Source organism: Heterodontus francisci, chromosome 3 (assembly GCF_036365525.1).
Source record: "Heterodontus francisci isolate sHetFra1 chromosome 3, sHetFra1.hap1, whole genome shotgun sequence".
Classification (NCBI taxonomy): domain Eukaryota; kingdom Metazoa; phylum Chordata; class Chondrichthyes; order Heterodontiformes; family Heterodontidae; genus Heterodontus; species Heterodontus francisci.
In genome coordinates, this window is record NC_090373.1 from 211,630,959 (window position 1) to 211,703,047 (window position 72,089).

Here is a 72,089-nt window from a genome sequence, read left to right on the forward strand (position 1 = left end):
CACCCCTGTGCTCACTGACCTACATTAACACACACCAAGTCCCGTTCCCCAATCACCCCTGTAGTCACTGACCTACATTAACACACACCAAGTCCCGTTCCCCAATCACCCCTGTGCTCACTGACCTACATTAACACACACCAAATCCCGTTCCCCTATCACCCCTGTACTCACTGACCTACATTAACACACACCAAGTCCCGTTCCCCAATCACCCCTGTACTCACTGACCTACATTAACACACACCAAATCCCGTTCCCCTATCACCCCTGTACTCACTGACCTACATTAACACACACCAAGTCCCGTTCCCCTATCACCCCTGTACTCACTGACCTACATTAACACACACCAAGTCCCGTTCCTCTATCACCCCTGTACTCACTGACCTATATTAACACACACCAAGTCCCATTCCCCCATCACCCCTGTACTCACTGACCTACATTAACACACACCAAGTCCCGTTCGCCTATCATCCCTGTACTCATTGACCTACATTAACACACACAAAGTCCCGTTCCCCTATCACCCCTGTACTCACTGACCTATATTAACACACACCAAGTCCCATTCCCCTATCACCCCTGTACTCACTGACCTATATTAACACACACCAAGTCCCGTTCCCCCATGACCCCTGTACTCACTGACCTACATTAACACACACCAAGTCCCGTTCTCCTATCACCCCTGTACTCACTGACCTACATTAACACACACCAAGTCCCATTCCTCTATCACCCCTGTACTCACTAACCTACATTAAAACACACCAAGTCCCGTTAACCTATCACCCCTGTACTCACTGACCTATATTAACACACACCAAGTCCCGTTCCCCCATGACCCCTGTACTCACTGACCTACATTAACACACACCAAGTCCCGTTCTCCTATCACCCCTGTACTCACTAACCTACATTAACACACACAAAGTCCCGTTCCCCTATCACCCCTGTACTCACTGACCTATATTAACACACACCAAGTCCCGTTCCCCCATGACCCCTGTACTCACTGACCTACATTAACACACACCAAGTCCCGTTCTCCTATCACCCCTGTACTCACTGACCTACATTAACACACACCAAGTCCCATTCCTCTATCACCCCTGTACTCACTAACCTACATTAAAACACACCAAGTCCCGTTAACCTATCACCCCTGTACTCACCGACCTACATTAACACACACCAATTCCCGTTCCCCTATCACCCCTGCGTTCACTGACCGACATTAACACACACCAAGTCCCGTTCCCCAATCACCCAGGACTCATTGACCTACATTAACACACACCAAGTCCCGTTCCCCAATCACCCAGGACTCATTGACCTACATTAACTCACACCAAGTCCCGTTCCCCTATCACCCCTGTGTTCACTGTCCGACATTAACACACATCAAGTTCCGTTCCCCAATCACCCAGGACTCACTGACCTACATTAAAACACAAGTCCCGTTCACCTATCACCCCTGTACTCACTGACCTACATTAACACACACCAAGTCCCGTTCCTCTATCACCCCTGTACTCACTGACCTACATTCACACACACCAAGTCCTGTTCCCCAATCACCCCTGTGCTCACTGACCAACATTAACACACACCAAGTCCCGTTCCCCCATCTCCCCTGTACTCACTGACCTACATTAACAAACACCAAGTCCCGTTCCTCTATCACCCCTGTACTCACTGACCTACATTAACACACACCAAGTCCCGTTCCTCTATCACCCCTGTACTCACTGTCCTCCATTAACACACACCAAGTCCCGTTCCTCTATCACCCCTGTACTCACTGACCTACATTAACACACACCAAGTCCCGTTCCCCCATGACCCCTGTACTCACTGACCTACATTAACACACACCAAGTCCCATTCCCCTATCACCCCTGTACTTACTGACCTACATTAACACAAACCAAGTCCCGTTCCCCCATCACCCCTGTACTCACTGACTGACATTAACACACACCAAGTCCCGTTCCCCTATCACCCCTGTACTCACTGACCTACATTAACACACACCAAGTCCCATTCCCCTATCACCCCTGTACTCACTGACTGACATTAACACACACCAAGTCCCGTTCCCCTATCACCCCTGTACTCACTGACCTACATTAACACACACCAAGTCCCGTTCCCCAATCACCCCTGTACTCACTGACTGACATTAACACACACCAAGTCCCATTCCCCCATCACCCCTGTACTCACTGACTGACATTAACACACACCAAGTCCCGTTCCCCTATCACCCCTGTACTCACTGACTGACATTAACACACACCAAGTCCCGTTCCCCTATCACCCCTGTACTCACTGACTGACATTAACACACACCAAGTCCCGTTCCCCCATCACCCCTGTACTCACTGACCTACATTCACACACACCATGTCCCATTCCCCTATCACCCCTGTACTCACTGACCTACATTAACACACACCAAGTCCTGTTCCCCTATCACCCCTGTATTCACTGACCTACATTCACACACACCATGTCCCATTCCCCTATCACCCCTGTACTCACTGACCTACATTAACACACAATAAGTCCTGTTCCCCTATCACCCCTGTATTCACTGACCTACATTCACACACACCATGTCCCATTCCCCTATCACCCCTGTACTCACTGACCTACATTAACACACACCAAGTCCCGTTCCCCTATCACCCCTGGACTCACTGACTGACATTAACACACACCAATTCCCATTCCCCAATCACCCCTGGACTCACTGACTGACATTAACACACACCAAGTCCCGTTCCCCTATCACCCCTGGACTCACTGACTGACATTAACACACACCAAGTCCCGTTCCCCTATCACCCCTGGACTCACTGACTGACATTAACACACACCAATTCCCATTCCCCAATCACCCCTGGACTCACTGACTGACATTAACACACACCAAGTCCCGTTCCCCCATCACCCCTGTACTCACTGACTGACATTAACACACACCAAGTCCCGTTCCCCTATCACCCCTGTACTCACTGACTGACATTAACACACACCAAGTCCCGTTCCCCCATCACCCCTGTACTCACTGACCTACATTAACACACACCAAATCCCATTCCCCCATCACCCCTGTACTCACTGACCTACATTAACACACACCAAGTCCCGTTCCCCTATCACCCCTGTACTCACTGACCTATATTAACACACACCAAGTCCCGTTCCCCTATCACCCCTGTACTCACTGACCTATATTATCACACACCAAGTCCCGTTCCCCTATCACCCCTGTTCTCACTGACCTACATTAACACACACCAAGTCCCATTCCTCTATCACACCTGTACTCACTGACCTACATTAACACACACCAAGTCCCGTTCCCCTATCACCCCTGTACTCACTGACTGACATTAACACACACCAAGTCCCGTTCCCCTATCACCCCTGGACTCACTGACTGACATTAACACACACCAAGTCCCGTTCCCGTATCACCCCTGGACTCACTGACTGACATTAACACACACCAATTCCCGTTCCCCAATCACCCCTGGACTCACTGACTGACATTAACACACACCAAGTCCCGTTCCCCTATCACCCCTGGACTCACTGACTGACATTAACACACACCAATTCCCGTTCCCCAATCACCCCTGGACTCACTGACTGACATTAACACACACCAAGTCCCGTTCCCCCATCACCCCTGTACTCACTGACTGACATTAACACACACCAAGTCCCGTTCCCCTATCACCCCTGTACTCACTGACTGATATTAACACACACCAAGTCCCGTTCCCCCATCACCCCTGTACTCACTGACCTACATTAACACACACCAAGTCCCGTTCCCCCATCACCCCTGTACTCACTGACCTACATTAACACACACCAAGTCCCGTTCCCCAATCACCCCTGTACTCACTGACCTACATTAACACACACCAAGTCCCGTTCCCCAATCATCCCTGTACTCACTGACCTACATTAACACACACCAAGTCCCGTTCCCCAATCACCCCTGTACTCACTGACCTACATTAACACACACCAAGTCCCGTTCCCCAATCACCCCTGTGCTCACTGACCGACATTAACACACACCAAGTCCCGTTCCCCTATCACCCCTGTACTCACTGACCTACATTAACACACACCAAGTCCCGTTCCCCTATCACCCCTGTACTCACTGACCTATATTAACACACACCAAGTCCCGTTCCCCTATCACCCCTGTACTCACTGACCTACACTAACACACACCAAGTCCCATTCCTCTATCACACCTGTACTCACTAACCTACATTAAAACACACCAAGTCCCGTTCCCCAATCACCCCTGTACTCACTGACCTACATTAACACACACCAAGTCCCGTTCCCCTATCACCCCTGTACTCACTGACCTACATTAACACACACCATGTCCCGTTCCCCCATCACCCCTGTACTCACTGACCTATATTAACACACACCAAGTCCCATTCCCCTATCACCCCTGTACTCACTGACCTACATTAACACACACCAAGTCCCGTTCCCCTATCACCCCTGTACTCACTGACCTACATTAACACACACCAAGTCCCGTTCCCCTATCACCCCTGTACTCACTGACCTACATTAACACACACCAAGTCCCGTTCCCCGATCACCCCTGTACTCACTGACCTACATTAACACACACCAAGTCCCGTTCCCCTATCACCCCTGTACTCACTGACCTACATTAACACACACCAAGTCCCATTCCTCTATCACCCCTGTACTCACTAACCTACATTAAAACACACCAAGTCCCGTTAACCTATCACCCCTGTACTCACCGACCTACATTAACACACACCAAGTCCCATTCCTCTATCACCCCTGTACTCACTAACCTACATTAAAACACACCAAGTCCCATTCCCCTATCACCCCTGTACTCACTGACCTACATTAACACACACCAAGTCCCGTTCCCCGATCACCCCTGTACTCACTGACCTACATTAACACACACCAATTCCCGTTCCCCAATCACCCCTGTATTCACTGACCGACATTAACACACACCAAGTCCCGTTCCCCAATCACCCAGGACTCATTGACCTACATTAACTCACACCAAGTCCCATTCCCCTATCACCCCTGTACTCACTGACCTACATTAACACACACCAAGTCCCGTTCCCCTATCACCCGTGTGTTCACTGACCGACATTAACACACACCAAGTCCCGTTCCCCAATCACCCTGTACTCACTGACCGACATTAACACACACCAAGTCCTGTTCCCCAATCACCCCTGTGCTCACTGACCAACATTAACACACACCAATTCCCGTTCCCCCATCACCCCTGTACTCACTGACCAACATTAACACACACCAAGTCCCGTTCCCCTATCACCCCTGTACTCACTGACCTACATTAACACACACCAAGTCCCATTCCCCCATCTCCCCTGTACTCACTGTCCGACATTAACACACACCAAGTCCCGTTCCTCTATCACCCCTGTACTCACTGACCTACATTAACACACACCAAGTCCCGTTCCCCTATCACCCCTGTACTCACTGACCTACATTAACACACACCAAGTCCCGTTCCCCTATCACCCCTGTACTCACTGACCTACATTAACACACACCAAGTCCCGTTCCTCTATCACCCCTGTACTCACTGACCTACATTAACAGACACCATGTCCCGTAAACCTATCACCCCTGTACTCACTGACCTACATTCACACACACCAAGTCCTGTTCCCCAATCACCCCTGTGCTCACTGACCAACATTAACACACACCAAGTCCTGTTCCCCAATCACCCCTGTGCTCACTGACCAACATTAACACACACCAAGTCCCGTTCCCCTATCACCCCTGTACTCACTGACTGACATTAACACACACCAAGTCCCGTTCCCCAATCACCCCTGTACTCACTGACCTACATTAACACACACCAAGTCCCGTTCCCCAATCACCCCTGTGCTCACTGACCTACATTAACACACACCAAGTCCCGTTCCCCAATCACCCCTGTGCTCACTGACCTACATTAACACACACCAAATCCCGTTCCCCTATCACCCCTGTACTCACTGACCTACATTAACACACACCAAATCCCGTTCCCCTATCACCCCTGTACTCACTGACCTACATTAACACACACCAAGTCCCGTTCGCCTATCACCCCTGTACTCACTGACCTACATTAACACACACCAAGTCCCGTTCCCCAATCACCCCTGTACTCACTGACCTACATTAACACACACCAAGTCCCGTTCCCCAATCACCCCTGTACTCACTGACCTACATTAACACACACCAAGTCCCGTTCCCCAATCACCCCTGTGCTCACTGACCTACATTAACACACACCAAGTCCCGTTCCCCAATCACCCCTGTGCTCACTGACCTACATTAACACACACCAAATCCCGTTCCCCTATCACCCCTGTACTCACTGACCTACATTAACACACACCAAATCCCGTTCCCCTATCACCCCTGTACTCATTGACCTACATTAACACACACCAAGTCCCGTTCCCCTATCACCCCTGTACTCACTGACCTACATTAACACACACCAAGTCCCGTTCCCCTATCATCCCTGTACTCATTGACCTACATTAACACACACAAAGTCCCGTTCCCCTATCACCCCTGTACTCACTGACCTATATTAACACACACCAAGTCCCGTTCCCCCATGACCCCTGTACTCACTGACCTACATTAACACACACCAAGTCCCGTTCTCCTATCACCCCTGTACTCACTGACCTACATTAACACACACCAAGTCCCATTCCTCTATCACCCCTGTACTCACTAACCTACATTAAAACACACCAAGTCCCGTTCCCCAATCACCCAGGACTCATTGACCTACATTAACACACACCAAGTCCCGTTCCCCTATCACCCCTGTGTTCACTGTCCGACATTAACACACATCAAGTTCCGTTCCCCAATCACCCAGGACTCACTGACCTACATTAAAACACAAGTCCCGTTCACCTATCACCCCTGTACTCACTAACCTACATTAACACACACCAAGTCCCGTTCCTCTATCACCCCTGTACTCACTGACCTACATTCACACACACCAAGTCCTGTTCCCCAATCACCCCTGTGCTCACTGACCAACATTAACACACACCAAGTCCCGTTCCCCCATCTCCCCTGTACTCACTGACCTACATTAACACACACCAAGTCCCGTTCCTCTATCACCCCTGTACTCACTGACCTACATTAACACACACCAAGTCCCGTTGCTCTATCACCCCTGTACTCACTGTCCTCCATTAACACACACCAAGTCCCGTTCCTCTATCACCCCTGTACTCACTGACCTACATTAACACACACCAAGTCCCGTTCCCCTATCACCCCTGTACACACTGACCTACATTAACACACACCAAGTCCCGTTCCTCTATCACCCCTGTACTCACTGACCTACATTAACACACACCAAGTCCCGTTCCCCCATGACCCCTGTACTCACTGACCTATATTAACACACACCAAGTCCCGTTCCCCTATCATCCCTGTACTCATTGACCTACATTAACACACACCAAGTCCCATTCCCCTATCACCCCTGTACTCACTGACCTACATTAACACACACCAAATCCCGTTCCCCCATGACCCCTGTACTCACTGACCTACATTAACACACACCAAGTCCCGTTCCCCCATGACCCCTGTACTCACTGACCTATATTAACACACACCAAGTCCCGTTCCCCAATCATCCCTGTACTCATTGACCTACATTAACACACACCAAGTCCCGTTCCCCTATCACCCCTGTACTCACTGACCTACATTAACACACACCAAGTCCCGTTCCCCTATCACCCCTGGACTCACTGACCTACATTAACACACACCAAGTCCCGTTCCCCTATCACCCAGGACTCATTGACCTACATTAACTCACTCCAAGTCCCATTCCCCTATCACCCCTGTACTCACTGACCTACATTAACACACACCAAGTCCCGTTCCCCTATCACCCCTGTACTCACTGACCTACATTAACACACACCAAGTCCCGTTCCCCCATCACCCCTGTACTCACTGACCTACATTAACACACACCAAGTCCCATTCCTCTATCACCCCTGTACTCACTGACCTACATTAACACACACCAAGTCCCGTTCCCCTATCATCCCTGTACTCATTGACCTACATTAACACACACCAAGTCCCGTTCCCCTATCACCCCTGTACTCACTGACCTACATTAACACACACCAAGTCCCGTTCCTCTATCACCCCAGTACTCACTGACCTACATTAACACACACCAAGTCCCGTTCCCCCATCACCCCTGTACTCACTGACCTACATTAACACACACCAAGTCCCGTTCCCCTATCACCCCTGTACTCACTGACCTACATTAACACACACCAAGTCCCGTTCCCCAATCACCCCTGTACTCACTGACCTACATTAACACACACCAAGTCCCGTTAACCTATCACCCCTGTACTCACTGACCTACATTAACACACACCAAGTCCCATTCCCCTATCACCCCTGTACTCACTGACCTACATTAACACACACCAAGTCCCGTTCCCCTATCACCCCTGTACTCACTGACCTACATTAACACACACCAAGTCCCATTCCCCCATCACCCCTGTACTCACTGACCTACATTAACAGACACCAAGTCCCGTTCCCCAATCACCCCTGTACTCACTGACCTACATTAACACACACCAAGTCCCGTTCCCCAATCACCCCTGTGCTCACTGACCTACATTAACACACACCAGGTCCCGTTCCCCTATCACCCCTGTACTCACTGACCTATATTAACACACACCAAGTCCCGTTCCCCCATCACCCCTGTACTCACTGACCTACATTAACACACACCAAGTCCCGTTCCCCTATCACCCCTGTACTCACTGACCTACATTAAGACACACCAAGTCCCGTTCCCCTATCACCCCTGTACTCACTGACCTATATTATCACACACCAAGTCCCGTTCCCCTATCACCCCTGTACTCACTGACCTACATTAACACACACCAAGTCCCGTTCCCCTATCACCCCTGTACTCACTGACCTACATTAACACACACCAAGTCCCATTCCTCTATCACCCCTGTACTCACTAACCTACATTAAAACACACCAAGTCCCGTTAACCTATCACCCCTGTACTCACCGACCTACATTAACACACACCAAGTCCCATTCCTCTATCACCCCTGTACTCACTAACCTACATTAAAACACACCAAGTCCCATTCCCCTATCACCCCTGTACTCACTGACCTACATTAACACACACCAAGTCCCGTTCCCCGATCACCCCTGTACTCACTGACCTACATTAACACACACCAAGTCCCGTTCCCCTATCACCCCTGTACTCACTGACCGACATTAACACACACCAATTCCCGTTCCCCTATCACCCCTGTACTCACTGACCTACATTAACACACACCAAGTCCCGTTCCCCTATCACCCCTGGACTCACTGACCTACATTAACAAACACCAAGTCCCGTTCCCCTATCACCCCTGTACTCACTGACCTACATTAACACACACCAATTCCCGTTCCCCTATCACCCCTGTGTTCACTGACCGACATTAACACACACCAAGTCCCGTTCCCCAATCACCCAGGACTCATTGACCTACATTAACTCACACCAAGTCCCGTTCCCCTATCACCCCTGTACTCACTGACCTACATTAACACACACCAAGTCCCGTTCCCCTATCACCCCTGTACTCACTGACCGACATTAACACACACCAAGTTCCGTTCCCCAATCACCCAGGACTCACTGACCTACATTAAAACACAAGTCCCGTTAACCTATCACCCCTGAACTCACTGACCTACATTAACACACACCAAGTCCCGTTCCCCAATCACCCCTGTACTCACTGACCTACATTAACACACACCAAGTCCCGTTCCCCAATCACCCCTGTGCTCACTGACCTACATTAACACACACCAAATCCCGTTCCCCTATCACCCCTGTACTCACTGACCTACATTAACACACACCAAGTCCCGTTCCCCTATCACCCCTGTACTCACCGACCTACATTAACACACACCAATTCCCGTTCCCCTATCACCCCTGCATTCACTGACCGACATTAACACACACCAAGTCCCGTTCCCCAATCACCCAGGACTCATTGACCTACATTAACTCACACCAAGTCCCATTCCCCTATCATCCCTGTACTCACTGACCGACATTAACACACACCAAGTTCCGTTCCCCAATCACCCAGGACTCACTGACCTACATTAACACACACCAAGTCCCATTCCTCTATCACCCCTGTACTCACTAACCTACATTAAAACACACCAAGTCCCGTTAACCTATCACCCCTGTACTCACCGACCTACATTAACACACACCAAGTCCCATTCCTCTATCACCCCTGTACTCACTAACCTACATTAACACACACCAAGTCCCGTTCCCCTATCACCCCTGTGTTCACTGACCGACATTAACACACACCAAGTTCCGTTCCCCAATCACCCAGGACTCACTGACCTACATTAACACACACCAAGTCCCATTCCTCTATCACCCCTGTACTCACTAACCTACATTAAAACACACCAAGTCCCGTTCCCCTATCACCCCTGTACTCACTGACCTACATTAACACACACCAAGTCCCATTCCTCTATCACCCCTGTACTCACTAACCTACATTAAAACACACCAAGTCCCGTTAACCTATCACCCCTGTACTCACCGACCTACATTAACACACACCAAGTCCCATTCCTCTATCACCCCTGTACTCACTAACCTACATTAAAACACACCAAGTCCCATTCCCCTATCACCCCTGTACTCACTGACCTACATTAACACACACCAAGTCCCGTTCCCCGATCACCCCTGTACTCACTGACCTACATTAACACACACCAAGTCCCGTTCCCCTATCACCCCTGTACTCACTGACCGACATTAACACACACCAATTCCCGTTCCCCTATCACCCCTGTACTCACTGACCTACATTAACACACACCAAGTCCCGTTCCCCTATCACCCCTGGACTCACTGACCTACATTAACAAACACCAAGTCCCGTTCCCCTATCACCCCTGTACTCACTGACCTACATTAACACACACCAATTCCCGTTCCCCTATCACCCCTGTGTTCACTGACCGACATTAACACACACCAAGTCCCGTTCCCCAATCACCCAGGACTCATTGACCTACATTAACTCACACCAAGTCCCGTTCCCCTATCACCCCTGTACTCACTGACCTACATTAACACACACCAAGTCCCGTTCCCCTATCACCCCTGTACTCACTGACCGACATTAACACACACCAAGTTCCGTTCCCCAATCACCCAGGACTCACTGACCTACATTAAAACACAAGTCCCGTTAACCTATCACCCCTGAACTCACTGACCTACATTAACACACACCAAGTCCCGTTCCCCAATCACCCCTGTACTCACTGACCTACATTAACACACACCAAGTCCCGTTCCCCAATCACCCCTGTGCTCACTGACCTACATTAACACACACCAAATCCCGTTCCCCTATCACCCCTGTACTCACTGACCTACATTAACACACACCAAGTCCCGTTCCCCTATCACCCCTGTACTCACCGACCTACATTAACACACACCAATTCCCGTTCCCCTATCACCCCTGCGTTCACTGACCGACATTAACACACACCAAGTCCCGTTCCCCAATCACCCAGGACTCATTGACCTACATTAACTCACACCAAGTCCCATTCCCCTATCATCCCTGTACTCACTGACCGACATTAACACACACCAAGTTCCGTTCCCCAATCACCCAGGACTCACTGACCTACATTAACACACACCAAGTCCCATTCCTCTATCACCCCTGTACTCACTAACCTACATTAAAACACACCAAGTCCCGTTAACCTATCACCCCTGTACTCACCGACCTACATTAACACACACCAAGTCCCATTCCTCTATCACCCCTGTACTCACTAACCTACATTAACACACACCAAGTCCCATTCCTCTATCACCCCTGTACTCACTAACCTACATTAAAACACACCAAGTCCCGTTAACCTATCACCCCTGTACTCACCGACCTACATTAACACACACCAAGTCCCATTCCTCTATCACCCAGGACTCACTGACCTACATTAACACACACCAAGTCCCATTCCTCTATCACCCCTGTACTCACTAACCTACATTAAAACACACCAAGTCCCGTTCCCCTATCACCCCTGTACTCACTGACCTACATTAACACACACCAAGTCCCGTTCCCCTATCACCCCTGTACTCACTGACCTACATTAACACACACCAAGTCCCGTTCCCCGATCACCCCTGTACTCACTGACCTACATTAACACACACCAAGTCCCGTTCCCCCATCACCCCTGTGTTCACTGACCGACATTAACACACACCAAGTCCCATTCCCCAATCACCCAGGACTCATTGACCTACATTAACTCACACCAAGTCCCGTTCCCCTATCATCCCTGTACTCACTGACCTACATTAACACACACCAAGTCCCGTTCCCCTATCACCCCTGTACTCACTGACCGACATTAACACACACCAAGTTCCGTTCCCCAATCACCCCTGAACTCACTGACCTACATTAACACACACCATGTCCCGTTAACTTATCACCCCTGTACTCACTGACCTACATTAACACACACCAAGTCCTGTTCCCCTATCACCCCTGAACTCACTGACCTACATTAACACACACCATGTCCCGTTAACTTATCACCCCTGTACTCACTGACCTACATTAACACACACCAAGTCCTGTTCCCCTATCACCCCTGTACTCACTGACCTACATTAACACACACCAAGTCCCGTTCCCCCATCACCCCTGTGCTCACTGACCAACATCAACACACACCAAGTCCCGTTCCCCTATCACCCCTGTACTCACTGACCAACATTAACACACACCAAGTCCCGTTCCCCTATCACCCCTGTACTTACTGACCAACATTAACACACACCAATTCCCGTTCCCCCATCACCCCTGTACTCACTGACCAACATTAACACACACCAAGTCCCGTTCCCCTATCACCCCTGTACTTACTGACCTACATTAACACACACCAAGTCCCATTCCCCTATCACCCCTGTACTCACTGACCTACATTAACACACACCAAGTCCCGTTGCCCTATCACCCCTGTACTCACTGACCTACATTAACACACACCAAGTCCCGTTCCCCCATGACCCCTGTACTCACTGACCTATATTAACACACACCAAGTCCCGTTCCCCTATCATCCCTGTACTCATTGACCTACATTAACACACACCAAGTCCCATTCCTCTATCACCCCTGTACTCACTGACCGACATTAACACACACCAAGTCCCGTTCCCCTATCACCCCTGTACTTACTGACCTACATTAACACACACCAAGTCCCATTCCCCCATCTCCCCTGTACTCACTGACCTACATTAACACACACCAAGTCCCCTTCCCCTATCACCCCTGTACTCACTGTCCGACATTAACACACAACAAGTCCCGTTCCTCTATCACCCCTGTACTCACTGACCTACATTAACACACACCAAGTCCCCTTCCCCTATCACCCCTGTACTCACTGTCCGACATTAACACACACCAAGTCCCGTTCCTCTATCACCCCTGTACTCACTGACCTACATTAACACACACCAAGTCCCGCTCCCCTATCACCCCTGTACTCACTGACCTACATTAACACACACCAAGTCCCGTTCCCCTATCACCCCTGTACTCACTGACCTACATTAACACACACCATGTCCCGTAAACCTATCACCCCTGTACTCACTGACCTACATTAACACACACCAAGTCCCATTCCCCAATCACCCCTGTACTCACTGACCTACATTAACACACACGAAGTCCCGTTCCCCTATCACCCCTGTACTTACTGACCTACATTAACACACACCAAGTCCCATTCCCCCATCTCCCCTGTACTCACTGACCGACATTAACACACACCAAGTCCCGTTCCTCTATCACCCCTGTACTCACTGACCTACATTAACACACACCAAGTCCCGTTCCCCTATCACCCCTGTACTCACTGACCTACATTAACACACACCATGTCCCGTAAACCTATCACCCCTGTACTCACTGACCTACATTAACACACACCAAGTCCCATTCCCCAATCACCCCTGTACTCACTGACCTACATTAACACACACCAAGTCCCGTTCCTCTATCACCCCTGTACTCACTGACCTACATTAACACACACCAAGTCCTGTTCCCCAATCACCCCTGTACTCACTGACCTACATTAACACACACCAAGTCCCGTTCCTCTATCACCCCTGTACTCACTGACCTACATTAACACACACCAAGTCCCGTTCCCCTATCACCCCTGTGCTCCCTGACCAACATTAACACACACCAAGTCCCGTTCCCCTATCACCCCTGTACTCACTGACTGACATTAACACACACCAAGTCCCATTCCCCTATCACCCCTGTACTCACTGACCTACATTAACACACACCAAGTCCCTTTCCTCTATCACCCCTGTACTCACTGACCTACATTAACACACACCAAGTCCCGTTCCCCCATCACCCCTGTACTCACTGACCTATATTAACACACACCAAGTCCCGTTCCCCCATGACCCCTGTACTCACTGACCTATATTAACACACACCAAGTCCCGTTCCCCTATCACCCCTGTACTCACTGACCTACATTAACACACACCAAGTCCCGTTCCCCAATCACCCCTGTACTCACTGACCTACATTAACACACACCAAGTCCCGTTCCCCTATCACCCCTGTACTCACTGACCTACATTAACACACACCAAGTCCCGTTCCCCTATCACCCCTGGACTCACTGACCTACATTAACAAACACCAAGTCCCGTTCCCCTATCACCCCTGTACTCACTGACCTACATTAACACACACCAAGTCCCATTCCTCTATCACCCCTGGACTCACTGACCTACATTAACAAACACCAAGTCCCGTTCCCCTATCACCCCTGTACTCACTGACCTACATTAACACACACCAAGTCCCGTTCCCCTATCACCCCTGTACTCACTGACCGACATTAACACACACCAAGTCCCATTCCCCTATCACCCCTGTACTCACTGACCTACATTAACACACACCAAGTCCCTTTCCTCTATCACCCCTGTACTCACTGACCTACATTAACACACACCAAGTCCCGTTCCCCCATCACCCCTGTACTCACTGACCTATATTAACACACACCAAGTCCCGTTCCCCCATGACCCCTGTACTCACTGACCTATATTAACACACACCAAGTCCCGTTCCCCTATCACCCCTGTACTCACTGACCTACATTAACACACACCAAGTCCCGTTCCCCAATCACCCCTGTACTCACTGACCTACATTAACACACACCAAGTCCCGTTCCCCTATCACCCCTGTACTCACTGACCTACATTAACACACACCAAGTCCCGTTCCCCTATCACCCCTGGACTCACTGACCTACATTAACAAACACCAAGTCCCGTTCCCCTATCACCCCTGTACTCACTGACCTACATTAACACACACCAAGTCCCATTCCTCTATCACCCCTGGACTCACTGACCTACATTAACAAACACCAAGTCCCGTTCCCCTATCACCCCTGTACTCACTGACCTACATTAACACACACCAAGTCCCGTTCCCCTATCACCCCTGTACTCACTGACCTACATTAACACACACCAAGTCCCGTTCCCCAATCACCCAGGACTCACTGACCTACATTAAAACACACCATGTCCCGTTAACCTATCACCCCTATACTCACTGACCTACATTCACACACACCAATTCCCGTTCCCCCATCACCCCTGTACTCACTGACCAACATTAACACACACCAAGTCCCGTTCCCCTATCACCCCTGTACTTACTGACCTACATTAACACACACCAAGTCCCATTCCCCCATCTCCCCTGTACTCACTGACCTACATTAACACACACCAATTCCCGTTCCCCCATCACCCCTGTACTCACTGACCAACATTAACACACACCAAGTCCCGTTCCCCTATCACCCCTGTACTCACTGACCTACATTAACACACACCAAGTCCCGTTCCCCTATCACCCCTGTACTCACTGTCCGACATTAACACACACCAAGTCCCATTCCCCTATCACCCCTGTACTCACTGTCCGACATTAACACACACCAAGTCCCGTTCCTCTATCACCCCTGTACTCACTGACCTACATTAACACACACCAAGTCCCGTTCCTCTATCACCCCTGTACTCACTGACCTACATTAACACACACCAAGTCCCGTTCCCCAATCACCCCTGTACTCACTGACCTACATTAACACACACCAAGTCCCGTTCCCCTATCACCCCTGTACTCACTGACCTACATTAACACACACCAAGTCCCGTTCCTCTATCACCCCTGTACTCACTGACCTACATTAACACACACCAAGTCCCGTTCCTCTATCACCCCTGTACTCACTGACCGACATTAACACACACCAAGTCCTGTTCCCCTATCACCCCTGTACTCACTGACCTACATTAACACACACCAAGTCCCGTTCCTCTATCACCCCTGTACTCACTGACCAACATTAACACACACCAAGTCCCATTCCTCTATCACCCCTGTACTCACTGACCAACATTAACACACACCAAGTCCCATTCCTCTATCACCCCTGTACTCACTGCCCTACATTAAGACACACCAAGTCCCCTCATAATCTTGTACACCTCTTTCCGGTCACCCCTCAGTCTTCTCTGCTCCAACAAAAACAACCCAAGCCTATCCGACCTCTCTTCATAGCTTAAATGTTCCATCCCAGGCAACATCCTGGTGTATCGCCTCTGCACCCCCTCCAATGCAATCACATCCTTCCTATAATGTGGCGACCAGAATTGCACACAGTACTCCAGCTGTGGCCTTACCAAAGTTCTGTACAACTCCAACATGACCTCCCTGCTTTTGTAATCTATGCCTCGATTGATAAAGGCAAGTGTCCCATGTGCCTTTTTCACCACCCTATTAACCTGCCCTTCTGCCTTCAGAGATCTATGGACAAACACGCCAAGGTCCCTTTGTTCCTCGGAACTTCCCAGTGTCAGGCCATTCATTGAATACTTCCGTGTCACATTACTCCTTCCAAAGTGTATCACCTCACACTTTTCAGGGTTAAATTCCATTTGCCACTTTTCTGCCCATTTGACCATCCTGTCTCTGTCTTCCTGTAACCCAAGACACTCAACCTCACTGCTAACCACTCGGCCAATCTTTGTGTCATCCGCAAACTTACTGATCCTACCCCCCACATAGTCATCTATGTCGTTTATATAAATGACAAATAGGGGACCCAGCACAGATCCCTGTTCAAGAGGGTAGCAAGGACAAACCAGATAATTACAGGCCAGTGAATCTAACATCACTGGTAGAGAAACTATTGGAAAAAATTCTGAGGGACAGGATTAATCTCCACTTGGAGAGGCAGGGATTAATCAGGGATCGTCAGCATGGTTTTGTCAGGGGAGATCGTGTCTAACTAACCTGATTGAATTTTTCAAGGAGGTGACGAGATGTGTAGATGAGGGTAAAGCAGTTGATGTAGTCTACATGGACTTCAGTAAGGCTTTTGATAAGGTCCCACATGGGAGATTGGTTAAGAAGGTAAGAGCCCATGGGATCCAGGGCAATTTGGCAAATTGGATCCAAAATTGGCTTAGTGGCAGGAGGCAGAGGGTAATGGTCAAGGGTTGTTTTTGTGAGTAGAAGCCTGTGACCAGTGGTTTACCGCAGGGATCGGTGTTGGAACCCTTGCTGTGTGTAGTGTACATTAATAATTTAGACGTAAATATAGGAGGTAAGTTCGCAGATGACATGAAAATTGGTGGTGTCGTAAATAGTGAGGGGTCAATAACCAGGGGGCATAGATTTAAAGCTCCCTCTACACTGTCCCCCATCAAACACTCCCCAGGACAGGTACAGTACGGGGGGGTTAGATACAGAGTAAAGCTCCCTCTACACTGTCCCCCATCAAACACTCCCCAGGACAGGTACAGTACGGGGGGGTTAGATACAGAGTAAAGCTCCCTCTACACTGTCCCCCATCAAACACTCCCCAGGATAGGTACAGTACGGGGGTTAGATACAGAGTAAAGCTCCCTCTACACTGTCCCCCATCAAACACTCCCCAGGACAGGTACAGTACGGGGGGGTTAGATACAGAGTAAAGCTCCCTCTACACTGTCCCCCATCAAACACTCCCCAGAACAGGTACAGTACGGGGGGGTTAGATACAGAGTAAAGCTCCCTCTACACTGTCCCCCATCAAACACTCCCCAGGACAGGTACAGTACGGGGGGGTTAGATACAGAGTAAAGCTCCCTCTACACTGTCCCCCATCAAACACTCCCCAGGACAGGTACAGTACGGGCACAGTGAGGACACCGATATGAATGACTCTGATTGGCTGGCTGATTCAACAATGACCCTCTCGGAGTGTAACTGTTATGACCAGGTGAGAAAGAGGTCCAGGGTTCCCTTTCAGCCTTCACCTGGTCTTACTGTAACAGGGTTTAATTTTAAACACACCGTATTTTAGCTCCCCCTGTGGTGAATGCTTGTTCATCACTTTCCATGCCAGCTTCAGTTTCATCCAATCCAGACCCAGCCCACAGATCACCACGTTCTATTTTACTCAGTTTCGTAAATTGCCACGATGGGCATTGTACTAATGGTCACTGAGACAGAAGTAGCACTGGGCCTTTCATAGACTGGGCACTTATAGTTAATCACTCTTAATGACAGTGGATTTTCAATGCCCCACTGATATGTCTCAGCAGAATCGGAATATTTAACAAGGATTCTAAACTTTGATAGTGATACATTATGGTCGGAAGAATGAGTAGAGACAATATAGAATAAAGGGTACAATTCTAAATGGGGTGCAGGAGCAAAGGGACCTGGGAGTATATATGCACAAATCATTGAAGGTGGCAGGGCAGGTTGACAAAGTAGTTAAAAAGGCATGGGATACTGAGCTTTATAAATAGAGGCATAGAGTTCAAAAGCAAGGAGGTTATGGTGAACCTTTAGAAAACACTGGTTTGGCCTCAATTTTTTTTATTCGTTTTGGGGGATGTAGGCATCACTGACTAGGCCAGCATTTATTACCTATCCCTAATTGCCCTTGAACTGACTGGTTTGCTAGGCCATTTCAGAGGGCTGGAGTATTGTGTCCAATTCTGGACTCCACACTTTAGGAAAGATGTGAAGACATCAGAGAGGGTGCAAAAAAGATTTACGAGAATGGTTCCGGGATGAGGAGCTTATGTTTTTTTTCCCTAAGGAGAACATTCCCAGCTTCTCCAGTCCATGCTTCACTGGTCTGGCCTACATGTGACTCCAGGCCCATAGGAATGTGATTGACTCTTAACTGCCCTCTGAAATAGCCCAGCAATACACTCAGTTGCACCAAACCACTAACAGAAAAGTTGAAGAAGAATAAAACTGGACGGGACCACCAGGCATCAACCTCGGCACTGGAAGCAACAAAAGCACAACCTGCCCAGTTGACCCTGCAAAGTCCTTCTCACTAACATCTGCGGATTTAGAGCAGTTCCATGGGAACACCACCACCTGCAAGTTCCCCTCCAAGTTCACACACCATCCTGACTTGGAACTATATTGCCGTTCCTTCACTGTCGCTGGGTCAAAATCCTGGAACTCCCTTCCTAACAGCACTGTGGGTCTACCTACCCCAAATGGACTGCAGTGGTTCAAGAAGGCAGCTCACCACCACCTTCTCAAGGGCAATTAGGGATGGGCAATAAATGCTGGCCTGGCCAGCGAAACACACATCTGGTGAATGAATAAACAAAAAATCTTCTCCCCATATTCCTCAACTCCAGCTCCCCCCTCCCTACATTTCTTCCCTCTCCACTTTACCTTCCCTAAGGGTTCTGAGGCCAATAGCAACCCTACCTGCCAGTGGCCCAAATATCTCAGCACAGTCTGGGGTGGGGGCAGATGTGGTGGGAGAAGGGGAATCTGTGCTCCTTCTGTGGGGATGTCCTGGGGCCAGAGTGTAGGAGAGCTTACTGAGGCCCTTTAGTAAATTTAGAATGAAACACTCTAGGCAATAAAGACATCCAGAAGGTATCTATTTCCCAATTTTGTTTAATTAGCAGTGAAAGCAAATTTACAAAATAAAGATATGTTTTAAAACATGTTTGCCTCAGTCATTGACCCAGTGAAGTGTGAACCGTGTCCTGACCCTTAGATCTAACCAATCAGTAAAGAGCAAGCCTTTCAGTGTTTTATCTTGTCATTGCTGGCTTGTGGGATCTTGCTGTGCGCTAATTGGCTGCCGGGTTTCCCCTACATTACCACAGCACATGCACTTGAACAAGTCCTTCATTGGCTCTATGGGGCTTTGGGACGTCTGATGACACCGTATAAAATGCCTGTTCAGTCTTTCGCTCCGGTATCTGATTGGTTGATAATATTTGGCGGGAGGTTTGTATGTGACTTCCCTGCCTCGGTCTGTTTAGTTCCTGGGCCGTGTCAATAGACCTCTTTGTCTCTTTAGTTGGTTGGTGGTGTTGAGGAAAGGAGGGTTAGAGGGGGAGGAGTGGAAGGTTAGAGGGGGAGGAGTGGAGGGTTAGAGGGGGAGGAGTGGAGGGTTAGAGGGGGAGGAGTGGAGGGTTAGAGGGGGAGGAGTGGAGGGTTAGAGGGGGAGGAGTGGAGGGTTAGAGGGGGAGGAGTGGAGGGTTAGGGGGGGAGGAGTGGAGGGTTAGAGGGGGAGGAGTGGAGGGTTAGAGGGGGAGGAGTGGAGGGTTAGAGGGGGAGGAGTGGAGGGTTAGAGGGGGAGGAATGGAGGGTTAGACGGGGTGGAGTGGGGTTAAAAGGTGATGTAAAGTCAGAGTTTGGAGTCAAGGTAAGGAACATCACAGGGGGTGGCGGAGAGAAGGTTGACTTAACCCAGAACCAGTTCACAGCCAGTGGGTATTCTCCGGAACCTCAGTTGGAGGAAGGTGAGGGAGAGGGGAGAGGAGGAAGGTGAGAGAGAGAGAGGGGAGAGGAGGGAAGGTTCTGTATCTCCATCCTTGCAGCGAGTTGATGCAATGTGGGGTAGGTCGGGGGAGGGGAATCATCACGTATCATTGCTGCCCGGCACCTCCAGCGTTGGTGCCTGTTCCTTTGCGCCACTTGGATGGAGGGTGGGGATGGTCACAGAGAGGTGGGAGGTTGTCGAGTTCTGCTGCAGCTCAGGCCCAGGACCTGGGGAGATGTCGGGCAGATGCTTCCTGTACTGGACAAAGCTGCAGGTCTTGAGTGCAATGGCGAGTATGTTCTTGCCCATAAAGATGCCCGAGGCCCTGGCGTCGCAGAAGAAGAGGAGATTGCTCCCTCGGATGAAGATGGTGATGATGTTGATGGTGACCAGGCTGAGGATTGGGTAGAGCATCATCTTGTGGGGCAGGATGTGGAGGCCCTGCATACTGATCTCACTGAGCGAGACACAAGGCAGAATCAGGAGAAGGATGTAACAGTAGAAGAACATCAAACCCTCTGTCCACAGTGGGAGGCCTTTCTTCTGAGGCTCCCACAGGTTGGCCTGCACGTCCAACACATCCAGCAAGTCAATGACCACCCACAGGAGGCGATTCCTCAATTCCTCCTTCTTTTTTAAGGCCCTCAGGTGTTCCATGTGGTCGACAGCCATCAGGACCAGGTAGAGGGCTGGAACACAAATGGACAACACCAGAGTGAGGCTTTTCCTGGCCACCATACCCAGGCTCCTGCGGTCAGCTTTGTAGTTCTGGTAGACAAAGTAGAGTTTGATCTCCAGCACGAAGATGTAGAGGAACCAGAGGATCATGGCGTAGCCCCGCTTGGCAGTCCGCACCTCGGCCCCGACCCACACTGCCACGTATCGCAGGGCGACCAGAAGGCAGACATCCCCCACCGTTACCATGACACTGACTCCAATCTTCCGGGAGCCCTGGCTCTGCTGGATCAGATAGCAATCCATGACTGCCATGCTGCTGAGGATGACCACATTGGAGAGACAGACGTGGGGTTTATTGGTGGAGGTTGGTCGGACCATCCTTTCCTGACCTCAAGCTGCCCTCTTACTCTTGCTCACTCACTCCTGAACAGAAATCCCTTGCGACCCAGTCTTTAAGCAATGCCCAATCACCTAGAGCCCAGCTTCAGGGCACCGTGACAAGCAGATCCCACCATGTCCAGGTACATTTTCCAATTCAGCACACATTCAAACAATTTGTTGCTCTCTCTAAGGACAGTGACTTTAGCAGAGGAACTATATAGCAAGTGTCAGTTAATAGAATTGCTCTCTCTGTATCTGTACCTGTATCTGTATCTGTCTCTGTCTCTCTTTCTCTCCACCACTGTCCCAATCTCTCTTTGTATCAGACTCTCTCCATCTCTCTCTCTCTTTCTCACTCCCTCTAACTCACTTACTCTGTCTATTTATCTGGGTCTCTCTCTCATTTTATATTTCTCTGTGTCACTAATCTCTTTTTCTCTCTCCCTTTCTCCCTGTATAACTCTCTTTTTAGTCTATGACTGCTTGCTGTGTTCCCTGTCACCTTCACCCCCACTAAGGTTCCTCTATTGCAGAGCCTGTTCTCACTGAAGGGCTTCCCTGAGCCGGATTTGTAGCCGGACCCTCGTGGCGGGACAGACGGAGACTTGAACTACAGTGTGAAAGTCAGGTGCTTGGGGAGAGGAAGAGAGCAGCTTGCTGCATTGTGACACATCAGGCACTGAGCTGAGTGTTGAAGAGATTCTGCAATGGGCAACCTGCAGGGAGAAGACAAAAGAATAAAAAATAAATAAGCACACCAGGCAGTAGACAAAGCTTCACAAAACCTGAAACACTACGTCTGCAAGAAATTAGGATTAGTAAAACATAGTATTGGAGAAATTAATGGGACTGAAAGTTGACAAATCTACAGGACCCAATGATCTTCGCCCGAGAATGTTGAAAGAGATGGCTACAGAGATAGTGGATGCATTGGTGATCATCTTTCAAAATTCGATACATTCTGCAATGGTTCCTGCAGACTGGAAGGTCACAAATGTAACCCCACTGTTTAAAAAAGGAGGGAGAAAGAAAACGGGGAACTACAGACCTGTTAGCCTGACCTCAGTAGTCGGGAAAATGCTGGAATCTATTATAAAGGATGTGATGACTCAACACATAAAATAATGGTCTGATTGGGCAGAGTCAATGTGGATTTAGGAAGGGGAAATCATGTTTGACAAACTTGTTAGAGTTTTTTGAGGATGTCACAAGCAGAGTGGATAAGGGAGAACCAGTGGATGTGATGTATTTAGACTTTCGGAAGGCTTTTGATAAAGTCCCACAAAGGAGGTTAATAAGCAAAATTAAAGCACATGGGATTGGGGGTAATATATGAGCATGGACTGAGCATTGGGTAACAGTCAGAAAACAGAGAGTAGGGATAAATGGGTCATTTGCAGGTTGGCAGGCTGTGACTAGTGGGGAATTGTGGAATACCGAGAATCAGGATCTGTGGGATACAGAGAGAGAATCAGGAACTGTGGGATACAGAGAGAGAATCAGGAACTGTGGGATGTAGAGAGAGAATCAGGAACTGTGGGATTTATTTATTTATTTAGATATACAGCACTGAAACAGGCCCTTTGGCCCACCGAGTCTGTGCCGACCAACAACCACCCATTTATACTAACCCTACAGTAATCCCATATTCCCTATCACCTCCCTACACTAGGAGCAATTTACAACGGCCAATTTACCTATCAACCTGCAAGTCTTTGGCTGTGGGAGGAAACAGGAGCACCCGACGGAAACCCACGCAGTCACAGGGAGAACTTGCAAACTCCGCATAGGCAGTACCCAGAATCAAACCCGGGACCCTGGAGCTGTGAGGCTGCGGTGCTAACCACTGCACCACAGAGAGGGAATCAGGATCTGTGGGATACAGATAGAGAATCAGGATCTGTGGGATACAGAGAGAGAATCAGGAACTGTGGGATACAGAGACAGAATCAGGAACTGTGGGATACAGAGAGAGAATCAGGATCTGTGGGATACAGAGAGAGAATCAGGATCTTTGGGATACAGAGAGAGAATCAGGAACTGTGGGATACAGAGAGAGAATCAGGAACTGTGGGATATAGAGAATCAGGAACCGTGGCATACAGAGAGAGAATCAGGAACTGTGGGATACAGAGAGAGTATCAGGAACCGTGGGATACAGAGAATCAGGAACCGTGGGATACAGAGAATCAGGAACCGTGGGATAGAGAGAGAGAATCAGGAACCGTGGGATATCGAGAGAGAATCAGGAACTGTGGGATATTGAGAATCAGGACCTGTGGGAAATAGAGAGAGAATTCAGGATCTGTGGGATACAGAGAGAGAATCAGGATCTGTGGGATATCGAGAATCAGGAACTGTGGGATATCGAAAATCAGGACCTGAGGGATATAGAGAATCAGGACCTGTGGGATATAGAGAATCAGGACCTGTGGGATATAGAGAAAGATTCAGGAACTGTGAAATATAGAGAGAGAATCAGGAGGTCTGGGATACAGAGAATCAGGAACTGTGGGATAGAGAGAATCAGGAACTGTGGGATAGAGAGAATCAGGACCTGTGGGATATAGAGAATCAGGAACTGAGGTATAGAGAAAGAATCAGGATCTGTGGGATACAGAGAGAGAATCAGGATCTGTGGGATACAGAGAGAGAATCAGGAACGGTGGGATATCGAGAATCAGGAACTGTGGGATATCGAGAATCAGGACCTGAGGGATATAGAGAATCAGGACCTGTGGGATATAAAGAATCAGGAACTGAGGTACAGAGAAAGAATCAGGAACTGTGAGATATAGAGAGAGAATCAGGAGGTGTGGGATACAGAGAATCAGGAACTGTGGGACACAGAGAATCAGGAACTGTGGGATAGAGAGAATCAGTAACTGTGAGATACAGAGAATCAGGAACTGTGGGATAGAGAGAATCAGGAACTGTGGGATAGAGAGAATCAGGAACTGAGGGATAGAGAGAATCAGGAACTGTGAGACACAGAGAGAGAATCAGGAACCGTGGGATATCGAAAATCAGGACCTGTGGGATATCGAAAATCAGGAACTGAGGTATAGAGAAAGAATCAGGAACTGTGAGATATAGAGAGAGAATCAGGAGGTGTGGGATACAGAGAATCAGGAACTGTGGGACACAGAGAATAAGGAACTGTGGGATAGAGAGAATCAGGAACTGTGGGATAGAGAGAATCAGGAACTGTGGGATAGAGAGAATCAGGAACTGTGGGATAGAGAGAATCAGGAACTGTGGGATAGAGAGATCCAGGAACTGTGGGATAGAGAGATCCAGGAACTGTGGGATAGAGAGATCCAGGAACTGAGGTATAGAGAAAGAATCAGGATCTGTGGGATACAGAGAGAGAATCAGGAACCCTGGGATATCGAGAATCAGGAACAGTGGGATATCGAAAATCAGGAACTGAGGTATAGAGAAAGAATCAGGAACTGTGAGATATAGAGAGAGAATCAGGAGGTGTGGGATACAGAGAATCAGGAACTGTGAGATAGAGAGAATCAGGAACTGTGGGATAGAGAGAATCAGGAACACTGGGATATAGAGAAAGAATCAGGAACTGTGGGATACAAAGAGAGAATCAGTAACTGAGATACAGAGAATCAGGAACTGTGGGATACAGAGAATCAGGAACTGTGAGATACAGAGAATCAGGAACTGTGAGATATAGAGAATCAGGAACTGTGGGATAGAGAGAATCAGGAACTGTGGGATAGAGAGAATCAGGAACACTGGGATATAGAGAAAGAATCAGGAACTGTGGGATACAAAGAGAGAATCAGTAACTGAGATACAGAGAATCAGGAACTGTGGGATACAGAGAATCAGGAACTGTGAGATATAGAGAATCAGGAACTGTGGGATAGAGAGAATCAGGAACTGTGGGATAGAGAGAATCAGGAACACTGGGATATAGAGAAAGAATCAGGAACTGTGGGATACAAAGAGAGAATCAGTAACTGAGATACAGAGAATCAGGAACTGTGGGATACAAAGAGAGAATCAGTAACTGTGAGATACAGAGAATCAGGAACTGTGAGATACAGAGAATCAGGAACTGTGAGATACAGAGAATAAGGAACTGTGGGATATATAGTGAGAATCAGGAACTGTGGGATACAGAGAATCAGGAACTGTGGGATACAGAGAATCAGGAACTGTGGGATACAGAGAGAGAATCAGGATCTGTGGGATACAGAGAGAGAATCAGGAACTGTGGGATATAGAGAATCAGGAACCGTGGCATACAGAGAGAGAATCAGGAACTGTGGGATACAGAGAGAGAATCAGGATCTGTGGGATACAGAGAGAGAATCAGGAACTGTGGGATATAGAGAGAGAATCAGGAACTGTGGGATATAGAGAATCAGGAACCGTGGCATACAGAGAGAGAATCAGGAACTGTGGGATACAGAGAGAGAATCAGGAACTGTGAGATATAGAGAATCAGGAACTGTGGGATAGAGAGAATCAGGAACTGTGGGATAGAGAGAATCAGGAACACTGGGATATAGAGAAAGAATCAGGAACTGTGGGATACAAAGAGAGAATCAGTAACTGAGATACAGAGAATCAGGAACTGTGGGATACAGAGAATCAGGAACTGTGAGATATAGAGAATCAGGAACTGTGGGATAGAGAGAATCAGGAACTGTGGGATAGAGAGAATCAGGAACACTGGGATATAGAGAAAGAATCAGGAACTGTGGGATACAAAGAGAGAATCAGTAACTGAGATACAGAGAATCAGGAACTGTGGGATACAAAGAGAGAATCAGTAACTGTGAGATACAGAGAATCAGGAACTGTGAGATACAGAGAATCAGGAACTGTGAGATACAGAGAATAAGGAACTGTGGGATATATAGTGAGAATCAGGAACTGTGGGATACAGAGAATCAGGAACTGTGGGATACAGAGAATCAGGAACTGTGGGATACAGAGAGAGAATCAGGATCTGTGGGATACAGAGAGAGAATCAGGAACTGTGGGATATAGAGAATCAGGAACCGTGGCATACAGAGAGAGAATCAGGAACTGTGGGATACAGAGAGAGAATCAGGATCTGTGGGATACAGAGAGAGAATCAGGAACTGTGGGATATAGAGAGAGAATCAGGAACTGTGGGATATAGAGAATCAGGAACCGTGGCATACAGAGAGAGAATCAGGAACTGTGGGATACAGAGAGAGAATCAGGAACCGTGGGATACAGAGAGAGAATCAGGAACCGTGGGATACAGAGAATCAGGAACCGTGGGATACAGAGAGAGAATCAGGAACCGTGGGATAGAGAGAGAGAATCAGGAACCGTGGGATATCGAGAGAGAATCAGGAACTGTGGGATATTGAGAATCAGGACCTGTGGGAAATAGAGAGAGAATTCAGGATCTGTGGGATACAGAGAGAGAATCAGTAACTGTGAGATACAGAGAATCAGGAACTGTGGGATACAAAGAGAGAATCAGTAACTGTGAGATACAGAGAATCAGGAACTGTGAGATACAGAGAATCAGGAACTGTGAGATACAGAGAATCAGGAACTGTGAGATACAGAGAATCAGGAACTGTGAGATACAGAGAATAAGGAACTGTGAGATACAGAGAATAAGGAACTGTGGGATATATAGTGAGAATCAGGAACTGTGGGATACAGAGAATCAGGAACTGTGGGATACAGAGAGAGAATCAGGATCTGTGGGATACAGAGAGAGAATCAGGAACTGTGGGATATAGAGAATCAGGAACCGTGGCATACAGAGAGAGAATCAGGAACTGTGGGATACAGAGAGAGAATCAGGAACCGTGGGATACAGAGAATCAGGAACCGTGGGATAGAGAGAGAGAATCAGGAACAGTGGGATAGAGAGAGAGAATCAGGAACCGTGGGATATCGAGAGAGAATCAGGAACTGTGGGATATTGAGAATCAGGACCTGTGGGAAATAGAGAGAGAATTCAGGATCTGTGGGATACAGAGAATCAGGATCTGTGGGATACAGAGAGAGAATCAGGAACCGTGGGATATCAAGAATCAGGAACTGTGGGATATCGAAAATCAGGACCTGAGGGATATAGAGAATCAGGAACTGAGGAATAGAGAAAGAATCAGGATCTGTGGGATACAGAGAGAGAATCAGGATCTGTGGGATACAGAGAGAGAATCAGGAACGGTGGGATATCGAGAATCAGGACCTGAGGGATATAGAGAATCAGGACCTGTGGGATATAAAGAATCAGGAACTGAGATATAGAGAGAGAATCAGGAGGTGTGGGATACAGAGAATCAGGAACTGTGGGATACAGAGAATCAGGAACTGTGGGATAGAGAGAATCAGGAACTGTGGGATAGAGAGATCCAGGAACTGTGGGATAGAGAGAATCAGGAACTGAGGTATAGAGAAAGAATCAGGATCTGTGTGATACAGAGAGAGAATCAGGATCTGTGGGATACAGAGAGAGAATCAGGAACCCTGGGATATCGAGAATCAGGAACTGTGGGATATCGACAATCAGGACCTGTGGGATATCGAAAATCAGGAACTGAGGTATAGAGAAAGAATCAGGAACTGTGAGATATAGATGGAGAATCAGGAGGTGTGGGACATAGAGAATCAGGAACTGTGGGACACAGAGAATCAGGAACTGAGAGATACAGAGAATCAGGAACTGTGAGATACAGAGAATCAGGAACTGTGAGATACAGAGAATCAGGAACTGTGAGATACAGAGAATCAGGAACTGTGAGATACAGAGAATAAGGAACTGTGAGATACAGAGAATAAGGAACTGTGAGATACAGAGAATAAGGAACTGTGGGATACAGAGAATAAGGAACTGTGGGATACAGAGAATAAGGAACTGTGGGATATATAGTGAGAATCAGGAACTGTGGGACACAGAGAATCAAGAACTGTGGAATAGAGAGAATCAGGAACACTGGGATATAGAGAAAGAATCAGGAACTGTGGGATACAGAGAGAGAATCAGGAACAGTGAGATCCAGAAAATCAGGAACAGTGGGGTATAGAGAGGGAGAATCAGGAACTGTGGGATATAGAGAATCAGGAACTGTGAGATACAGAGAGAGAATCAGGAACTGTGGGATACAGAGAATCCGGAACTGTGAGATACAGAGAATCAGGAACTGTGAGATACAGAGAATCAGGAACTGTGAGATACAGAGAATCAGGAACTGTGAGATACAGAGAATCAGGAACTGTGAGATACAGAGAGGGAGAATTAGAATTAGAATTAGAATATTACAGCGCAGTACAGGCCCTTCGGCCCTCGATGTTGCGCCGATCATCTGACCTACACTATTCCATTTACATCCATATGTCTATCCAATGACCACTTAAATGCCCTTAAAGTTGGCGAGTCTACTACTGTTGCAGGCAGGGCGTTCCACGCCCCTACTACTCTCTGCGTAAAGAAACTACCTCTGACATCTGTCCTATATCTTTCACCCCTCAACTTAAAGCTATGTCCCCTCGTGTTTGCCATCCTCATCCGAGGAAAAAGACTCTCACTATCCACCCTATCTAACCCTCTGATTATCTTGTATGTCTCTATTAAGTCACCTCTCCTCCTCCTTCTCTCTAACGAAAACAACCCCAAGTCCCTCAGCCTTTCCTCGTAAGACCTTCCTTCCATACCAGGCAACATCCTAGTAAATCTCCTCTGCACCCTTTCCAAAGCTTCGACATCCTTCCTATAATGCGGTGACCAGAACTGCACGCAATACTCCAGGTGCGGCCTCACCAGAGTTTTGTACAGCTGCATCATGACCCCGTGGCTCTGAAACTCGATCCCCCTACTAATAAAGGCTAACACACCATATGCCTTCTTAACAGCCCTATTAACCTGGGTAGCAACTTTCAGGGATTTATGTACCTGGATACCAAGATCTCTCTGCTCATCTACACTACCAAGAATCTTCCCATTAGCCCAGTACTCTGCATTGCTGTTACTCCTTCCAAAGTGAATCACCTCACACTTCTCCGCATTAAACTCCATTTGCCATCTCTCAGCCCAGCTCTGCAGCCTATCTATGTCCCTCTGTACCCTACAACACCCTTCGACACTATCCACAACTCCACCGACCTTCGTGTCATCCGCAAATTTACTAACCCACCCTTCTACACCCTCATCCAGGTCGTTTATAAAAATGACAAACAGCAGTGGCCCCAAAACAGAACCTTGCGGTACACCACTAGTAACTAAACTCCAGGATGAACATTTGCCATCAACCACCACCCTCTGTCTTCTTTCAGCTAGCCAATTTCTGATCCAAAGCTCTGAATCACCTTCAACCCCATACTTGCGTATTTTCTGCAATAGCCTACCGTGGGGAACCTTATCAAACGCCTTACTGAAATCCATATACACCACATCCACGGCTTTACCCTCATCCACCTGTTTGGTCACCTTCTCGAAAAACTCAATAAGGTTTGTGAGGCACGACCTACCTTTCACAAAACCGTGCTGACTATCGCAAATGAACTTATTCTTTTCAAGATGATTATAAATCCTGTCTCTTATAACCTTTTCCAACATTTTACCCACAACCGAAGTAAGGCTCACAGGTCTATAATTACCAGGGCTGTCTCTACTCCCCTTCTTGAACAAGGGGACAACATTTGCTATCCTCCAGTCCTCCGGCACTACTCCTGTCGACAATGACGACTTAAAGATCAACAACAACGGCTCTGCAATCTCCTCCCTGGCTTCCCAGAGAATCCTAGGATAAATCCCATCTGGCCCAGGGGACTTATCTATTTTCACTCTTTCCAAAATTGCTAACACCTCCTCCTTGTGAATCTCAATCCCATCTAGCCTAGTAGGCTGTATCTCAGTAATCTCCTCGGCAACATTTTCTTTCTCTACTGTAAATACTGATGAAAAATATTCATTTAACGCTTCCCCTATCTCCTCTGATTCCGCACACAACTTCCCACTACTATCCTTGATTGGCCCTGTTCTAACTCTTATCATTCGTTTATTCCTGATATACCTATAGAAAGCCTTAGGGTTTTCTTTGATCCTATCCGCCAATGACTTCTCGTGTCCTCTCCTTGCTCTTCTTAGCCCTCCCTTTAGATCCTTCCTGGCTAGCTTGTAACTCTCAAGCGCCCTAACTGAGCCTTCACGTCTCATCCTAACATAAGCCGCCCTCTTCCTCTTGACAAGCGCTTCAACTTCTTGAGTAAACCACGGCTCCCTTGCTCGACAACTTCCTCCCTGCCTGACAGGTACATACTTATCAAGGACACGCATTAGCTGCTCCTTGAATAAGCTCCACATTTCATTTGTGCCCATCCCCTGCAGTTTCCTTCCCCATCCTACACATCCTAAATCTTGCCTAATCGCGTCATAATTTCCTTTCCCCCAGCTATAATTCTTGCCCTGCGGTATATACCTGTCCCTGCCCATCGCTAAGGTAAACCTAACCGAATTGTGATCACTATCGCCAAAGTGCTCACCTACATCTAAATCAAACACCTGGCCGGGTTCATTACCCAGTACCAAATCCAATGTGGCATCGCCCCTGGTTGGCCTGTCTACATACTGTGTCAGAAAACCCTCCTGCACACACTGGACAACAACAGACCCATCTAAAGTACTCGAACTATAGTATTTCCAGTCAATATTTGGAAAGTTAAAGTCCCCCATAACCACTACCCTGTTACTCTCGCTCCTGTCGAGAATCATCTTCGCTGAGATACAGAGAATCAGGAACTGTGAGATCCAGAGAATAAGGAACTGTGAGATCCAGAGAATAAGGAACTGTGAGATCCAGAGAATAAGGAACTGTGAGATCCAGAGAATAAGGAACTGTGGGATATATAGTGAGAATCAGGAACTGTGGGATACAGATAATCAGGAACTCTGGGATACAGAGAGAGAATCAGGATCTGTGGGATACAGAGAATCAGGAACTATGGGATGCAGAGAATCAGGAACTGTGGGATGCAGAGAGAGAGAATCAGGAACTGTGGGATACAGAGAAACAGGAACTGTGGGATACAGAGAGAGAATCAGGATCTGTGGGATACAGAGAATCAGGAACCGTGGGATAGAGAGAGAGAATCAGGAACCGTGTGATATCGAGAGAGAATCAGGAACTGTGGGATATCGAGAGAGAATCAGGACCTGTGGGAAATAGAGAGAGAATTCAGGATCTATGGGATACAGAGAGAGAATCAGGATCTGTGGGATACAGAGAGAGAATCAGGAACTGTGTGATATAGAGAATCAGGAACTGTGGGATATTGAAAATCAGGAACTGTGGGATATCGAAAATCAGGAACTGAGGGATATAGAGAATCAGGACCTGAGGGATATAGAGAATCAGGAACTGAGGTATAGAGAAAGAATCAGGAACTGTGAGATATAGAGAGAGAATCAGGAGGTGTGGGATACAGAGAATCAGGAACTGTGAGATATAGAGAATCAGGAACTGTGGGATAGAGAGAATCAGGAACTGTGGGATACAAAGAGAGAATCAGTAACTGTGAGATACAGAGAATCAGGAACAGTGAGATACACAGAATCAGGAACTGTGAGATAAAGAGAATCAGGAAATGTGGGACAGAGAGAGAGAGAATCAGGAACTGTGGGATACAGAGAAACAGGAACCGTGGCATACAGAGAGAGAATCAGGAACTGTGAGATCCAGAAAATCAGGAACAGTGGGGTATAGAGAGGGAGAATCAGGAACTGTGGGATATAGAGAATCAGGAACTGTGAGATACAGAGAGAGAATCAGGAACTGTGGGATACAGAGAATCCGGAACTGTGAGATACAGAGAATCAGGAACTGTGAGATACAGAGAATCAGGAACTGTGAGATACAGAGAGGGAGAATCAGGAACTGTGGGATATAGAGGGAGAATCAGGAACTGTGGGATACAGAGAATCAGGAACTGTGAGATAGAGAGAGAGAATCAGGAACTGTGGGATATAGAGAGAGAATCAGTAACTGTGGGATACAGACAATCAGGAACTGTGAGATACAGAGAATCAGGAACTGTGAGATAGAGAGAGAGAATCAGGAACTGTGGGATATAGAGAGAGAATCAGGAACTGTGAGATACAGAGAATCAGGAACTGTGAGATACAGAGAATCAGGAACTGTGAGATACAGAGAATCAGGAACTGTGAGATACAGAGAATCAGGAACTGTGGGATATTGAGAATCAGGACCTGTGGGAAATAGAGAGAGAATTCAGGATCTGTGGGATACAGAGAGAGAATCAGGAACTGTGGGATATCAAGAATCAGGAACTGTGGGATATCGAAAATCAGGACCTGAGGGATATAGAGAATCAGGACCTGTGGGATATAGAGAATCAGGAACTGAGGTATAGAGAAAGATTCAGGAACTGTGAGATATAGAGAGAGAATCAGGAGGTGTGGGATACAGAGAATCAGGAACTGTAGGACACAGAGAATCAGGAACTGTGGGATACAGAGAGAGAATCAGGATCTGTGGGATACAGAGAATCAGGAACTGTGGGACAGAGAGAGAATCAGGAACAGTGAGATCCAGAAAATCAGGAACAGTGGGGTATAGAGAGGGAGAATCAGGAACTGTGGGATATAGAGAATCAGGAACTGTGAGATACAGAGAGAGAATCAGGAACTGTGGGATACAGAGAATCCGGAACTGTGAGATACAGAGAATCAGGAACTGTGAGATACAGAGAATCAGGAACTGTGAGATACAGAGAATCAGGAACTGTGAGATACAGAGAATCAGGAACTGTGAGATACAGAGAGGGAGAATTAGAATTAGAATTAGAATATTACAGCGCAGTACAGGCCCTTCGGCCCTCGATGTTGCGCCGATCATCTGACCTACACTATTCCATTTACATCCATATGTCTATCCAATGACCACTTAAATGCCCTTAAAGTTGGCGAGTCTACTACTGTTGCAGGCAGGGCGTTCCACGCCCCTACTACTCTCTGCGTAAAGAAACTACCTCTGACATCTGTCCTATATCTTTCACCCCTCAACTTAAAGCTATGTCCCCTCGTGTTTGCCATCCTCATCCGAGGAAAAAGACTCTCACTATCCACCCTATCTAACCCTCTGATTATCTTGTATGTCTCTATTAAGTCACCTCTCCTCCTCCTTCTCTCTAACGAAAACAACCCCAAGTCCCTCAGCCTTTCCTCGTAAGACCTTCCTTCCATACCAGGCAACATCCTAGTAAATCTCCTCTGCACCCTTTCCAAAGCTTCGACATCCTTCCTATAATGCGGTGACCAGAACTGCACGCAATACTCCAGGTGCGGCCTCACCAGAGTTTTGTACAGCTGCATCATGACCCCGTGGCTCTGAAACTCGATCCCCCTACTAATAAAGGCTAACACACCATATGCCTTCTTAACAGCCCTATTAACCTGGGTAGCAACTTTCAGGGATTTATGTACCTGGATACCAAGATCTCTCTGCTCATCTACACTACCAAGAATCTTCCCATTAGCCCAGTACTCTGCATTGCTGTTACTCCTTCCAAAGTGAATCACCTCACACTTCTCCGCATTAAACTCCATTTGCCATCTCTCAGCCCAGCTCTGCAGCCTATCTATGTCCCTCTGTACCCTACAACACCCTTCGACACTATCCACAACTCCACCGACCTTCGTGTCATCCGCAAATTTACTAACCCACCCTTCTACACCCTCATCCAGGTCGTTTATAAAAATGACAAACAGCAGTGGCCCCAAAACAGAACCTTGCGGTACACCACTAGTAACTAAACTCCAGGATGAACATTTGCCATCAACCACCACCCTCTGTCTTCTTTCAGCTAGCCAATTTCTGATCCAAAGCTCTGAATCACCTTCAACCCCATACTTGCGTATTTTCTGCAATAGCCTACCGTGGGGAACCTTATCAAACGCCTTACTGAAATCCATATACACCACATCCACGGCTTTACCCTCATCCACCTGTTTGGTCACCTTCTCGAAAAACTCAATAAGGTTTGTGAGGCACGACCTACCTTTCACAAAACCGTGCTGACTATCGCAAATGAACTTATTCTTTTCAAGATGATTATAAATCCTGTCTCTTATAACCTTTTCCAACATTTTACCCACAACCGAAGTAAGGCTCACAGGTCTATAATTACCAGGGCTGTCTCTACTCCCCTTCTTGAACAAGGGGACAACATTTGCTATCCTCCAGTCCTCCGGCACTACTCCTGTCGACAATGACGACTTAAAGATCAACAACAACGGCTCTGCAATCTCCTCCCTGGCTTCCCAGAGAATCCTAGGATAAATCCCATCTGGCCCAGGGGACTTATCTATTTTCACTCTTTCCAAAATTGCTAACACCTCCTCCTTGTGAATCTCAATCCCATCTAGCCTAGTAGGCTGTATCTCAGTAATCTCCTCGGCAACATTTTCTTTCTCTACTGTAAATACTGATGAAAAATATTCATTTAACGCTTCCCCTATCTCCTCTGATTCCGCACACAACTTCCCACTACTATCCTTGATTGGCCCTGTTCTAACTCTTATCATTCGTTTATTCCTGATATACCTATAGAAAGCCTTAGGGTTTTCTTTGATCCTATCCGCCAATGACTTCTCGTGTCCTCTCCTTGCTCTTCTTAGCCCTCCCTTTAGATCCTTCCTGGCTAGCTTGTAACTCTCAAGCGCCCTAACTGAGCCTTCACGTCTCATCCTAACATAAGCCGCCCTCTTCCTCTTGACAAGCGCTTCAACTTCTTGAGTAAACCACGGCTCCCTTGCTCGACAACTTCCTCCCTGCCTGACAGGTACATACTTATCAAGGACACGCATTAGCTGCTCCTTGAATAAGCTCCACATTTCATTTGTGCCCATCCCCTGCAGTTTCCTTCCCCATCCTACACATCCTAAATCTTGCCTAATCGCGTCATAATTTCCTTTCCCCCAGCTATAATTCTTGCCCTGCGGTATATACCTGTCCCTGCCCATCGCTAAGGTAAACCTAACCGAATTGTGATCACTATCGCCAAAGTGCTCACCTACATCTAAATCAAACACCTGGCCGGGTTCATTACCCAGTACCAAATCCAATGTGGCATCGCCCCTGGTTGGCCTGTCTACATACTGTGTCAGAAAACCCTCCTGCACACACTGGACAACAACAGACCCATCTAAAGTACTCGAACTATAGTATTTCCAGTCAATATTTGGAAAGTTAAAGTCCCCCATAACCACTACCCTGTTACTCTCGCTCCTGTCGAGAATCATCTTCGCTGAGATACAGAGAATCAGGAACTGTGAGATCCAGAGAATAAGGAACTGTGAGATCCAGAGAATAAGGAACTGTGAGATCCAGAGAATAAGGAACTGTGAGATCCAGAGAATAAGGAACTGTGGGATATATAGTGAGAATCAGGAACTGTGGGATACAGATAATCAGGAACTCTGGGATACAGAGAGAGAATCAGGATCTGTGGGATACAGAGAATCAGGAACTATGGGATGCAGAGAATCAGGAACTGTGGGATGCAGAGAGAGAGAATCAGGAACTGTGGGATACAGAGAAACAGGAACTGTGGGATACAGAGAGAGAATCAGGATCTGTGGGATACAGAGAATCAGGAACCGTGGGATAGAGAGAGAGAATCAGGAACCGTGTGATATCGAGAGAGAATCAGGAACTGTGGGATATCGAGAGAGAATCAGGACCTGTGGGAAATAGAGAGAGAATTCAGGATCTATGGGATACAGAGAGAGAATCAGGATCTGTGGGATACAGAGAGAGAATCAGGAACTGTGTGATATAGAGAATCAGGAACTGTGGGATATTGAAAATCAGGAACTGTGGGATATCGAAAATCAGGAACTGAGGGATATAGAGAATCAGGACCTGAGGGATATAGAGAATCAGGAACTGAGGTATAGAGAAAGAATCAGGAACTGTGAGATATAGAGAGAGAATCAGGAGGTGTGGGATACAGAGAATCAGGAACTGTGAGATATAGAGAATCAGGAACTGTGGGATAGAGAGAATCAGGAACTGTGGGATACAAAGAGAGAATCAGTAACTGTGAGATACAGAGAATCAGGAACAGTGAGATACACAGAATCAGGAACTGTGAGATAAAGAGAATCAGGAAATGTGGGACAGAGAGAGAGAGAATCAGGAACTGTGGGATACAGAGAAACAGGAACCGTGGCATACAGAGAGAGAATCAGGAACTGTGAGATCCAGAAAATCAGGAACAGTGGGGTATAGAGAGGGAGAATCAGGAACTGTGGGATATAGAGAATCAGGAACTGTGAGATACAGAGAGAGAATCAGGAACTGTGGGATACAGAGAATCCGGAACTGTGAGATACAGAGAATCAGGAACTGTGAGATACAGAGAATCAGGAACTGTGAGATACAGAGAGGGAGAATCAGGAACTGTGGGATATAGAGGGAGAATCAGGAACTGTGGGATACAGAGAATCAGGAACTGTGAGATAGAGAGAGAGAATCAGGAACTGTGGGATATAGAGAGAGAATCAGTAACTGTGGGATACAGACAATCAGGAACTGTGAGATACAGAGAATCAGGAACTGTGAGATAGAGAGAGAGAATCAGGAACTGTGGGATATAGAGAGAGAATCAGGAACTGTGAGATACAGAGAATCAGGAACTGTGAGATACAGAGAATCAGGAACTGTGAGATACAGAGAATCAGGAACTGTGAGATACAGAGAATCAGGAACTGTGGGATATTGAGAATCAGGACCTGTGGGAAATAGAGAGAGAATTCAGGATCTGTGGGATACAGAGAGAGAATCAGGAACTGTGGGATATCAAGAATCAGGAACTGTGGGATATCGAAAATCAGGACCTGAGGGATATAGAGAATCAGGACCTGTGGGATATAGAGAATCAGGAACTGAGGTATAGAGAAAGATTCAGGAACTGTGAGATATAGAGAGAGAATCAGGAGGTGTGGGATACAGAGAATCAGGAACTGTAGGACACAGAGAATCAGGAACTGTGGGATACAGAGAGAGAATCAGGATCTGTGGGATACAGAGAATCAGGAACTGTGGGACAGAGAGAGAGAGAATCAGGAACTGTGGGACAGAGAGAGAGAGAATCAGGAACTGTGGGATACAGAGAAACAGGAACTGTGGGATAGAGAGAGAGAATCAGGAACTGTGGGATACAGAGAATCAGGAATCGTGGGATATCGAGAGAGAATCGGGAACTGTGGGATATCGAGAGAGAATCAGGAGGTGTGGGATATAGAGAATCAGGAACTGTGGGATAGAGAGAATCAGGAACACTGGGATATAGAGAAAGAATCAGGAACTGTGGGATACAAAGAGAGAGCCAGTAACTGTGAGATACAGAGAATCAGGAACTGTGAGATACAGAGAATCAGGAACTGTGAGATACAGAGAATCAGGAACTGTGAGATACAGAGAATCAGGAACTGTGGGATACAGAGAAACAGGAGCTGTGGGATAGAGAGAGAGAGAATCAGGAACTGTGAGATACAGAGAATCAGGAACTGTGAGATACAGAAAATCAGGAACTGTGAGATACAGAGAGGGAGAAACAGGAACTATGGGATATAGAGGGAGAATCAGGAACTGTGGGATATAGAGAGAGAATCAGGAACTGTGGGATACAGAGAATCAGGAACTGTGAGATACAGAGAATCAGGAACTGTGGGATACAGAGAATCAGGAACTGTGGGACAGAGAGAGAGAATCAGAAACTCTGGGATACAGCGCAACAGGAACTGTGGGATACAGAGAGATAATCAGGAACTGTGAGATACAGAGAATCAGGAACTGTGAGATACAGAGAATCAGGAACTGTGGGATATTGAGAATCAGGACCTGTGGGAAATAGAGAGAGAATTCAGGATCTGTGGGATACAGAGAGAGAATCAGGATCTGTGGGATACAGAGAGAGAATCAGGATCTGTGGGATACAGAGAGAGAATCAGGAACTGTGGGATATCGAGAATCAGGAACTGTGGGATATCGAAAATCAGGACCTGAGGGATATAGAGAATCAGGACCTGTGGGATATAGAGAATCAGGAACTGAGGTATAGAGAAAGATTCAGGAACTGTGAGATATAGAGAGAGAATCAGGAGGTGTGGGATATAGAGAATCAGGAACTGTGGGACACAGAGAATCAGGAACTGTGGGATACAAAGAGAGAATCAGTAACTGTGAGATACAGAGAATCAGGAACTGTGGGATACAAAGAGAGAATCAGTAACTGTGAGATACAGAGAATCAGGAACTGTGAGATACAGAGAATCAGGAACTGTGAGATACAGAGAATCAGGAACTGTGAGATACAGAGAATCAGGAACTGTGAGATACAGAGAATCAGGAACTGTGGGATACAGAGAATCAGGAACTGTGGGATACAGAGAATCAGGAACTGTGGGATACAGAGAGAGAACCAGGATCTGTGGGATACAGAGAGAGAATCAGGATCTGTGGGATACAGAGAATCAGGAACTGTGGGACAGAGAGAGAGAGAATCAGGAACTGTGGGATACAGAGAAACAGGAACTGTGGGATAGAGAGAGAGAATCAGGAACTGTGGGATACAGAGAATCAGGAACCGTGGGATATCGAGAGAGAATCAGGAACTGTGGGATATCGAGAGAGAATCAGGAACTGTGGGATATCGAGAGAGAATCAGGAGGTGTGGGATATAGAGAATCAGGAACTGTGGGATAGCGAGAATCAGGAACACTGGGATATAGAGAAAGAATCAGGAACTGTCGGATACAAAGAGAGAGCCAGTAACTGTGGGATACAAAGAGAGAGCCAGGAACTGTGAGATACAGAGAATCAGGAACTGTGAGATACAGAGAATCAGGAACTGTGAGATACAGAGAATCAGGAACTGTGGGAAAGAGAGAGAGAGAGAATCAGGAACTGTGGGATACAGAGAATCAGGAACTGTGGGATACAGAGAAAGAGGAGCTGTGGGATAGAGAGAGAGAATCGGGAACTGTGAGATACAGAGAATCAGGAACTGTGAGATACAGAGAGGGAGAATCAGGAACTGTGAGATACAGAGAGGGAGAATCAGGAACTGTGGGATATAGAGAGAGAATCAGGAACTGTGAGATACAGAGAATCAGGAACTGTGGGATACAGAGAATCAGGAACTGTGGGACAGAGAGAGAGAATCAGAAACTCTGGGATACAGAGCAACAGGAACTGTGGGATACAGAGAGATAATCAGGAACTGTGAGATACAGAGAATCAGGAACTGTGAGATACAGAGAGAGAATCAGGAACTGTGGGATATAGAGAGAGAATCAGGAACTGTGGGATACAGACATTTCAGGAACTGTGAGATACAGAGAATCAGGAACTGGGAGATACAGAGAATCAGGAACTGGGAGATACAGAGAATCAGGAACTGGGAGATACAGAGAATCAGGAACTGGGAGATACAGAGAATCAGGAACTGGGAGATACAGAGAATCAGGAACTGGGAGATACAGAGAATCAGGAACTGTGGGATACAGAGAGAGAATCAGGAACCGTGGGATATAGAGAATCAGGAACCGTGGCATACAGAGAGAGAATCAGGAATTGTGGGATACAGAGAATCAGGAACTGTGAGATACAGAGAATCAGGAACTGTGAGATACAGAGAATCAGGAACTGTGAGATACAGAGAATCAGGAACTGTGGGGATACAGAGAATCAGGAACTGTGAGATACAGAGAATCATTAACTGTGGGATACAGAGAATCAGGAACTGTGGGATACAGAGAGAGAATCAGGAACTGTGGGATGTAGAAAGAGAATCAGGAACTGTGGGGTTTATTTATTTATTTAGATATACAGCACTGAAACAGGCCCTTTGGCCCACCGAGTCTGTGCCGACCAACAACCACCCATTTATACTAACCCTACAGTAATCCCATATTCCCTATCACCTTCCTACACTTGGAGCAATTTACAATGGCCAATTTACCTATCAACCTGCAAGTCTTTGGATGTGGGAGGAAACAGGAGCACCCGGCGGAAACCCACGCAGTCACAGGGAGAACTTGCAAACTCCGCATAGGCAGTACCCAGAATCAAACCCGGGACCCTGGAGCTGTGAGGCTGCGGTGCTAACCACTGCACCACAGAGAGAGAATCAGGATCTGTGGGAAACAGAGAGAGAATCAGGATCTGTGGGATACAGAGAGAGAATCAGGAACCGTGGGATACAGAGAGAGAATCAGGAACTGTGGGATACAGAGAGAGAATCAGGAACCGTGGGATACAGAGAGAGAATCAGGGACCGTGGGATACAGAGAGAGAATCAGGAACTGTGGGATACAGAGAGAGAATCAGGAACTGTGGGATACAGAGAGAGAATCAGGAACTGTGGGATATAGAGAATCAGGAACCGTGGCATACAGAAAGAGAATCAGGAATTGTGGGATACAGAGAGAGAATCAGGAACTGTGGGAGACAGAGAGAGAATCAGGAACTGTGAGAGACAGAGAGAGAATCAGGAACTGTGGGATATTGAGAATCAGGAACTGAGGTATAGAGAAAGAATCAGGAACTGTGAGATATAGAGAGAGAATCAGGAGGTGTGGGATATAGAGAATCAGGAACTGAGGTATAGAGAAAGAATCAGGAACTGTGAGATATAGAGAGAGAATCAGGAGGTGTGGGATATAGAGAATCAGGAACTGTGGAATACAGAGAATCAGGAACTGTGAGATATAGAGAATCAGGAACTGTGGGATAGAGAGAATCAGGAACACTGGGATATAGAGAATCAGGAACTCTGGGATATAGAGAATCAGGAACTGAGGTATAGAGAAAGAATCAGGAACTGTGAGATATAGAGAGAGAATCAGGAACTGAGAGATACAGAGAATCAGGAACTGTGAGATATAGAGAACCAGGAACTGTGGGAGAGAGAGAATCAGGAACACTGGGATATAGAGAAAGAATCAGGAACTGTGGGATACAAAGAGAGAATCAGTAACTGAGATACAGAGAATCAGGAACTGTGGGATACAAAGAGAGAATCAGTAACTGTGAGATACAGAGAATCAGGAACTGTGAGATACAGAGAATCTGGAACTGTGAGATACAGAGAATCAGGAACTGTGAGATACAGAGAATCAGGAACTGTGGGATACAGAGAATAAGGAACTGTGGGATACAGAGAATAAGGAACTGTGGGATACAGAGAGAGAATCAGGATCTGTGGGATACAGAGAATCAGGAACTATGGGATGCAGAGAATCAGGAACTGTGGGATGCAGAGAGAGAGAAACAGGAACTGTGGGATACAGAGAGAGAATCAGGATCTGTGGGATACAGAGAATCAGGAACCGTGGGATAGAGAGAGAGAATCAGGAACTGTGGGATATCGAGAGAGAATCAGGAACTGTGGGATATCGAGAGACAATCAGGACCTGTGGGAAATAGAGAGAGAATTCAGGACCTGTGGGAAATAGAGAGAGAATTCAGGATCTGTGGGATACAGAGAGAGAATCAGGATCTGTGGGATACAGAGAGAGAATCAGGAACTGTGTGATATAGAGAATCAGGAACTGTGGGATATCGAAAATCAGGACCTGAGGGATATAGAGAATGAGGAACTGGGGTATCGAGAAAGAATCAGGAACTGTGAGATATAGAGAGAGAATCAGGAGGTGTGGGATATAGAGAATCAGGAACTGTGGGACACAGAGAATCAAGAACTGTGGAATAGAGAGAATCAGGAACACTGGGATATAGAGATAGAATCAGGAACTGTGGGATACAAAGAGAGAATCAGTAACTGTGAGATACAGAGAATCAGGAACTGTGAGATACAGAGAATCAGGAACTGTGAGATACAGAGAATCAGGAAATGTGGGACAGAGAGAGAGAGAATCAGGAACTGTGGGATACAGAGAAACAGGAACTGTGGGATACAGAGAGAGAATCAGGAACTGTGAGATCCAGAAAATCAGGAACAGTGGGGTATAGAGAGGGAGAATCAGGAACTGTGGGATATAGAGAATCAGGAACTGTGAGATACAGAGAGAGAATCAGGAACTGTGGGATACAGAGAATCCGGAACTGTGAGATACAGAGAATCAGGAACTGTGAGATACAGAGAATCAGGAACTGTGAGATACAGAGAGGGAGAATCAGGAACTGTGGGATATAGAGGGAGAATCAGGAACTGTGGGATACAGAGAATCAGGAACTGTGAGATAGAGAGAGAGAATCAGGAACTGTGGGATATAGAGAGAGAATCAGTAACTGTGGGATACAGAGAATCAGGAACTGTGAGATACAGAGAATCAGGAACTGTGAGATACAGAGAATCAGGAACTGTGAGATACAGAGAATCAGGAACTGTAAGATACAGAGAATCAGGAACTGTGAGATACAGAGAATCAGGAACTGTGAGATACAGAGAATCAGGAACTGTGAGATACAGAGAATCAGGACCTGTGGGAAATAGAGAGAGAATTCAGGATCTGTGGGATACAGAGAGAGAATCAGGATCTGTGGGATATCGAGAATCAGGAACTGTGGGATATCGAAAATCAGGACCTGAGGGATATAGAGAATCAGGACCTGTGGGATATAGAGAATCAGGAACTGAGGTATAGAGAAAGATTCAGGAACTGTGAGATATAGAGAGAGAATCAGGAGGTGTGGGATACAGAGAATCAGGAACTGTGGGACACAGAGAATCAGGAACTGTGGGATACAAAGAGAGAATCAGTAACTGTGAGATACAGAGAATCAGGAACTGTGGGATACAAAGAGAGAATCAGTAACTGTGAGATACAGAGAATCAGGAACTGTGAGATACAGAGAATCAGGAACTGTGAGATACAGAGAATAAGGAACTGTGAGATACAGAGAATCAGGAACTGTGGGATACAGAGAATCAGGAACTGTGGGATATCAAGAATCAGGAACTGTGGGATACAGAGAATCAGGAACTGTGGGATACAGAGAATCAGGAACTGTGGGATACAGAGAGAGAATCAGGATCTGTGGGATACAGAGAGAGAATCAGGATCTGTGGGATACAGAGAGAGAATCAGGATCTGTGGGATACAGAGAGAGAATCAGGATCTGTGGGATACAGAGAATCAGGAACTGTGGGACAGAGAGAGAGAGAATCAGGAACTGTGGGACAGAGAGAGAGAGAATCAGGAACTGTGGGATACAGAGAAACAGGAACTGTGGGATAGAGAGAGAGAGAATCAGGAACTGTGGGATAGAGAGAATCAGGAACCGTGGGATATCGAGATAGAATCAGGAACTGTGGGATATCGAGAGAGAATCAGGAGGTGTGGGATATAGAGAATCAGGAACTGTGGGATAGAGAGAATCAGGAACACTGGGATATAGAGAAAGAATCAGGAACTGTGGGATACAAAGAGAGAGCCAGTAACTGTGAGATACAGAGAATCAGGAACTGTGAGATACAGAGAATCAGGAACTGTGAGATACAGAGAATCAGGAACTGTGAGATACAGAGAATCAGGAACTGTGAGATACAGAGAATCAGGAACTGTGGGGTATAGAGAGGGAGAATCAGGAACTGTGGGATATAGAGAATCAGGAACTGTGAGATACAGAGAGAGAATCAGGAACTGTGGGATACAGAGAAACAGGAACTGTGGGATACAGAGAGAGAATCAGGAACTGTGAGATCCAGAAAATCAGGAACAGTGGGGTATAGAGAGGGAGAATCAGGAACTGTGGGATATAGAGAATCAGGAACTGTGAGATACAGAGAGAGAATCAGGAACTGTGGGATACAGAGAATCCGGAACTGTGAGATACAGAGAATCAGGAACTGTGAGATACAGAGAATCAGGAACTGTGAGATACAGAGAATCAGGAACTGTGAGATATAGAGAGGGAGAATCAGGAACTGTGGGATATAGAGGGAGAATCAGGAACTGTGGGATACAGAGAATCAGGAACTGTGAGATAGAGAGAGAGAGAATCAGGAACTGTGGGATATAGAGAGAGAATCAGTAACTGTGGGATACAGAGAATCAGGAACTGTGAGATACAGAGAATCAGGAACTGTGAGATACAGAGAATCAGGAACTGTGAGATACAGAGAATCAGGAACTGTAAGATACAGAGAATCAGGAACTGTGAGATACAGAGAATCAGGAACTGTGAGATACAGAGAATCAGGAACTGTGAGATACAGAGAATCAGGACCTGTGGGAAATAGAGAGAGAATTCAGGATCTGTGGGATACAGAGAGAGAATCAGGATCTGTGGGATACAGAGAGAGAATCAGGATCTGTGGGATACAGAGAGAGAATCAGGAACTGTGGGATATCGAGAATCAGGAACTGTGGGATATCGAAAATCAGGACCTGAGGGATATAGAGAATCAGGACCTGTGGGATATAGAGAATCAGGAACTGAGGTATAGAGAAAGATTCAGGAACTGTGAGATATAGAGAGAGAATCAGGAGGTGTGGGATACAGAGAATCAGGAACTGTGGGACACAGAGAATCAGGAACTGTGGGATACAAAGAGAGAATCAGTAACTGTGAGATACAGAGAATCAGGAACTGTGGGATACAAAGAGAGAATCAGGAACTGTGAGATACAGAGAATCAGGAACTGTGAGATACAGAGAATCAGGAACTGTGAGATACAGAGAATCAGGAACTGTGAGATACAGAGAATAAGGAACTGTGAGATACAGAGAATAAGGAACTGTGGGATACAGAGAATCAGGAACTGTGGGATACAGAGAATCAGGAACTGTGGGATACAGAGAATCAGGAACTGTGGGATACAGAGAATCAGGAACTGTGGGATACAGAGAGAGAATAAGGATCTGTGGGATACAGAGAGAGAATCAGGATCTGTGGGATACAGAGAGAGAATCAGGATCTGTGGGATACAGAGAGAGAATCAGGATCTGTGGGATACAGAGAATCAGGAACTGTGGGACAGAGAGAGAGAGAATCAGGAACTGTGGGACAGAGAGAGAGAGAATCAGGAACTGTGGGATACAGAGAAACAGGAACTGTGGGATAGAGAGAGAGAATCAGGAACTGTGGGATAGAGAGAATCAGGAACCGTGGGATATCGAGATAGTATCAGGAACTGTGGGATATCGAGAGAGAATCAGGAGGTGTGGGATATAGAGAATCAGGAACTGTGGGATAGAGAGAATCAGGAACACTGGGATATAGAGAAAGAATCAGGAACTGTGGGATACAAAGAGAGAGCCAGTAACTGTGAGATACAGAGAATCAGGAACTGTGAGATACAGAGAATCAGGAACTGTGAGATACAGAGAATCAGGAACTGTGAGATACAGAGAATCAGGAACTGTGAGATACAGAGAATCAGGAACTGTGGGGTATAGAGAGGGAGAATCAGGAACTGTGGGATATAGAGAATCAGGAACTGTGAGATACAGAGAGAGAATCAGGAACTGTGGGATACAGAGAAACAGGAACTGTGGGATACAGAGAGAGAATCAGGAACTGTGAGATCCAGAAAATCAGGAACAGTGGGGTATAGAGAGGGAGAATCAGGAACTGTGGGATATAGAGAATCAGGAACTGTGAGATACAGAGAGAGAATCAGGAACTGTGGGATACAGAGAATCCGGAACTGTGAGATACAGAGAATCAGGAACTGTGAGATACAGAGAATCAGGAACTGTGAGATACAGAGAATCAGGAACTGTGAGATACAGAGAGGGAGAATCAGGAACTGTGGGATATAGAGGGAGAATCAGGAACTGTGGGATACAGAGAATCAGGAACTGTGAGATAGAGAGAGAGAGAATCAGGAACTGTGGGATATAGAGAGAGAATCAGTAACTGTGGGATATAGAGAGAGAATCAGTAACTGTGGGATACAGAGAGAGAATCAGTAACTGTGGGATACAGACAATCAGGAACTGTGAGATACAGAGAATCAGGAACTGTGAGATACAGAGAATCAGGAACTGTGAGATACAGAGAATCAGGAACTGTGAGATACAGAGAATCAGGACCTGTGGGAAATAGAGAGAGAATTCAGGATCTGTGGGATACAGAGAGAGAATCAGGATCTGTGGGATACAGAGAGAGAATCAGGAACTGTGGGATATCGAGAATCAGGAACTGTGGGATATCGAAAATCAGGACCTGAGGGATATAGAGAATCAGGACCTGTGGGATATAGAGAATCAGGAACTGAGGTATAGAGAAAGATTCAGGAACTGTGAGATATAGAGAGAGAATCAGGAGGTGTGGGATACAGAGAATCAGGAACTGTGGGACACAGAGAATCAGGAACTGTGGGATACAAAGAGAGAATCAGTAACTGTGAGATACAGAGAATCAGGAACTGTGGGATACAAAGAGAGAATCAGTAACTGTGAGATACAGAGAATCAGGAACTGTGAGATACAGAGAATCAGGAACTGTGAGATCCAGAGAATCAGGAACTGTGGGATACAGAGAATCAGGAACTGTGGGATACAGAGAATCAGGAACTGTGGGATACAGAGAATCAGGAACTGTGGGATACAGAGAGAGAATCAGGATCTGTGGGATCCAGAGAGAGAATCAGGATCTGTGGGATACAGAGAGAGAATCAGGATCTGTGGGATACAGAGAATCAGGATCTGTGGGATACAGAGAGAGAATCAGGATCTGTGGGATACAGAGAGAGAATCAGGAACTGTGGGATATAGAGGGAGAATCAGGAACTGTGGGGTATAGAGGGAGAATCAGGAACTGTGGGATACAGAGAATCAGGAACTGTGAGATACAGAGAGAGAATCAGGAACTGTGGGATATAGAGAGAGAATCAGGAACTGTGGGATACAGAGAATCAGGAACTGTGAGATACAGAGAATCAGGAACTGTGAGATACAGAGAATCCGGAACTGTGAGATACAGAGAATCGAGAACTGTGGGATACAGCGAATCGAGAACTGTGGGATACAGCGAATCGAGAACTGTGGGATACAGCGAATCGAGAACTGTGGGATACAGCGAATCGAGAACTGTGGGATACAGCGAATCGAGAACTGTGGGATACAGCGAATCGAGAACTGTGGGATACAGAGAGAGAATCAGGAACTATGGGATACAGAGAGAGAATCAGGATCTGTGGGATCCAGAGAGAGAATCAGGATCTGTGGGATACAGAGAATCAGGATCTGTGAGATACAGAGAGAGAATCAGCATCTGTGGGATACAGAGGGAGAATCAGGAACTGTGGGATACAGAGGGAGAATCAGGAACTGTGGGATACAGAGAATCAGGAACTGTGGGATACAGAGAATCAGGAACTGTGGGATACAGAGAATCAGGAACTGTGAGATACAGAGAATCAGGAACTGTGAGATACAGAGAATCAGGAACTGTGGAATACAGAGAATCAGGAACTGTGGAATACAGAGAATCAGGAACTGTGGAATACAGAGAATCAGGAACTGTGGGATACAGAAAATCAGGAACTGTGAGATACAGAGAATCAGGAAATGTGAGATACAGAGAATCCGGAACTGTGAGATACAGAGAATCGAGAACTGTGGGATACAGCGAATCGAGAACTGTGGGATACAGCGAATCGAGAACTGTGGGATACAGCGAATCGAGAACTGTGGGATACAGCGAATCGAGAACTGTGGGATACAGCGAATCGAGAACTGTGGGATACAGAGAGAGAATCAGGAACTATGGGATACAGAGAGAGAATCAGGATCTGTGGGATCCAGAGAGAGAATCAGGATCTGTGGGATACAGAGAATCAGGATCTGTGGGATACAGAGAGAGAATCAGGATCTGTGGGATACAGAGGGAGAATCAGGAACTGTGGGATACAGAGGGAGAATCAGGAACTGTGGGATACAGAGAATCAGGAACTGTGGGATACAGAGAATCAGGAACTGTGAGATACAGAGAATCAGGAACTGTGGAATACAGAGAATCAGGAACTGTGGAATACAGAGTATCAGGAACTGTGGAATACAGAGAATCAGGAACTGTGGGATACAGAGAATCAGGAACTGTGGGATACAGAGAATCAGGAACTGTGGGATACAGAGAATCAGGAACTGTGGGATACAGAGAATCAGGAATACTGGGATAGAGAGAAAGAATCAGGAGGTGTGGGATATAGAGAATCAGGAACAGTGGGACACAGAGAATCAGGAACTGTGGGACACAGAGAATCAGGAACTGTGGGACACAGAGAATCAGGAACTGTGGGACACAGAGAATCAGGAACTGTGGGACAGAGAGAGAGAATCAGGAACTGTGGGATACAGAGAAACAGTAACTGTGGGATACAGAGAGAGAATCAGGAACTGTGAGATACAGAGAATCAGGAACTGTGAGATACAGAAAATAAGGAACTGTGAGATACAGAGAATAAGGAACTGTGAGATACAGAGAATCAGGAACTGTGGGATACAGAGAATCAGGAACTGTGGGATATCAAGAATCAGGAACTGTGGGATACAGAGAATCAGGAACTGTGGGATACAGAGAATCAGGAACTGTGGGATACAGAGAGAGAATCAGGATCTGTGGGATACAGAGAGAGAATCAGGATCTGTGGGATACAGAGAGAGAATCAGGATCTGTGGGATACAGAGAGAGAATCAGGATCTGTGGGATACAGAGAATCAGGAACTGTGGGACAGAGAGAGAGAGAATCAGGAACTGTGGGACAGAGAGAGAGAGAATCAGGAACTGTGGGATACAGAGAAACAGGAACTGTGGGATAGAGAGAGAGAGAATCAGGAACTGTGGGATAGAGAGAATCAGGAACCGTGGGATATCGAGATAGAATCAGGAACTGTGGGATATCGAGAGAGAATCAGGAGGTGTGGGATATAGAGAATCAGGAACTGTGGGATAGAGAGAATCAGGAACACTGGGATATAGAGAAAGAATCAGGAACTGTGGGATACAAAGAGAGAGCCAGTAACTGTGAGATACAGAGAATCAGGAACTGTGAGATACAGAGAATCAGGAACTGTGAGATACAGAGAATCAGGAACTGTGAGATACAGAGAATCAGGAACTGTGAGATACAGAGAATCAGGAACTGTGGGGTATAGAGAGGGAGAATCAGGAACTGTGGGATATAGAGAATCAGGAACTGTGAGATACAGAGAGAGAATCAGGAACTGTGGGATACAGAGAAACAGGAACTGTGGGATACAGAGAGAGAATCAGGAACTGTGAGATCCAGAAAATCAGGAACAGTGGGGTATAGAGAGGGAGAATCAGGAACTGTGGGATATAGAGAATCAGGAACTGTGAGATACAGAGAGAGAATCAGGAACTGTGGGATACAGAGAATCCGGAACTGTGAGATACAGAGAATCAGGAACTGTGAGATACAGAGAATCAGGAACTGTGAGATACAGAGAATCAGGAACTGTGAGATATAGAGAGGGAGAATCAGGAACTGTGGGATATAGAGGGAGAATCAGGAACTGTGGGATACAGAGAATCAGGAACTGTGAGATAGAGAGAGAGAGAATCAGGAACTGTGGGATATAGAGAGAGAATCAGTAACTGTGGGATACAGAGAATCAGGAACTGTGAGATACAGAGAATCAGGAACTGTGAGATACAGAGAATCAGGAACTGTGAGATACAGAGAATCAGGAACTGTAAGATACAGAGAATCAGGAACTGTGAGATACAGAGAATCAGGAACTGTGAGATACAGAGAATCAGGAACTGTGAGATACAGAGAATCAGGACCTGTGGGAAATAGAGAGAGAATTCAGGATCTGTGGGATACAGAGAGAGAATCAGGATCTGTGGGATACAGAGAGAGAATCAGGATCTGTGGGATACAGAGAGAGAATCAGGAACTGTGGGATATCGAGAATCAGGAACTGTGGGATATCGAAAATCAGGACCTGAGGGATATAGAGAATCAGGACCTGTGGGATATAGAGAATCAGGAACTGAGGTATAGAGAAAGATTCAGGAACTGTGAGATATAGAGAGAGAATCAGGAGGTGTGGGATACAGAGAATCAGGAACTGTGGGACACAGAGAATCAGGAACTGTGGGATACAAAGAGAGAATCAGTAACTGTGAGATACAGAGAATCAGGAACTGTGGGATACAAAGAGAGAATCAGGAACTGTGAGATACAGAGAATCAGGAACTGTGAGATACAGAGAATCAGGAACTGTGAGATACAGAGAATCAGGAACTGTGAGATACAGAGAATAAGGAACTGTGAGATACAGAGAATAAGGAACTGTGGGATACAGAGAATCAGGAACTGTGGGATACAGAGAATCAGGAACTGTGGGATACAGAGAATCAGGAACTGTGGGATACAGAGAATCAGGAACTGTGGGATACAGAGAGAGAATAAGGATCTGTGGGATACAGAGAGAGAATCAGGATCTGTGGGATACAGAGAGAGAATCAGGATCTGTGGGATACAGAGAGAGAATCAGGATCTGTGGGATACAGAGAATCAGGAACTGTGGGACAGAGAGAGAGAGAATCAGGAACTGTGGGACAGAGAGAGAGAGAATCAGGAACTGTGGGATACAGAGAAACAGGAACTGTGGGATAGAGAGAGAGAATCAGGAACTGTGGGATAGAGAGAATCAGGAACCGTGGGATATCGAGATAGTATCAGGAACTGTGGGATATCGAGAGAGAATCAGGAGGTGTGGGATATAGAGAATCAGGAACTGTGGGATAGAGAGAATCAGGAACACTGGGATATAGAGAAAGAATCAGGAACTGTGGGATACAAAGAGAGAGCCAGTAACTGTGAGATACAGAGAATCAGGAACTGTGAGATACAGAGAATCAGGAACTGTGAGATACAGAGAATCAGGAACTGTGAGATACAGAGAATCAGGAACTGTGAGATACAGAGAATCAGGAACTGTGGGGTATAGAGAGGGAGAATCAGGAACTGTGGGATATAGAGAATCAGGAACTGTGAGATACAGAGAGAGAATCAGGAACTGTGGGATACAGAGAAACAGGAACTGTGGGATACAGAGAGAGAATCAGGAACTGTGAGATCCAGAAAATCAGGAACAGTGGGGTATAGAGAGGGAGAATCAGGAACTGTGGGATATAGAGAATCAGGAACTGTGAGATACAGAGAGAGAATCAGGAACTGTGGGATACAGAGAATCCGGAACTGTGAGATACAGAGAATCAGGAACTGTGAGATACAGAGAATCAGGAACTGTGAGATACAGAGAATCAGGAACTGTGAGATACAGAGAGGGAGAATCAGGAACTGTGGGATATAGAGGGAGAATCAGGAACTGTGGGATACAGAGAATCAGGAACTGTGAGATAGAGAGAGAGAGAATCAGGAACTGTGGGATATAGAGAGAGAATCAGTAACTGTGGGATATAGAGAGAGAATCAGTAACTGTGGGATACAGAGAGAGAATCAGTAACTGTGGGATACAGACAATCAGGAACTGTGAGATACAGAGAATCAGGAACTGTGAGATACAGAGAATCAGGAACTGTGAGATACAGAGAATCAGGAACTGTGAGATACAGAGAATCAGGACCTGTGGGAAATAGAGAGAGAATTCAGGATCTGTGGGATACAGAGAGAGAATCAGGATCTGTGGGATACAGAGAGAGAATCAGGAACTGTGGGATATCGAGAATCAGGAACTGTGGGATATCGAAAATCAGGACCTGAGGGATATAGAGAATCAGGACCTGTGGGATATAGAGAATCAGGAACTGAGGTATAGAGAAAGATTCAGGAACTGTGAGATATAGAGAGAGAATCAGGAGGTGTGGGATACAGAGAATCAGGAACTGTGGGACACAGAGAATCAGGAACTGTGGGATACAAAGAGAGAATCAGTAACTGTGAGATACAGAGAATCAGGAACTGTGGGATACAAAGAGAGAATCAGTAACTGTGAGATACAGAGAATCAGGAACTGTGAGATACAGAGAATCAGGAACTGTGAGATCCAGAGAATCAGGAACTGTGGGATACAGAGAATCAGGAACTGTGGGATACAGAGAATCAGGAACTGTGGGATACAGAGAATCAGGAACTGTGGGATACAGAGAGAGAATCAGGATCTGTGGGATCCAGAGAGAGAATCAGGATCTGTGGGATACAGAGAGAGAATCAGGATCTGTGGGATACAGAGAATCAGGATCTGTGGGATACAGAGAGAGAATCAGGATCTGTGGGATACAGAGAGAGAATCAGGAACTGTGGGATATAGAGGGAGAATCAGGAACTGTGGGGTATAGAGGGAGAATCAGGAACTGTGGGATACAGAGAATCAGGAACTGTGAGATACAGAGAGAGAATCAGGAACTGTGGGATATAGAGAGAGAATCAGGAACTGTGGGATACAGAGAATCAGGAACTGTGAGATACAGAGAATCAGGAACTGTGAGATACAGAGAATCCGGAACTGTGAGATACAGAGAATCGAGAACTGTGGGATACAGCGAATCGAGAACTGTGGGATACAGCGAATCGAGAACTGTGGGATACAGCGAATCGAGAACTGTGGGATACAGCGAATCGAGAACTGTGGGATACAGCGAATCGAGAACTGTGGGATACAGCGAATCGAGAACTGTGGGATACAGAGAGAGAATCAGGAACTATGGGATACAGAGAGAGAATCAGGATCTGTGGGATCCAGAGAGAGAATCAGGATCTGTGGGATACAGAGAATCAGGATCTGTGAGATACAGAGAGAGAATCAGCATCTGTGGGATACAGAGGGAGAATCAGGAACTGTGGGATACAGAGGGAGAATCAGGAACTGTGGGATACAGAGAATCAGGAACTGTGGGATACAGAGAATCAGGAACTGTGGGATACAGAGAATCAGGAACTGTGAGATACAGAGAATCAGGAACTGTGAGATACAGAGAATCAGGAACTGTGGAATACAGAGAATCAGGAACTGTGGAATACAGAGAATCAGGAACTGTGGAATACAGAGAATCAGGAACTGTGGGATACAGAAAATCAGGAACTGTGAGATACAGAGAATCAGGAAATGTGAGATACAGAGAATCCGGAACTGTGAGATACAGAGAATCGAGAACTGTGGGATACAGCGAATCGAGAACTGTGGGATACAGCGAATCGAGAACTGTGGGATACAGCGAATCGAGAACTGTGGGATACAGCGAATCGAGAACTGTGGGATACAGCGAATCGAGAACTGTGGGATACAGAGAGAGAATCAGGAACTATGGGATACAGAGAGAGAATCAGGATCTGTGGGATCCAGAGAGAGAATCAGGATCTGTGGGATACAGAGAATCAGGATCTGTGGGATACAGAGAGAGAATCAGGATCTGTGGGATACAGAGGGAGAATCAGGAACTGTGGGATACAGAGGGAGAATCAGGAACTGTGGGATACAGAGAATCAGGAACTGTGGGATACAGAGAATCAGGAACTGTGAGATACAGAGAATCAGGAACTGTGGAATACAGAGAATCAGGAACTGTGGAATACAGAGTATCAGGAACTGTGGAATACAGAGAATCAGGAACTGTGGGATACAGAGAATCAGGAACTGTGGGATACAGAGAATCAGGAACTGTGGGATACAGAGAATCAGGAACTGTGGGATACAGAGAATCAGGAATACTGGGATAGAGAGAAAGAATCAGGAGGTGTGGGATATAGAGAATCAGGAACAGTGGGACACAGAGAATCAGGAACTGTGGGACACAGAGAATCAGGAACTGTGGGACACAGAGAATCAGGAACTGTGGGACACAGAGAATCAGGAACTGTGGGACAGAGAGAGAGAATCAGGAACTGTGGGATACAGAGAAACAGTAACTGTGGGATACAGAGAGAGAATCAGGAACTGTGAGATACAGAGAATCAGGAACTGTGAGATACAGAAAATAAGGAACTGTGGGGTATAGAGAGGGAGAATCAGGAACTGTGGGATACAGAGAATCAGGAACTGTGAGATATAGAGGGAGAATCAGGAACTGAGGGATACACAGAATCAGGAACTGTGAGAAACAGAGAGAGAATCAGGAAGTGTGGGATACAGAGAATCAGGAACTGTGAGATACAGAGAATCAGGAACTGTGAGATACAGAGAATCAGGAACTGTGAGATGCAGAGAATCAGGAACTGTGAGATACAGAGAATCAGGAACTGTGGAATACAGAGAATCAGGAACTGTGAGATACAGAGAATCAGGAACTGTGAGATACAGAGAATCAGGAACTGTGGGGTATAGAGAGGGAGAATCAGGAACTGTGGGAGTCAGAGAATCAGGAACTGTGAGATACAGAGAGAGAATCAGGAACTGTGGGATATAGAGAGAGAATCAGGAACTGTGGGATACAGAGAATCAGGAACTGTGAGATACAGAGAATCAGCAACTGTGAGATACAGAGAATCAGCAACTGTGAGATACAGAGAATCAAGAACTGTGGGATACAGCGAATCAAGAACTGTGGGATACAGAGAGAGAATCAGGAACTATGGGATACAGAGAGAGAATCAGGATCTGTGGGATCCAGAGAGAGAATCAGGATCTGTGTGATACAGAGAATCAGGATCTGTGGGATACAGAGAGAGAATCAGGATCTGTGGGATACAGAGAGAGAATCAGGAACTGTGGGATATAGAGGGAGAATCAGGAACTGTGGGGTATAGAGGGAGAATCAGGAACTGTGGGGTATAGAGGGAGAATCAGGAACTGTGGGGTCTGGAGGGAGAATCAGGAACTGTGAGATACAGAGAGAGAATCAGGAACTGTGGGATATAGAGAGAGAATCAGGAACTGTGGGATACAGAGAATCAGGAACTGTGAGATACAGAGAATCAGGAACTGTGAGATACAGAGAATCCGGAACTGTGGGATACAGCGAATCAAGAACTGTGGGATACAGCGAATCAAGAACTGTGGGATACAGCGAATCAAGAACTGTGGGATACAGCGAATCAAGAACTGTGGGATACAGAGAGAGAATCAGGAACTATGGGATACAGAGAGAGAATCAGTAACTGTGAGATCCAGAGAATCAGGATCTGTGGGATACAGAGAATCAGGATCTGTGGGATACAGAGAGAGAATCAGGATCTGTGGGATACAGAGAGAGAATCAGGAACTGTGGGATATAGAGGGAGAATCAGGAACTGTGGGATATAGAGGGAGAATCAGGAACTGTGGGATACAGAGAATCAGGAACTGTGGGATACAGAGAATCAGGAACTGTGGGATACAGAGAATCAGGAACTGTGAGATACAAAGAGAGAATCAGGAACTGTGAGATATAAAGAGAGAATCAGGAACTGTGGGATACAGAGAATCAGGAACTGTGAGATCCAGAGAATCAGGAACTGTGAGATACAGAGAATCAGGAACTGTGAGATACAGATAATCAGGAACTGTGAGATACAGAGAATCAGGAACTGTGGGATACAGAGAGAGAATCAGGATCTGTGGGATACAGAGAGAGAATCAGGATATGTGGGATACAGAGAGAGAATCAGGATCTGTGGGACACAGAGAGAGAATCAGGATCTGTGGGATACAGAGAGAGAAAATCAGGATCTGTGGGATACAGAGAGAGAATCAGGAACTGTGGGATATAGAGGGAGAATCAGGAACTGTGGGATATAGAGGGAGAATCAGGAACTGTGGGATACAGAGAATCAGGAACTGTGAGATACAAAGAGAGAATCAGGAACTGTGGGGTATAGAGAGAGAATCAGGAACTGTGGGAAACAGAGAATCAGGAACGGTGAGATACAGAGAATCAGGAACGGTGAGATACAGAGAATCAGGAACGGTGAGATACAGAGAATCAGGAACTGTGGGATACAGAGAATCAGGAACTGTGGGATACAGAGAATCAGGAACTGTGGGATACTGAGAAAGAATCAGGAGGTGTGGGATATAGAGAATCAGGAACAGTGGGACACAGAGAATCAGGAACAGTGGGACACAGAGAATCAGGAACTGTGGGACACAGAGAATCAGGAACTGTGGGACACAGAGAATCAGGAACTGTGGGACACAGAATCAGGAACTGTGGGACACAGAATCAGGAACTGTGGGACACAGAGAATCAGGAACTGTGGGACACAGAGAATCCGGAACTGTGGGACACAGAGAATCAGGAACTGTGGGACACAGAGAATCCGGAACTGTGGGACACAGAGAATCCGGAACTGTGGGACACAGAGAATCCGGAACTGTGGGACACAGAGAATCCGGAACTGTGGGACAGAGAGAGAGAATCAGGAACTGTGGGATACAGAGAAACAGTAACTGTGGGATACAGAGAGAGAATCAGGAACTGTGAGATACAGAGAATCAGGAACTGTGAGATACAGAGAATCAGGAACTGTGAGATACAGAGAATCAGGAACTGTGGGGTATAAGGAGGGAGAATCAGGAACTGTGGGATATAGAGGGAGAATCAGGAACTGTGGGATATAGAGGGAGAATCAGGAACTGTGAGATACAGAAAATAAGGAACTGTGGGGTATAGAGAGGGAGAATCAGGAACTGTGGGATATAGAGGGAGAATCAGGAACTGTGTGATATAGAGGGAGAATCAGGAACTGTGGGATACAGAGAATCAGGAACTGTGAGATACAAAGAGAGAATCAGGAACTGTGGGGTAGAGAGAGAGAATCAGGAACTGTGGGAAACAGAGAATCAGGAACGGTGAGATACAGAGAATCAGGAACTGTGAGATACAGAGAATCAGGAACTGTGGGATACAGAGAATCAGGAACTGTGGGATACAGAGAATCAGGAACTGTGGGATACAGAAAATCAGGAACTGTGGGATACTGAGAAAGAATCAGGAGGTGTGGGATATAGAGAATCAGGAACAGTGGGACACAGAGAATCAGGAACTGTGGGACACAGAATCAGGAACTGTGGGACACAGAATCAGGAACTGTGGGACACAGAGAATCAGGAACTGTGGGACAGAGAGAGAGAATCAGGAACTGTGGGATACAGAGTAACAGTAACTGTGGGATACAGAGAGAGAATCAGGAACTGTGAGATACAGAGAATCAGGAACTGTGAGATACAGAAAATAAGGAACTGTGAGATACAGAAAATAAGGAACTGTGGGGTATAGAGAGGGAGAATCAGGAACTGTGGGATATAGAGGGAGATTCAGGAACTGTGAGATACAGAAAATAAGGAACTGTGGGGTATAGAGAGGGAGAATCAGGAACTGTGGGATACAGAGAATCAGGAACTGTGAGATACAGATAGAGAATCAGGAACTGTGGGATATAGAGGGAGAATCAGGAACTGAGGGATACACAGAATCAGGAACTGTGAGAAACAGAGAGAGAATCAGGAAGTGTGGGATACAGAGAATCAGGAACTGGGAGATACAGAGAATCAGGAACTGTGAGATACAGAGAATCAGGAACTGTGGGACAGAGAGAGAGAATCAGGAACTGTGGGATACAGAGAAACGGGAACTGTGGAATACAGAGAGAGAATCAGGAACTGTGAGATACTGATAATCAGGAACTGTGGGATATAGAGGGAGAATCAGGAACTGTGGGATACAGAGAATCAGGAACTGTGAGATACAAAGAGAGAATCAGGAACTGTGGGGTATAGAGAGAGAATCAGGAACTGTGGGGTATAGAGAGAGAATCAGGAACTGTGAGATACAGAGAATCAGGAACTGTGGGATACAGAGAATCAGGAACTGTGGGATACAGAGAATCAGGAACTGTGGGATACAGAGAATGAATCAGGAGGTGTGGGACATAGAGAATCAGGAACAGTGGGACACAGAGAATCAGGAACTGTGGGACACAGAGAATCAGGAACTGTGGGACACAGAGAATCAGGAACTGTGGGACACAGAGAGAGAATCATGAACTGTGGGATACAGAGAGAGAATCAGGAACTGTGAGATAGAGAAAATAAGGAACTGTGAGATACAGAAAATAAGGAACTGTGAGATACAGAAAATAAGGAACTGTGGGATACAGAGAATCAGGAACTGTGGGATACAGAGAATCAGGAACTGTGGGATACAGAGAATCAGGAACTGTGGGATACAGAGAATGAATCAGGAGGTGTGGGACATAGAGAATCAGGAACAGTGGGACACAGAGAATCAGGAACTGTGGGACACAGAGAATCAGGAACTGTGGGACACAGAGAATCAGGAACTGTGGGACACAGAGAGAGAATCATGAACTGTGGGATACAGAGAGAGAATCAGGAACTGTGAGATAGAGAAAATAAGGAACTGTGAGATACAGAAAATAAGGAACTGTGGGGTATAGAGAGGGAGAATCAGGAACTGTGAGATACAGAAAATAAGGAACTGTGGGGTATAGAGAGGGAGAATCAGGAACTGTGGGATATAGAGGGAGAATCAGGAACTGTGGGATACAGAGAAACAGGAACTGTGAGATACAGAGAGAGAATCAGGAAGTGTGGGATACAGAGAATCAGGAACTGGGAGATACAGAGAATCAGGAACTGTGAGATACAGAGAATCAGGAACTGTGAGATACAGAGAATCAGGAACTGTGGAATACAGAGAATCAGGAACTGAGGAATACAGAGAGAGAGAATCAGGAACTGTAGGATACAGAGAAACGGGAACTGTGGAATACAGAGAGAGAATCAGGAACTGTGGGATACAGAGAATCTGGAACTGTGAGATATAGAGAATCAGGAACTGTGAGATACAGAGAGAGAATCAGGATCTGTGGGATACAGAGAGAGAATCAGGAACTGTGGGATACAGAGAATCAGGAACTGTGGGATACAGATTGAGAATCAAGAACTGTGGGATACAGAGAATCAGGAACTGTGAGATACAGAGAATCAGGAACTGTGAGATGCAGAGAATCAGGAACTGTGAGATACAGAGAGAGAATCAGGAACTGTGAGATGCAGAGAGAGAATCAGGAACTGTGGGATACAGAGAGAGAATCAGGAACTGTGGGATATAGAGGATCCGGAACTGTGGGATATAGAGGATCAGGGACTGTGAGATACAGAGGAACAGGGACTGTGAGATACAGAGGATCAGGGACTGTGAGATACAGAAAATCAGGAACTGTGAGATACAGAAAATCAGGAACTGTGAGATACAGAAAATCAGGAACTGTGAGATACAGAAAATCAGGAACTGTGAGATACAGAAAATCAGGAACTGTGAGATACAGAAAATCAGGAACTGTGGGATACAGAGAATCAGGAACTGTGAGATACAGAGAGAGAATCATGAACTGTGGGATATAGAGAGAGAATAAGGAACTGTGGGATATAGAGAGAGAATCAGGAACTGTGGGATATAGAGAGAGAATCAGGAACTGTGAGATGCAGAGAATCAGGAACTGTGGGATGCAGAGAATCAGGAACTGTGGGATGCAGAGAATCAGGAACTGTGGGATGCAGAGAATCAGGAACTGTGGGATGCAGAGAATCAGGAACTGTGGGATGCAGAGAATCAGGAACTGTGGGATACAGAGAATCAGGAACTGTGGGATCCAGAGAATCAGGAACTGTGGGATACAGAGAATCAGGAACTGTGGGATACAGAGAATCAGGAACTGTGGGATACAGAAAATCAGGAACTGTGAGATACAGAAAATCAGGAACTGTGAGATACAGAAAATCAGGAACTGTGGGGTATAGAGAGGGAGAATCAGGAACTGTGGGATATAGAGGGAGAATCAGGAACTGTGGGATACAGAGAATCAGGAACTGTGAGTTACAGAGAGCGAATCATGAACTGTGGGATATAGAGAGAGAATAAGGAACTGTGGGATATAGAGAGAGAATCAGGAACTGTGGGATATAGAGAGAGAATCAGGAACTGTGGGATATAGAGAGAGAATCAGGAACTGTGAGATGCAGAGAATCAGGAACTGTGGGATGCAGAGACTCAGGAACTGTGGGATACAGAGAATCAGGAACTGTGGGATACAGCGAATCAGGAACTGTGGGGTATAGAGTGAGAATCAGGAACTGTGGGGTATAGAGAGAGAATCAGGAACTGTGAGATACAGAGAATCAGGAACTGTGAGATACAGAGAATCAGGAACTGTGGGATACAGAGAATCAGGAACTGTGGGATACAGAGAATCAGGAACTGTGGGAGACAGAGAAAGGATCAGGAGGTGTGGGACATAGAGAATCAGGAACAGTGGGACACAGAGAATCAGGAACTGTGGGACACAGAGAATCAGGAACTGTGGGACAGAGAGAGAGAATCAGGAACTGTGAGATACAGAGAATCAGGAACTGTGGGATACAGAGAATCAGGAACTGTGGGATACAGAGAATCAGGAACTGTGGGATACAGAGAATCAGGAACTGTGGGATACAGAGAAAGAATCAGGAGGTGTGGGACATAGAGAATCAGGAACAGTGGGACACAGAGAATCAGGAACTGTGGGACACAGAGAATCAGGAACTGTGGGACACAGAGAATCAGGAACTGTGGGACACAGAGAATCAGGAACTGTGGGACAGAGAGAGAGAATCAGGAACTGTGGGATACAGAGAAACAGTAACTGTGGGATACAGAGAGAGAATCAGGAACTGTGAGATAGAGAAAATAAGGAACTGTGGGGTATAGAGAGGGAGAATCAGGAACTGTGGGATATAGAGGGAGAATCAGGAACTGTGAGACACAGAAAATAAGGAACTGTGGGGTATAGAGAGGGAGAATCAGGAACTGTGGGATATCGAGGGAGAATCAGGAAGTGTGGGATACAGAGAATCAGGAACTGTGAGATACAGAGAATCAGGAACTGTGAGATACAGAGAATCAGGAACTGTGAGATACAGAGAATCAGGAACTGTGGAATACAGAGAGAGAGAATCAGGAACTGTAGGATACAGAGAAACGGGAACTGTGGAATACAGAGAGAGAATCAGGAACTGTGGGATACAGAGAATCTGGAACTGTGAGATATAGAGAATCAGGAACTGTGAGATACAGAGAGAGAATCTGGATCTGTGGGATACAGAGAGAGAATCAGGAACTGTGGGATACAGAGAGAGAATCAGGAACTGTGGGATACAGAGGGAGAATCAAGAACTGTGGGATACAGAGGGAGAATCAAGAACTGTGGGATACAAAGAATCAGGAACTGTGAGATACAGAGAATCAGGAACTGTGAGATACAGAGAATCAGGAACTGTGAGATACAGAGAATCAGGAACTGTGAGATACAGAGAGAGAATCAGGAACTGTGAGATGCAGAGAGAGAATCAGGAACTGTGGGATGCAGAGAATCAGGAACTGTGGGATGCAGAGAATCAGGAACTGTGGGATATAGAGGATCAGGAACTGTGAGATACAGAAAATCAGGAACTGTGAGATTCAGAAAATCAGGAACTGTGAGATACAGAAAATCAGGAACTGTGAGATACAGAAAATCAGGAACTGTGAGATACAGAAAATCAGGAACTGTGAGATACAGAAAATCAGGAACTGTGAGATACAGAAAATCAGGAACTGTGAGATTCAGAAAATCAGGAACTGTGAGATACAGAAAATCAGGAACTGTGAGATACAGAAAATCAGGAACTGTGAGATACAGAAAATCAGGAACTGTGGGGTATAGAGAGGGAGAATCAGGAACTGTGGGATATAGAGGGAGAATCAGGAACTGTGGGATATAGAGAGAGAATCAGGAACTGTGGGATATAGAGAGAGAATCAGGAACTGTGGGATATAGAGAGAGAATCAGGAACTGTGAGATGCAGAGAATCAGGAACTGTGGGATGCAGAGACTCAGGAACTGTGGGATACAGAGAATCAGGAACTGTGGGATACAGAGAATCAGGAACTGTGGGATACAGAGAGAGAGAATCAGGAACTGTGGGATACAGAGAGAGAGAATCAGGAACTGTGGGATACAGAGAAACAGGAACTGTGGGATACAGAGAGAGAATCAGGAACTGTGGGATACAGAGAGAGAATCAGGAACTGTGACATACAGAAAATCAGGAACTGTGAGATACAGAAAATCAGGAACTGTGAGATACAGAAAATCAGGAACTGTGGGGTATAGAGAGGGAGAATCAGGAACTGTGGGGTATAGAGAGGGAGAATCAGGCACTGTGGGAGTTAGAGAATCAGGAACTGTGGGAGTTAGAGAGAGAATCAGGAACTGTGGGATATAGAGAGAGAATCAGGAACTGTGGGATACAGAGAATCAGGAACTGTGAGATACAGAGAATCAGGAACTGTGAGATACAGAGAATCAGGAACTGTGGGATACAGAGAGAGAGAATCAGGGTCTGTGGGATACAGAGAGAGAGAATCAGGAACTGTGGGATACAGAGAATCAGGAACTGTGGGAAACAGAGAATCAGGAACTGTGGGATACAGAGAGAGAGAATCAGGAACTGTGGGATACAGAGAGAGAGAATCAGGAACTGTGGGATACAGAGAAACAGGAACTGTGGGATACAGAGAGAGAATCAGGAACTGTGGGATACAGAGAGAGAATCAGGAACTGTGAGATACAGAGAATCAGGAACTGTGAGATACAGAAAATCAGGAACTGTGAGATACAGAAAATCAGGAACTGTGAGATACAGAAAATCAGGAACTGTGGGGTATAGAGAGGGAGAATCAGGAACTGTGGGGTATAGAGAGGGAGAATCAGGAACTGTGGGAGTTAGAGAGAGAATCAGGAACTGTGGGATATAGAGAGAGAATCAGGAACTGTGGGATATAGAGAGAGAATCAGGAACTGTGGGATACAGAGAATCAGGAACTGTGAGATACAGAGAATCAGGAACTGTGAGATACAGAGAATCAGGAACTGTGGGATACAGAGAGAGAGAATCAGGGACTGTGGGATACAGAGAGAGAGAATCAGGAACTGTGGGATACAGAGAATCAGGAACTGTGGGAAACAGAGAATCAGGAACTGTGGGATACAGAGAGAGAGAATCAGGAACTGTGGGATACAGAGAGAGAGAATCAGGAACTGTGGGATACAGAGAAACAGGAACTGTGGGATACAGAGAGAGAATCAGGAACTGTGGGATACAGAAAGAGAATCAGGAACTGTGAGATACAGAGAATCAGGAACTGTGAGATACAGAAAATCAGGAACTGTGAGATACAGAAAATCAGGAACTGTGAGATACAGAAAATCAGGAACTGTGGGGTATAGAGAGGGAGAATCAGGAACTGTGGGGTATAGAGAGGGAGAATCAGGAACTGTGGGAGTTAGAGAGAGAATCAGGAACTGTGGGATATAGAGAGAGAATCAGGAACTGTGGGATACAGAGAATCAGGAACTGTGAGATACAGAGAATCAGGAACTGTGAGATACAGAGTATCAAGAACTGTGGGATACAGCGAATCAAGAAATGTGGGATACAGCGAATCAAGAACTGTGGGATACAGAGAATCAGGAACTATGGGATGCAGAGAGAGAATAAGGATCTGTGGGATACAGAGAGAGAATCAGGATCTGTGGGATACAGAGAGAGAATCAGGATCTGTGGGATACAGAGAGAGAATCAGGATCTGTGGGATACAGAGAGAGAATCAGGATCTGTGGGATACAGAGAGAGAATCAGGATCTGTGGGATACAGAGAGAGAATCAGGAACTGTGGGATACAGAGAGAGAGTCAGGAACTGTGGGATACAGAGAGAGAATCTGGAACTGTGGGATACAGAGGGAGAATCAGGAACTGTGGGATATAGAGGGAGAATCAGGAACTGTGGGATATAGAGGGAGAATCAGGAACTGTGGGATACAGAGAATCAGGAACTGTGAGATACAAAGAGAGAATCAGGAACTGTGGGATACAGACAATCAGGAACTGTGAGATACAGAGAATCAGGAACTGTTTGATACAGAGAATCAGGAACTGTGGGATACAGAGAATCAGGAACTGTGAGATACAGAGAATCAGGAACTGTTTGATACAGAGAATCAGGAACTGTGAGATACAGAGAATCAGGAACTGTGAGATACAGAGAATCAGGAACTGTGGGATACAGAGAATCAGGAACTGTGGGATACAGAGAATAAGGAACTGTGGGATACAGAGAATCAGGAACTGTGGGATACAGAGAGAGAATCAGGATCTGTGGGATACAGAGAGAGAATCAGGATCTGTGGGATACAGAGAGAGAATCAGGATCTGTGGGATACAGAGAGAGAATCAGGATCTGTGGGATACAGAGAGAGAATCAGGAACTGTGGGATACAGACAATCAGGAACTGTGGGATACAGACAATCAGGAACTGTGGGATACAGACAATCAGGAACTGTGGGATACAGAGAATCAGGAACTGTGAGATACAGAGAATCAGGAACTGTGAGATACAGAGAATCAGGATCTGTGGGATACAGAGAGAGAATCAGGATCTGTGGGATACAGAGAGAGAATCAGGATCTGTGGGATACAGAGAGAGAATCAGGAACTGTGGGATATAGAGAGAGAATCAGGAACTGTGAGATGCAGAGAATCAGGAACTGTGGGATGCAGAGAATCAGGAACTGTGGGATGCAGAGAATCAGGGACTGTGGGATGCAGAGAATCAGGGACTGTGGGATGCAGAGAATCAGGAACTGTGAGATACAGAAAATCAGGAACTGTGAGATACAGAAAATCAGGAACTGTGAGATACAGAAAATCAGGAACTGTGGGGTATAGAGAGGGATAATCAGGAACTGTGGGATATAGAGGGAGAATCAGGAACTGTGGGATACAGAGAATCAGGAACTGTGAGATACAGAGAGAGAATCATGAACTGTGGGATACAGAGAGAGAATCAGGAACTGTGGGATATAGAGAGAGAATCAGGAACTGTGGGATATAGAGAGAGAATCAGGAACTGTGAGATGCAGAGAATCAGGAACTGTGGGATGCAGAGAATCAGGAACTGTGGGATGCAGAGAATCAGGAACTGTGGGATGCAGAGAATCAGGAACTGTGGGATGCAGAGAATCAGGAACTGTGGGATGCAGAGAATCAGGAACTGTGGGATACAGAAAATCAGGAACTGTGAGATACAGAAAATCAGGAACTGTGAGATACAGAAAATCAGGAACTGTGAGATACAGAAAATCAGGAACTGTGGGGTATAGAGAGGGAGAATCAGGAACTGTGGGATATAGAGGGAGAATCAGGAACTGTGGGATACAGAGAATCAGGAACTGTGAGATCCAGAGAGAGAATCATGAACTGTGGGATACAGAGAGAGAATAAGGAACTGTGGGATATAGAGAGAGAATCAGGAACTGTGGGATATAGAGAGAGAATCAGGAACTGTGGGATATAGAGAGAGAATCAGGAACTGTGAGATGCAGAGAATCAGGAACTGTGGGATGCAGAGACTCAGGAACTGTGGGATGCAGAGACTCAGGAACTGTGGGATGCATAGAATCAGGAACTGTGGGATACAGAGAATCAGGAACTGTGGGATACAGAGAGAGAGAATCAGGAACTGTGGGATACAGAGAGAGAGAATCAGGAACTGTGGGATACAGAGAAACAGGAACTGTGGGATACAGAGAGAGAATCAGGAACTGTGGGATACAGAGAGAGAATCAGGAACTGTGAGATACAGAGAATCAGGAACTGTGAGATACAGAGAATCAGGAACTGTGAGATACAGAGAATCAGGAACTGTGAGATACAGAAAATCAGGAACTGTGAGATACAGAAAATCAGGAACTGTGGGGTATAGAGAGGGAGAATCAGGAACTGTGGGGTATAGAGAGGGAGAATCAGGAACTGTGGGGTATTGAGGGAGAATCAGGAACTGTGGGAGTTAGAGAATCAGGAACTGTGGGAGTTAGAGAGAGAATCAGGAACTGTGGGATACAGAGAATCAGGAACTGTGAGATACAGAGAATCAGGAACTGTGAGATACAGAGAATCAGGAACTGTGAGATACAGAGTATCAAGAACTGTGGGATACAGCGAATCAAGAACTGTGGGATACAGAGAATCAGGAACTATGGGATACAGAGAGAGAATCAGGATCTGTGGGATACAGAGAGAGAATCAGGATCTGTGGGATACAGAGAGAGAATCAGGATCTGTGGGATACAGAGAGAGAATCAGGAACTGTGGGATACAGAGGGAGAATCAGGAACTGTGGGATATAGAGGGAGAATCAGGAACTGTGGGATATAGAGGGAGAATCAGGAACTGTGGGATACAGAGAATCAGGAACTGTGAGATACAAAGAGAGAATCAGGAACTGTGGGATACAGACAATCAGGAACTGTGAGATACAGAGAATCAGGAACTGTGAGATACAGAGAATCAGGAACTGTGAGATAGAGAATCAGGAACTGTGGGATACAGAGAATCAGGAACTGTGGGATACAGAGAATCAGGAACTGTGGGATACAGAGAATCAGGAACTGTGAGATACAGAGAATCAGGAACTGTGAGATACAGAGAATCAGGAACTGTGGGATACAGAGAATCAGGAACTGTGGGATACAGAGAATCAGGAACTGTGGGATACAGAGAGAGAATCAGGATCTGTGGGATACAGAGAGAGAATCAGGATCTGTGGGATACAGAGAGAGAATCAGGATCTGTGGGATACAGAGAGAGAATCAGGATCTGTGGGATACAGAGAGAGAATCAGGAACTGTGGGATACAGAGAATCAGGAACTGTGGGATACAGAGAATCAGGAACTGTGGGATACAGAGAATCAGGAACTGTGGGATACAGAGAATCAGGAACTGTGAGATACAGAGAATAAGGAACTGTGAGATACAGAGAATCAGGATCTGTGGGATACAGAGAGAGAATCAGGATCTGTGGGATACAGAGAGAGAATCAGGATCTGTGGGATACAGAGAGAGAATCAGGATCTGTGGGATACAGAGAGAGAATCAGGAACTGTGAGATACAGAGAGAGAATCAGGAACCGTGGGATACAGAGAGAGAATAAGGAACTGTGGGATATAGAGAGAGAATCAGGAACTGTGGGATCTCGAGAATCCGGAACTGTGAGATACAGAGAGAGAATAAGGAACTGTGGGATACAGAGAATCAGGAACTGTGAGATCTCGAGAATCCGGAACTGTGAGATACAGAGAGAGAATAAGGAACTGTGGGATATAGAGAGAGAATCAGGAACTGTGGGATATAGAGAGAGAATCAGGAACTGTGGGATACAGAGAATCAGGAACTGTGAGATACAGAGAGAGAATAAGGAACTGTGGGATATAGAGAGAGAATCAGGAACTGTGGGATATAGAGAGAGAATCAGGAACTGTGGGATACAGAGAATCAGGAACTGTGAGATACAGAGAGAGAATCATGAACTGTGGGATACAGAGAGAGAATAAGGAACTGTGGGATACAGAGAATCAGGAACTGTGAGATACAGAGAGAGAATAAGGAACTGTGGGATATAGAGAGAGAATCAGGAACTGTGGGATATAGAGAGAGAATCAGGAACTGTGGGATACAGAGAATCAGGAACTGTGAGATACAGAGAGAGAATAAGGAACTGTGGGATATAGAGAGAGAATCAGGAACTGTGGGATATAGAGAGAGAATCAGGAACTGTGGGATACAGAGAATCAGGAACTGTGAGATACAGAGAGAGAATAAGGAACTGTGGGATATAGAGAGAGAATCAGGAACTGTGGGATATAGAGAGAGAATCAGGAACTGTGAGATGCAGAGAATCAGGAACTGTGGGATGCAGAGACTCAGGAACTGTGGGATACATAGAATCAGGAACTGTGGGATACAGAGAATCAGGAACTGTGGGATACAGAGAGAGAGAATCAGGAACTGTGGGATACAGAGAGAGAGAATCAGGAACTGTGGGATACAGAGAGAGAGAATCAGGAACTGTGGGATACAGAGAATCAGGAACTGTGGGATACAGAGAGAGAATCAGGAACTGTGAGATACAGAGAATCAGGAACTGTGAGATACAGAGAATCAGGAACTGTGAGATACAGAGAATCAGGAACTGTGAGATACAGAGAATCAGGAACTGTGAGATACAGAAAATCAGGAACTGTGAGATACAGAAAATCAGGAACTGTGGGGTATAGAGAGGGAGAATCAGGAACTGTGGGGTATAGAGAGGGAGAATCAGGAACTGTGGGGTATAGAGGGAGAATCAGGAACTGTGGGAGTTAGAGAATCAGGAACTGTGGGAGTTAGAGAGAGAATCAGGAACTGTGGGATATAGAGAGAGAATCAGGAACTGTGGGATACAGAGAATCAGGAACTGTGAGATACAGAGAATCAGGAACTGTGAGATACAGAGTATCAAGAACTGTGGGATACAGCGAATCAAGAACTGTGGGATACAGCGAATCAGGAACTATGGGATACAGAGAGAGAATCAGGATCTGTGGGATACAGAGAGAGAATCAGGATCTGTGGGATACAGAGAGAGAATCAGGATCTGTGGGATACAGAGAGAGAATCAGGATCTGTGGGATACAGAGAGAGAATCAGGAACTGTGGGATACAGAGGGAGAATCAGGAACTGTGGGATATAGAGGGAGAATCAGGAACTGTGGGATACAGAGTATCAGGAACTGTGAGATACAAAGAGAGAATCAGGAACTGTGGGATACAGACAATCAGGAACTGTGAGATACAGAGAATCAGGAACTGTGAGATACAGAGAATCAGGAACTGTGAGATACAGAGAATCAGGAACTGTGGGATACAGAGAATCAGGAACTGTGGGATACAGAGAATCAGGAACTGTGGGATACAGAGAATCAGGAACTGTGAGATACAGAGAATCAGGAACTGTGAGATACAGAGGATCAGGAACTGTGGGATACAGAGAATCAGGAACTGTGGGATACAGAGAGAGAATCAGGATCTGTGGGATACAGAGAGAGAATCAGGATCTGTGGGATACAGAGAGAGAATCATGAACTGTGGGATACAGAGAGAGAATAAGGAACTGTGGGATATAGAGAGAGAATCAGGAACTGTGGGATATAGAGAGAGAATCAGGAACTGTGGGATATAGAGAGAGAATCAGGAACTGTGAGATGCAGAGAATCAGGAACTGTGGGATGCAGAGAATCAGGAACTGTGGGATACATAGAATCAGGAACTGTGGGATACAGAGAATCAGGAACTGTGGGATACAGAGAGAGAGAATCAGGAACTGTGGGATACAGAGAGAGAGAATCAGGAACTGTGAGATACACAGAATCAGGAACTGTGAGATGCAGAGAATCAGGAACTGTGAGATGCAGAGAATCAGGAACTCTGGGATACAGAGAATCAGGAACTCTGGGATACAGAGAATCAGGAACTCTGGGATACAGAGAATCAGGAACTCTGGGATACAGAGAATCAGGAACTGTGGGATACAGAGAATCAGGAACTGTGGGATATAGAGAATCAGGAACTGTGGGATGCAGAGAATCAGGAATTGAGGGATATAGGGAATCAGGAGCTGTGGGATGTAGAGAGAGAATCAGGAATTGAGCGATATAGAGAATCAGGAATTGAGGGATATCGGGAATCAGGAACTGTGGGATATAGAGAATGAGGAACTGTGAGATACAGAGAATCAGGATCTGTGAGATACAGAGAATCAGGAACTGTGGGATGCAGAGAATCAGGAACTGTGGGATACAGAGAATCAGGAACTGTGGGATACAGAGAATCAGGAACTGTGGGATACAGAGAATCAGGAACTGTGGGATACAGAGAATCAGGAACTGTGGGATACAGAAAATCAGGAACTGTGAGATACAGAAAATCAGGAACTGTGAGATACAGAAAATCAGGAACTGTGGGGTATAGAGAGGGAGAATCAGGAACTGTGGGATATAGAGGGAGAATCAGGAACTGTGGGATACAGAGAATCAGGAACTGTGAGTTACAGAGAGCGAATCATGAACTGTGGGATATAGAGAGAGAATAAGGAACTGTGGGATATAGAGAGAGAATCAGGAACTGTGGGATATAGAGAGAGAATCAGGAACTGTGGGATATAGAGAGAGAATCAGGAACTGTGAGATGCAGAGAATCAGGAACTGTGGGATGCAGAGACTCAGGAACTGTGGGATACAGAGAATCAGGAACTGTGGGATACAGCGAATCAGGAACTGTGGGGTATAGAGTGAGAATCAGGAACTGTGGGGTATAGAGAGAGAATCAGGAACTGTGAGATACAGAGAATCAGGAACTGTGAGATACAGAGAATCAGGAACTGTGGGATACAGAGAATCAGGAACTGTGGGATACAGAGAATCAGGAACTGTGGGAGACAGAGAAAGGATCAGGAGGTGTGGGACATAGAGAATCAGGAACAGTGGGACACAGAGAATCAGGAACTGTGGGACACAGAGAATCAGGAACTGTGGGACAGAGAGAGAGAATCAGGAACTGTGAGATACAGAGAATCAGGAACTGTGGGATACAGAGAATCAGGAACTGTGGGATACAGAGAATCAGGAACTGTGGGATACAGAGAATCAGGAACTGTGGGATACAGAGAATCAGGAACTGTGGGATACAGAGAAAGAATCAGGAGGTGTGGGACATAGAGAATCAGGAACAGTGGGACACAGAGAATCAGGAACTGTGGGACACAGAGAATCAGGAACTGTGGGACACAGAGAATCAGGAACTGTGGGACAGAGAGAGAGAATCAGGAACTGTGGGATACAGAGAAACAGTAACTGTGGGATACAGAGAGAGAATCAGGAACTGTGAGATAGAGAAAATAAGGAACTGTGGGGTATAGAGAGGGAGAATCAGGAACTGTGGGATATAGAGGGAGAATCAGGAACTGTGAGATACAGAAAA

General features: G+C 46.3%; 1 protein-coding gene across 1 annotated transcript; it reads right to left on the minus strand.

Annotated features, from left to right (window-relative positions):
- Positions 1–21,297: 21,297 nt before the first annotated feature.
- LOC137367184 (transmembrane protein 121-like) lies at positions 21,298–22,254 on the minus strand. Its single transcript, XM_068028621.1, has one exon. The coding sequence runs from the start codon at positions 22,252–22,254 to the stop codon at positions 21,298–21,300; it is 957 nt and encodes a 318-aa protein (XP_067884722.1).
- Between the last annotated feature and the right edge of the window lie 49,835 nt (positions 22,255–72,089).

Bases quoted from the DNA above. Each gene is read 5' to 3' on its own strand.
- LOC137367184 (XM_068028621.1), bottom strand. From the start codon at position 22,254: ATGGTCCGACCAACCTCCACCAATAAACCCCACGTCTGTCTCTCCAAT.